Here is a 72089-nt window from a genome sequence, read left to right on the forward strand (position 1 = left end):
ATCATTCTTCGGGTATTGATTTTGGCTGATGGGTTTTGCTCCCCCACCTTTCTCATCGCTAGTCTCTGTAGTTGCTGATTGTTGAAATATATGAATAAGTCATTCATTTGTTATACAATTGGGCTTATGGTCTGTTACATATATTTATTGGACTGATCCTTGTTGGGCTGATTCGTCTTTGGGCTTATGTTGTGCCGGGCTGATTGATATAGCCTTTCTCATATGTCTGGTTGTTATAACAGTTCTATTGTTTGTTACTAATGTTTGCTGTAAGTTGTTAAAACAGCTGGAAGTTGAGGGGGTGTTATGAAACTTTGGTGGGACTCCGATCATCTCGTAGCATTCTTTTGGACTAATGTGTAATATTTAGTGCTGAAGATATAAAGGGGTAGCTTCACTTTCACCATTGTTATGCATACAAACTAGTGGCTCTCGTTCTTGTTACACACACAATAACAGACCCTCACTTCGCGGTTCGTATAATCTGCAACAAGCTAATTGACACCGAAAAGTCACTGGAGTAAATCAAGCGTCACCAGAGGCCGGAATCACTCCGAAGATTTCTTCAAGCCTCGAGTCGTCTCGCATTCGTTGGGATTCGTTCTCTGCATCGCTGGTCTGTGGCGATCAGTCTTTGTTCTTGTTCTTCATCTCGTTTGTGAGATCGTCAATATTTCGGTTGTATCCTTTCCTATTTATGTCTTTTATTTGTTGTATTAAAGATCTACTGATTCAATAATCAGTCGATCTAAACTTTTGATTCATCAGATCTTACTTTATGTAAGATCAAGGGTATCGGTTTGGGGTTTTTTTGGTTTGGGTCAAATAATAAAGTTTTAGGTCATGTTTTTGTCGCTTGTCTTGTGTTGTTATTTGCTATTTGTATAAATCGTTTATACCATTTTTGACATGGTATCAGAGCAATAAGGCTCTGATCTATAGCTTTCCGCTGTTGTAAAGTGTTGTGTCGGGTTAGGGTTTAAAAATGTATGGTTCACTTAATCGTTGATGAATAATTCTGTTTCTTGATGTTTTGTTTTAGGTCGGGTCAGGTTCTTGGTTTTTTGAGTCAAGACTTGTAGAACGTCTGTGCAGATCTAATAGTTTTCTTAATCATCGAAGGCAGAAATTTGGTGGTGTTTCATCAGTATCTGTTGTATTTCACATATTCTTCCGCTAGTTGTTTTTTTCAGATCTGTAAACATAAGGGTTTCCTTTAAACCACAGTACCGTTCTCATCAGGATCAAGACCCGTTTGATTGTATGTGGCACAAGTTATGCCTCATTGATTGGCGATATCCGATCCGTGGGTACGTTATACGTAACCCTAGCTATATATTTTATTCAGTTTCTTGATGCTATTGAACAGTTATATAACCGTACTTCTATGTTTGATGTGCCTGAGATTAAGAAGGTGAAGGATATTGATGAAACGGTGTCGTTTGGAGTGCCGAAGCAGTTTGCGTCAAGATCTGGGTTGTGGGTTTCTGTGCTCGGAAATCCTTGATGACCACAGATCTTCTCAGATCTGTTCTTATTGGTGATGTATCTAGTTTCGCGGATTGGAACCCTAATTTAGGGTTTCGTTGTGTCTTCCTCCTTTGCACTCGGTTTTAGTGTTCAGGGCTAACTAACCAGTAGTGCTATCTGAGGTTATTTTCTTCTGCACCAGATTTAGTAGTTCATGAAAACTACTGATCTGGTTTTATTGGAGCTTTTGCACACGCTGTAAGATCTGTCATATCTCTTGTAATTTTTATTGTGCTTCATATTATATTGGTGTGTAGGCATTCCTGTTTACCGGACTAGTCGGGCCGGCGCTTGATCGAGTCTACATGCTATCTGTTGCATTGTCTGTCTTGTTGGTTTGTTTTCTATTGTTGGTTTATAGGCTTAGGTGTGGCTCCTGAGTAAAGGCTTGTCCAGGCACCATAGAGTGATGAACCTGGAATCTGGTCCCTGACTCAGCTTCGCCCTAGGTTCTTATTTTCTGATTGGTTCATATCTTGTATTACCTGTTGATTATAACTGTGATCTATTATCTGATTGTTGGTGTTCTATTATGTATTACGTGTTTGTTCATTTGTGTCTTATTTTTTTGTTTTTTGGCTGGCTCATTGTTTGGTGTTGTATGTCAGTGTAATTTTGTGTGTCTATGTTGTTTGTGATAAAGAGGGTGTTTAAATCTGTCACTTGATGACTATTAAAATTGTTGTATATGTTTTGGTCTTAACTTGTTTATTTTTTGAAAGTTTTTTCATATGTTGAGTCTTGTACTGATGTGTATTTGTCTTGATCTTGTTGTTGGTGTGTTCGTCACATGTAAAGGTTTTTTATTCTTAGATCCATTTTTGTGTTGATTCAGGTCGAATATGAGATCCTTGTTATTCATGTAGTTGTTATCTGTATGGCTCTCATCTTTGTTCGTTTTAAAGGATTATGTTTTGTAAGCCATGGCAGTTTGAGTATATTTTGGATTTGTTATGTCTCTTGAATCTTGTATGATAATTGTATGGTCATGTTTTTTTAATCATGACTGGATGGTTTTTCATTGCATGATCCTGTTCTTTCATTCATGATCGGATGTTTGGTTGCCATGTAATGTGCTACATTTGTGGTTAGTTGTACTATGTGGTTTGAGTGTTTCTAACCAGTTATGTTGTCAAGAGTGTTCTTGAATATGTTGTACAGTCTTGTTTGCATATTGTTTTGTTGTTTGTCTTGTATGTTGCTAAAATGTTGTTTGTTTGTAGTCTTGTGTCTGTCTGTCTTTGATCTTGTTTGTATGGTTAGTTGAGATGTTTGGTTCATGTTTAACCAATGGTATTGTCAAGATTGTGTGTATATGTGACAGCCTTGTATGTTATCTCTGCTGAGATGTTTTTTCTGGTAGCAAATTGTGTTTTTTGTGTTTTATCAGAATTTGGTTGGTTGTGTCTTATTGTCTTGTGTATGTCTCATTATTCTTAGCCGTGTGTGATATATTAAATCATGTGATTTTGTATTTCATGGTTGTTTAGGCTGAAATTGTTGTCTAATATAGAAGTGTGTACTTCTTGTTTATCAGTCTTGGTATGATTCTTGTGATTCAGTATTTCGTAAAAAGTTTTTTTAATCAAGTCAAATTTGACTTTGAGTTCTTCACAAGTATTGTTTTTCGTTCTTGGTCTCATATTCTTAAAAATCGTGTGATTTTTAGTTTATATGATATAACTGTGGTATTGTTGGTGAATCGTGTGGTTCATTGTTTGTCCAGACTTTGTTCTGTGTTGTGTAGTCTTTTATGAATCTCTAGTTTATCAAAAATGGTTTTGAAAGAGCTCTGGTCGTCAATTGTATTCCGAGAGTTATCTTGTTCATATGAGAGTTGATTGTTTAAAAATCTTAATTGTAACTTCTTGTGATTGTTGAGGATTTGATTCAAGTATGTGCTAGTTGATTCTGATTTACAAGGTTTTCATGTCTGTTGTATTCTGGTTGAGTTGATCAGAAGTGGTTGTATATTGTGGCTGCCTAGTTTGCTCCTTTATGTGAAGTTTTTTGTTCTAATTGCAAAATCATTGGATCTATAGCTTCAATTAGAAGGTTATTTGACTGTTATTTGTTGTCTGGTTTAGAGTTGTATTGTTCTCTTTTTATCAGATTTGTGTTGAATCACGTGATTCAGTTTTTGTGGTTCATGTCTTGTGTAGTTGTAAATGTTTTTTTGGTAAAAAAACAAATGAGTCTTTATAGTTTCTTGACCAGTTTTTTTTTTGTTCAGATGTGGGTCTTAAATTTTAAGACATGTGACTTTATGTGTTGTTTAAGTAGTTGATTCTTTTGAATATAGATTCAAAGTCTATTGTTCAATTAGAATTTATATGTTGATATAAATATTGTCATATATGAATCTTTGTTATATCAGTTTTTTATTGTTAAAGATTCTTACTATTCTAGTTATATTAGACCCGGTTGTGAATTGTGAATGTTGTTCAATATGGTCTGGGTTTTTAGTTTATATTTTTTGTTTGTCAGAATTGCTTCTTGTGTTTTCTGAATCTTTATTTGATCAGGTTTTGAATATGATAAGTGATTGTCAAATCTGGTGATTCTTGTCTTGACGAAATTATCATGACTTATGTTGATAACCTGTGTTCTCTTATTGTTCATCTATCAGTGTTGTTAAAAGTGTTCTATCTGTCTCTCGTATTATGTGATTTTTGGAAAGTCTTTATGCTTTCAAATCCTTAGTTTGAACGGTCTTTTTTGTTGTTTCTTGCAAAATATTTTGTCCAATATGTTTGTTTTAGGAGTTGTTCATCATGCTTCTTGAAGTGTTATCTGTAGATTAACGGTTCAAATTGTATAGTCTGTAAGATTGTTACGTCAATTAGGTTGGAAAAATAAACGTAAGTTTCTGGAAAATAGATGTTATAAAGAACATTCTTTCTTTTGTTAGTGTAACAACGGAGAAATGGGTATTTTGATATTAAGCTAATACATACATTTTCAGTCACTAAAATATGGTCTTGGTGAAAATTCTAGGTTGCTCTCGAGTTTCGATTTGTGTATATGGCTCTGTTACAAATGGATAGGGTTGTATTTTGTTCTGTATGTTTTTTTTGTAAATACTTGATGTTAGCTGCAAGTTGCCTGTTAAAGTTTAGTAAAAGTGCCATGTCATTTTCTATGAATCCTGTTTTTCATGAGAGGTTAAACACTTTGGAATAGATCTGGATTTTTGAGAGAAAAAAATTGTCTGTGGTGTGATTGTTTCAGTCGTGATTGACTCCGAGAACCAAACTGCTGATGGTTTGACTGAAGGTTTAAGTGCATCTCAACATTCTCTGTTTTATAAGCCACACGGTATTGTAGATATGTATAATAAATGAATGATGGGGGGATGTTGAAATATATGAATAAGTCATTCATTTGTTATACGATTGGGCTTATGGTCTGTTACATATATTTATTGGACTGATCCATGTTGGGCTGATTCATCTTTGGGCTTATGTTGTGCTGGGCTGATTGATATAGCCTTTCTCATATGTCTGGTTGTTATAACAGTTCTATTGTTTGTTACTAATATTTGTTGTAAGTTGTTAAAACAGCTGGAAGTTGAGGGGGTGTTATGAAACTTTGGAGGGACTCCGATCATCTCGTAGCATTCTTTTGGACTAATGTGTAATATTTAGTGCTGAAGATATAAAGGGGTAGCTTCACTTTCACCATTGTTATGCATACAAACTAGTGGCTCTCGTTCTTGTTACACACACAATAACAGACCCTCACTTCGCGGTCCGTATAATCTGCAACAAGATAATTGACACCGGAAAGTCGCCGGAGTAAATCAAGCGTCACCAGAGGCCGGAATCACTCCGAAGATTTCTTCAAGCCTCGAGTCGTCTCGCATTCGTTGGGATTCGTTCTCTGCATCGCTGGTCTGTGGCGATCAGTCTTTGTTCTTGTTCTTCATCTCGTTTGTGAGATCGTCAATATTTCGGTTGTATCCTTTCCTATTTATGTCTTTTATTTGCTGTATTAAAGATCTACTGATTCAATAATCAGTCGATCTAAACTTTTGACTCATCAGATCTTACTTTATGTAAGATCAAGGGTATCGGTTTGGGGTTTTTTTGGTTTGGGTCAAATAATAAAGTTTTAGGTCACGTTTTTGTCGCTTCTCTTGTGTCTTGTGTTGTTATTTGCTATTTGTATCAATCATTTATACCATTTTTGACATTGATCTTGTCAAACAATTTTCATTACGGTCGTGCAAGTTTTCAGCAACAGAGATTGCCGATGATAAGTCTTGAACATTTCGTCGTTCAAGTTCGGTTTTGGCCCATTGTTGTAAGCCATCGACAAAGTAAATGAGAGCATCCTTTTGCCTTAGGTTTCATAGCCGAATCTTTGCATCGTGTTCGGCATTTTCCTGATAGAATTGCTTTTTAGTTTCTTTTTATGAAATCATCCCAAGTGTTGATGGTACGCATACCTTTTTCGATCTCCATGTGCTTCTGTCGCCACCATAGAGCCGCGGTTTCCTTTAAGTATAAGGTCACCGTCTTGATTTTCTTGCCATTGTCAACTATGTCTACAGCTTCGAAGTACTGCTCGATCTCCCAAATGAAGTCGTCAACGGCTCGTGCCTCCCGTTTTCCAACAAACAGAGATGGCTTTGGGACTTCAGTCTTTGAAGAAATGATGGTGTCGCCTCGGTTCGCTAGTTCTTGTTTGCAAATGTTTAGCTCCATTTGCAACTCACTGAATTTTTCAGCAAACTTGCTCTCTATATTGCTTTGTACTTGCCCCAGCTCCTTCATAAACATCGCCTTTAATTCAGCTTGCATGACCTGCATAGCAAGTTTGATGTCGTCTCTTAACTCGCCGAGCTCGCTGCCTACTTGTTCTAGCGACTCGTTAGTGTTTGTTTGGAAGATGTCGACTTCAGCCTTGAATTCTTCAACATGTGTCTTGAATTCAGCTATCGATGTCTCAACGTCTTCCACGCGTTTGTCCGCTTGCGACCAAGTCCTTGGACATGTCTCGATTCTTTCTTCCTCCTTTGTGAGTGTCATCACGCCCACAGGTCTCTTCTCTAGTAGTCGTGGTTGTAAGTTGAATCTTAACATCAGCCATCTTAGATGGATCGAAACGTTGCTCTAATACCACTTGTCATGGAGTTAGTCTTTCAATTCGCGTGCGGCCTTAGAACACGGTCTAAGTAAGCCTAGTCGACTTAGTGTCGTTGGGTTTTTGGTTATGAAAGTTGCTAAAGGGGACGTTGGATCGCAAGGAAGTTGCTTGTAATACTTGAACACAAGTATACAAGAGAAATGCTTTGTATTATACAAAGGAAGCTTACAAGAGTGATGATGTTTACAAGTGTTTGGGGATGTCTCAAATGAGACCCCAAATCAGCTATTTATACTACATTGGAACCTATCTAGAGTGTTCTTAATCTAGAATACTCTTTACATAATATCTATCTTTGATATCTAGAGAATTCGTACATAAATATCATGATATTGGTTGAGATTCTAGAGTGTTCCTTTGGCAGATTTTATGGCTGATATAACCAGCCATTTCCAGCAAATTCTAGGCCCTTCTTGGCTGATATTTTGTGCTTATTAGTGTCTCCATGTTGCTGGAACAATACGGGTTGTTCCGGAGTCTTCCGAGCGGCTCTTGAAGCGTGTAGATGGCTCCGGAAGGTTCTAGAATGCTGAATTTTTGGGCTGAATTTTTGCGGGGCGTGACATAATGTCCACTTATGGGGATGGTACTTATATTAAAACCTTTATCAATAAATTAAAAGAATTTTTCTCACTATATATATATTTTTCTCACATTAGTTGACTATATCATATTGTAACGTTGTTTATTATTGATATATTTTCTACACTAGTTGGGGCCCGCACGATACGTCGGAGTGCAAATCATCTCATAAACTACACCAACGATTTGGGTGATACTTTCTAGTTATATATAAGATTTGTTGTTACGTGATTATTTATATATATTAGTTTTGTGCTTGTAACTGTATAGGTGTGTATGAGGTAATGTGTGTTTAAATGACTTGGTAAAGATACTTGTCTCTTAAGAGGGAGATCTCAGATTCAAACATGGTTAGTGTATGATGTAAAGAGTATGGGTAGTTGGGTACCATTCTCCGTTAAAAAGAAGTGTGTAAGAAAATATATTGCATATTTCTTTTAACTTTATAGACCGAAAACACATTGATCCCAAATCGTTAAAACCTTGAAACCTTAAGATTATTGAAAGGTCCCACATCCCTATAACTTCAAAACATTAAATTCTCTACCATCTATAATTTAAAAACAACTAGTAATAGTATTAAGCACCCTCTGTTGCGGCGGATGCGTAAATCGTGCGAAAAAGCATCAATGATACACTACCGCGAGTGATTACCAACACTGAAGCTACGGCGTGTTAATGTGAAGAAATTAGACCGAAACGCAAAATATAGAAAATAATAACTAAGTCGATCTAGGACCCGCACGTTATGTCGAACCGGTCAAACGGGAAAAAAATAGACGACGTAAAAACGTTGAACCACACACGCATGTTGTGTCGTGTTAACTCACAAAATTTAGAACGAAACGTAATAACGTTGAATCACATGCATGTTGCGTCGTGTTAACTCGCAAAATTTAGAACAAAGCGTAAAATGAAAAATTTACGAAAGACGAAAAGTATATGGAACTAAAGTTGAAAGTTAAAAGTTGTGAGGTTAAATTCGGAAGATAAAAAGTTTGGGTTAAAAGTAAAAAAAGGGGTTATTGGATTTTATCACCCCTAACTATTGGTTATTGCCGCTGCCACCCCCAACTATCACTTTAACGTCTGTCACCCCTAACTTAACAATTAGTGTGTTTCGTCACCACGCCGTTAACTGATTACTAACTTTTGATCCTGTTACTATACTTTTGGGAGTGTCCATAGATCCCTAAAACCTTTCTAAGATCCCTATAACACCCCAAAAGTATAGTAACAAGATCAAAAGTGAGTGATTAGTTAACGATGTGGTGATAGGACACACTAAGTGTTAAGTTGGGGGGTGTCAGACGTCAAAGTGATAGTTAGGGGTGGCAGCGGCCAATAGCCGATAGTTTGAGGTGATAAAATCTAATAACCCAAAAAAAATAGTTTTAGGGGTTAAAAGTAAAATATTTTTTTTTTAATTTCCTGCATATATTTACTACTTATACATTTTCGAGATGGGGGAATAGTGCCAGGCAGCTGCCTGGCACTCCCCCATTGGACCAACACGTTTATTGTTTTATATCCATTTTAAAATTACGCTTTTGCCCCCATCTTAAAATAAAATTACGCTTTTTGTCCCCATCTCAAAATTACGATCTTGCCCTCAATTCAAAATTACGACTTTGTCTGGCACTCTCCTATTGGACCAACCAATTTATTATTTTATATCCATTCTAAAATCACATTTTTCTCCCTCTTTAAAATTACGGTTTTGCCCTAGCTCAAAATAAAATTACGTTTTTGTCCCCATCTCAAAATTACGATTTTTCCCTCCATTCAAAATAAAATTGTGGTTTTGCCCTCAGCTCAGAATTACCTTTACGCCCTCAGTTCAAAATAAAATTTTGTTTTTGCCCACAGCTAAAAATTATGATTTTACCCTCTGTTCAAAAATGTGATTATTCCCTGTTTAAAAAATTGTGATTTCGCCCTCAATTCAAAATTACGTTTTTCCCCCGGTTCAAAATAAAAATATGTTTTTGCCCCCAACTCAAAATTACGATTTTGCCCTCGGTTCAAAATAAAATTGTGCTTTTGCCTCCAGCTTAAAATTACGATTGTGCCCTTAATCAAATTTATATTACGTTGTTACCCTAAGTTCAAAATTACGAATTTGCCCCTGTGAAAATTCACAATTTTGCCCCTGGTTCAAATTTACAATACTGCCATTACTTTAGCTTTTGGCAAATTACGATTTTACCCCAGTCAAAAAATACAACTTTCCCTTAGTTAAAAATTACAATATTGCCATTGTTTTAGTTTTTTTTATCAAAACTAAAAAAGTGTTTTGTTTTAATTGGTTGACTCGATTTAATTGTTTTTTGTATCAATGAGTTGACTAACACTCGCTCATTATTCAGCTATCGCCCTGCAACGCGGGCGGGAAATTAACTAGTTATGTACAATACATACATACACAAATAAGTTGCTTATTTCTTCTTTTTAAATGTTCAAAAAGATTTTATTCTTTTTTCAAGAAGTTCTCACTATTAGTTCCTTTTTTTATCTTTATTTAGATGTTAAAAAAATATGTATGAATTTAATAAACAGCTTTTTTGTAAGTTAAACTAATTAATTATAGTTTTTTTCCTTTAAATTTAGTTTTGGCAATTATCTTCCATAATTTTTATTGATTAATCAAGATTTACTCGACGATAAATATTTATAAATCGAAGAGATTGGAAAACAAGATTTACTCGAAGGATAAACATTCATAAATTGAAGAGATTGGAAAACAAGAGTGTGAGTTATTTGCTGTGATCATATATTTTTCCCATAATCTGCAAAGCGTATAATTATATGTTTTTGTTTCTTTCTGGATCGTGTATTACCTCAGTTTTGATTCCCATAATAGTTAATATACTAATTTCTTTTCTTCCATAAAAAATTTAATCCTACATGCTGTTTTTGCAATTTTCTACATATTTAACCTTTTGGATTGCGTATCTCTCTATTTCCATATGTTCTTGTTTTTATTTCATTTAGTTACCATTATAATAGCGGGCTCGGAGTTACTGATGATATTATAAATATCATAGCAATTAATTGGTTATGATGGTTTTTTTGATTGGAAGTTTATACTAAAAAGTTATTATGTAACTGGACCGTACGAGTTAAGTTATTCTATTTTTGTTTTCAGTTATCACCTTTCGTGAATCAATTTTTGTAGATTGTAGTTGTTCGGGTGTAGCAAATTACTCAGTTACACGTGGTGGAAGATGCGAATGTGGTCATATTTACTTTTGCTTCTAATGCAAAACCGTTATGAACCAAAAGTTAATATGACTGCATTTGCATCTTCCGCCATGTGATGTTGTACCCTCGATCAGTAATTTGCTTCACCCAAACAACTACAATCTACAAAACCAGTACATGAAGATGATTATTAAAAAACATAAATAAAAAAACCTTAAACTTATATGATCCAGCTACATAATAATTTTGAACTGATATTCTCTTAAAAAAATTCATAACCAATTAATTGCGAAGAACGATTCTCTCAAACACTTAATTATGATTTTTACCCGCCGTTATAGTAGTAAGTATATGAAAAGAAAACCGAGAATGGATGGAATTAAAGACTGAGATACACAATAGAAAAAGTTGGATTTGAATATTGAGAGAAGTGGGAAGATCATGTTTTCAACTTAAGAAATTAGGATCAAGTAAACCAAAACAAATGTGATACTCGATGCAGAAGAAACATAAACATATAGTTTTTACATGTATAAAGAATTGGAGAAAATTGGTATTTGATTTGTGGAAATCAGCTGGAAAATAGGCCAAAATGATTTCAAATTTCAACATAGACGAGAAAACATGTTTATGGATGCGGCTAAAGGTACCACTCTTTTACAAACTTGGTATTTTAAATTTTAATTGTGCTTACCACAACTCCAAATACCTTTAATTCCTAAGATAGCAACTCATATACTTGGCCTACAATATACTTAAAAAAATACATTTTAACTCCACCAACAATAAACTTTTTAGTTTATCGTTATCAGTCCCAAGCTCAGATAGAGGGGGAGGGTCACATGAAAAATGCCAAGAATTTGGATTCTGTTTGTGGTCTCCAAAATAGAACAAGACACCCCATCTCAAGCTTGCTTCTAGCACCAATATGAAGAATTAATCTTGATATATGAAAGATTATTTAAATAGTTAGAGATAATTAGTAATTTGAATTTAAATAGGTATCTAGTTATTTTATTCATTGATTTATTAAGTATTTGAGTTAGTCTTGGTTTAGGATAATTGGTTTTAGAGTTTGAGTTTAATTGGGTTAACTTGTTTAGCAAGGATAGTTTTAGTATAAATATAGGTGTAGGAATATTGTAATTCTTGGTTCAGTGTTTCGTTTGATTAATATTAAAAGAGTCGTGAGTTGTTCTCACAAATCTCGTGTGTTTATTGCTGCGTTTAAACTCTGATTTACCAACAAGAAATCGATCAATTGAAAAGAAATTCAAGAAGAAAGAAGACGTGAAAGGAAAGTTGATCGAAGGGAAAAAAAACACAATAGCTGGTTGTTTGCATGCGTTCGCTGTGATTATAATTTGACTGGTCATAAAGTAATTTTGCATGTGAATTATATTTGAAGCAAAATAAATATTTTGGTGGTGGATGTTGTGTTGTGCACGTGTATGAACACAGGATCTTTGTATTGCAATAAGTTGTGAGGAAAAAGAAAAAGCAACACAACCGTCAAAAGTTTGATTATCCAACAAAAAAAAACGGCAGATTGTTTTTTTGTGATCGACAGCAGCAAGTAACGTAGACCCGTGGAAAGAGATTTGCAGAACGAGAACGGTGGAAGAACAAATTAAACGAAGACCGAACCCGTGAAGAAGAATCGGAACCGAGCGAATTCCGATCCGGATAAGTAAAAGAAGGCGAGACCGTTAGATGTTGCGAGGAAACAACTAATCTCGTCGAAACCGAAGCAGTTAATCACTCCGTTCACATGATAAGAAGAGGCGAAAATCTTGTAATTCGATAAAGGTGTGTTCGAATCCGACAAGATCCGTGCGCGTAATAAGAAGGTGTAAAATCTTGTAATTCGGTCAAGGTGTGATCGGATCCGTCAAGATCAGTCAAAGACAAGTTGGTCAGAGTTTCTACGTTTATAGAAACCCGCTACTAACTCAGATTCAATCGCAACCGGTGTGAGTTGTGATCAGTTTTTCGAAAAGAACTTGCAGTTCTTCGGATCGAAGTAACTAGAGTTGAAAGATGGCAGGAGAACAGCCAGTTAATACAGGGATTGTTCAGGTACAAGATAACAACAATACCTCGTTTCAGGTTCCTCGATTGACATCAAAGAATTACAATACTTGGACTATTTTAATGGAGTCAGTATTAGATGCTCAAGGATTATGGGAGGTGATTGATCCGGTGACAGGTGGTGCTGTGGACGAGAAGAAAAACAAAGTTGCTAGGGCAGTTCTCCTTCAAGCACTACCGGATGATATACTTCTTCAAGTTGCTAAGAATCGGCAAACGAAGGACATATGGGAGGCTTTACGAGTAAGATTTCTTGGTGCTGACAGGGTTCAAAAGGCTCGACTAGCTACTTTAAAGAGAGAACTCGAGCAACTTCGCATGAAGGAGACAGACACGATTGAAGAATTCGCTGGTAAGTTAAGTGGGTTTGTCTCAAAGTTTAGTAATCTTGGGTCGAGTCTTGAAGATGAAGTAATCGTTCGAAAGTTGTTGGATTCGGTACCAAATAAGTATCTTCAGATTGTTGCCTCCATTGAGCAGTATTCGGATATCGAGACCATGCCATTCGAAGAAGCGATAGGCAGGTTGAAAGCCTATGAGGAACGCATTAGAATACAAAACGAGAGAGCAAATGATAATGAAAGCAATTTATTATTAACTAAATCTGATGGAGAAGAGGGTTCAAAGAAAGAGGAGGTCAAGAAAGATGAGGTCGTTTGTAAATGTTGTGGAAGGGGCTCGTTAAATCAAAGTAACCGTGGAAGAGGTCGCGGTAATGGAAGAGGTCGAGGTGGCCGGTCTGGAGGAAACTGGGACAAAAGTAAAATAAGATGTTTCAATTGCAATGAGTATGGACATTATGCAAGTGAGTGTCCTAAGAAGGAGTCAAAGGAAGAAGTAGCAAACTTGGCTGAAGAATACGACCCGTCACTATTTTGAAGAATAACGTTTCCATATCAAGATTAAGGGGGTGAATGAAGAACTAATCTTGATATATGAAAGATTAGTTAAATAGTTAGAGATAATTAGTAGTTTGAATTTAAATAGGTATCTAGTTATTTTATTCATTGATTTATGAAGTATTTGAGTTAGTCTTGGTTTAGGATAATTGGTTTTAGAGTTTGAGTTTAATTGGGTTAACTTGTTTAGCAAGGATAGTTTTAGTATAAATATAGGTGTAGGAATATTGTAATTCTTTGTTCAGTGTTTTGTGTTTGATTAATATTAAAAGAGTCGTGAGTTGTTCTCACAAATCTCGTGTGTTTATTGTTGCATTTAAACTCTGATTTACCAACACAAGACCAACACCAAAGTATGCAATTGTGAAGATAACGAAGATCACCCTTCTAAAGAAAATATTCTTTAGTTATGTATATTTCTATTTCTAATCATCTATGCATATTGGTCTAGTGTTATGGTGTTTGCCAAAAATAATGATAGGAGTTCAAATTCTTGTAAGAGCAAGGTTAAGTAGCGTATTTAGGTGTAAAAATATATTAAAAAATCTATGCACTTTGTAATGTGTATAATGTCTTCATCAATAAAGGCGATGAATATAGTTAATTTTTCCACAAATGTAAAATGATTGAATTCGTATGAATATAATATAATGTATATAGCTATAAATATGATTATTTGATTAATATAGGTTTTTTCTTTGTCCGTTTAATATACCAATCTACTTTTAGAAAATGGTAATGTTTTCAGAACCGGACCGGACGTCAAACCGGTCTTCTTACCGGTTTAATGGACCGATCGGTCGGACCGGACGTAAGAACCGGAATGATCGTAAATATTATAAAAAAATTAATAGGGTCAAATCTGGAAAAAATATATAAAAAACCGGTCCAACCCTTCCAAAAACCGGTCCGACCGGCCGGTTTCCCGATCCAACCACCGGGTTGGCGCTTCAACTCCGGTTCCCGGTCCGACTCGGGTCTGAAAACACTGGAAAATGGTTCATTGAAATCATACTTAAAAGAGGTGATTGTTCATTGTTATGCCTCTTTTATTTAATACAATTGAATACAATATATACTTTTGGGAACTAAGTTATTTCTTTCGTTTACTATAGATAAGATAATTTCGACTCATTTACTTATAAACTTACTTTTAAGGACTAAGTTTTTATCGTTTACTATAGATAAGATAGTTTGGACCCATTTAGTTATAAACTGCATGTTTGATGCAGATTATGTCTCAATTAAATATAAAAAATAGAAATACATGGAGATGTATATAATATTTTACTTGATACATTAGACTACTGTCATCGCTAATGTCTTTGTAATCATATTTAACATAAATTCGTTATTAATAAGATATTAACCAATGATTTGTTGGATAGTTATTTGTTAGCATTTGATCTTAACTAATGATTTGTTGGATAGTTATTTGTCAGCAATTGATTGTAGCCTACATACCAACAAGGTGAGAGTCTTACTTGGAGCAGCATATGTAACAACCCGACTTTTCGGGTCATTACTTGTATCCGTCATTTCATACTTAATTATCTTGTACTCTAGAGATTTCGATTATCGCAAAGGGTCTAAACGATATTTTAAACTATGTTTTACAACGCATTCACAACGCTTATTCAAAAACGCAGTTATCGCATTTAACGCAGTTATAACGCATACTATCTAACGTATTCTATCGCATATTACATCGCATTTTATAGTAAACGCTCAACGCTATCACATCGCAATCTCATCGCAGACTCGAAATGCAGATTTACTTTTATGCAACTTATGTGTTATGTATGTTAATTGTGTGATTACTTGTTAATGTTATGTGGTTATGTCATTGCAACGCTCACTAGCAACTCGCTTAAACGCAACGCAACGCTTAACGCATGAGACGAAAGTCGGAAAACCAACTCGCACAAACCATCTGATCGAATGACCATTCGATCGAATGTCATCTGTCCGGATGACCATCCGATCGGATGGCCATCCGATCGGATGGCCATCCGATCGACTGGCTATCCGACCCACGCACTTGCACCGCCTCTCTCTCTCACACACACACACTATAAATACTCGCCTGTCACATCACTGTTTACTGATGTGACAGCTCTATCCAACCCAACTCGCTCCCAACTCATTCTCATGCACTTTTCACTCGATCCAAGGCTATTTCGTAAGTAATTCTTCCTAAATCTTGTACTTCCATCATCACTACACACTTTCTCATCACCTTCTCCATCAAAACCACTGATTTCCACCATGAAATCACCTGATTTGGACTTCTTTAAGGTGACGTCTTCTCGGTTTCTTATGAAAACTGTAGTGTGACATCATCTCATCAAGATTTGTCCAGATCTAAAGGATTTCCACACTAATTTACACGATCTCCACAGGATTAAAACAGTTGGAAGACATTTTCACACTTTTCTTCAAACATTTCTTCACTTTTCACTCAGAACCAATTAATCTAGACTCATTCAGGTTCTCTACTCATTCTCTAGTCGAGAACCGGTCAGAGAACGGATTTCCACCGAAGAGATGCCCGACTTACGGGTTGAACATGAAACTCCATCAAGGAAAGTTAGTCTGATCGAATGGGGTGATTCCCATCTGATCGACTGAGTTGGGCCGTGGTGTGTGTCCGTTGTTTTATACGTCGTCATGCCGTCTCCGTCAAAACTCAAAACTTTTAACTTAGAAAACTTTGTGAAATTTTCAAAACATCAGATCGCCGATCGAATAGACATCTGATCGGATGACCATCCGATCAAATGACTATTCGACCAGGTGACTTGCCCTTTATAACTTTCAATACTTAAACGATTTGACCAAAACTCCATACTACCAAATTTTTACTCGAATAGCCATCCGATCGAATGACTTGATTTATACTACAACGAAAACTTCAAAAGTTTTGAAACGATTTACAAAAACACTCACTCATTCGAATGAGCAACCATTTGAATGGTCATCCGCCCGGATGACCATCCGTTTGACTCACCATCCGACACTTATCTCATCTGAAGCACTGTTTACACGCTATTCAACGCTTACGCTACTGTTCTATGCTCAGGCTAATCTCCAATGCGCTCCATTCAATCCAATATAGTAGGTGTTTATCAGCTACTAGTATTGTGAGTATACTCGAACTCTTTTTCGCTTAACGCACTTTTGGGTGTTACATACGTTCTCTATCAAATCACATCAACACACAACGCAAACACTTTTTAACGCTAACCGCTCTCGCATGTTATACGTGACTCGATGAATGCTTGTATGTTATGTTTACACAGTGATTGTTGCCTGACACCTTAGCAACAATAGTACTATAGTTTGGACTCAGCACCTGTCGTGGACAGGGGTTGTTAAGGATTTTACTTCACATGGTCACAGTGGTGATAATGTGTTGCGCATTCTACACTCGCAGTCATGTCGGTTGCATATGTCATTGTCGATAGCTTACTTGATTCACATTTCTACGTGTTACATGTTGGTTATGCGTAAACGCTTTCGCTATACTATATGCTATCAAACTTGTGTACTCACCTTTACATTATATGTATTGAATTTATTTTAACGTATGTGAAAGGTTGATAGGATGCCAAGCTCGCTTGTTTGATGAATCGAGTAGGAGGTCTAGAAACCCACCAAATAAGAAATCTAAGTTGTCGGAACAGTTTACTTGTTTTTGAGAAACACTGTCTGTAATAATTGTTTTCACTCTATGTGTTATGGGTGTGGGACTTTAACGTTAAACATATTGTCATAAATAGTTGTTATGGATTCTCTTGAACAATCTGTTTCGCTCAGTGTCACGCCCCGATGTTTCCTCCATCAGTTGGGGTGTGACAGCATATCTATCCATTAGGATAGAGGGCATGGTTTGGTTACATGCCACTCTTTTTAGAACTACTATTAACATTACTAGTGGTGAGATTTTACGGGCTATAGTTATTGTTGTTATTGATCTTAGCATACTTAGACGTTACGGGCTATAGTTATTGTTATTGATCTTAGCATACTTAGACGTGTATTTTGTAATTAGAGAGGTTAATGAGTTGATTATAAAAAAAAATGTCTCTCTCACTCTAGATTTAAATTTCGCTTTAATTGATTGTGGGTATGTTTGGTAAAAGTAGCTGATGGCTGGTGGTTGAAAGCTGGTAGCTGTAATTGGAAGCTGGTAGCTGTAACTTTTTAGATATCTTTAGTGTTTGGCAGGGTAGCTCGAACTTTTAATAAAATGTATAAAATAACCAAAATGGACATAACTAAAATTTTAAAAAGTTTTTATCATATTATAAGTTATAACATTGTTTATTATATGAGTGTGTATGATTGTTTTTTATTTATATATCATATTTGTTATAAATTATATACACATACTGTATACATTTATAGATATATACAAGTTTTGTGTTTTAACCCGAGTAAAATGTCATTTTAGTCCCTGAGGTTTAACCAAAATTGCTACTTTAGTCCAAATAGTTTCTTTCTTGCCATTTTAGTCTAAATAGTTTTGTTTTCTGCCGTTTTAGTCCCTGACTTTTGTCATTTTTTTGTCATTTTCATCAAACCCATTAACTCCATTCAAAAAATTTAGTTAACTTAGGTGAATTTTGGTCAAACTACATTTTTCTTTTTTTTTTCAGGTGTGATGGTATGGGGATGGTGTTGTGCCGGTTTACGGTGAAGATAATGGCGGTGGTTGTTGATTTTACGATGATGGCGGTGGTGTTGGTTGATGACATGGGTTGCGGAAAAGTGGCTGGTGTTGGTGGAAATGTTAGGTGGTTATGGTGGTTGTGTGGATGGGTGGTGACGGTGCAGGGAGGAAAGGCAGGTTGTGGCGATGATAGAAGATTGTGATGGGATGGGTGGTGGGAGGTGGTGGTGATGGTCGATGAAAATGGCAAAAAATAACAAAAGTCAGGAACTAAAATAGCAAGAAAAAAACTATTTGAAATAATTTTAGTCAAACCTAACCTCGTAGACTGAAATGAAAATTTACTCTTTTTAACTCTATAAACACATGAATGGTCCCACATCGTTAAGATTCTATCATCTATAAATTAGATGTCCTCCCGGTTTATAGCTAGTTTTTAGTTTTTGTTTTTAAATTCTTAAATTTTAAATTAAACGAACTCGTAGCTATTTTATTTGTATATATATTGATGACATCTTTAAACCTTTATTCATGAATTAAACTAGTTTATGGTTCAACGGAGGTAATCTTCAACGGAGAAGAAACTGAAACATAAATTTTATATGCGTATAAAAAATTGCATGTTATCAGCAGCAACTAAATAAATCATGTTTTTCAAACTCTTTATAATTCTTTTCTTCAAATTTTATTCTTGTAATCATCTTCCACAAATCCAAAGATTGTAAAAAAAATTATTGGTTAATCAAGATTGATCAGGGTGACTAATTATTGTCTCTTAGAAATTTTATCTAATAATTCCTCAGTGTGTCAATTTTCTTATTTCGTGAATTAAAGGGATTGAATAACATGAGTTAGTTACTGCTGATTAGATATTGAGTCGGGGGTCTCACTCTCTGTTTCTACGGGGTAGAGGTAAGGTTGTCTACATCTTACCCTCCTCAGATCTTACCTTAGTTTTGCTAATGGTGGGATTTACTGAGTATGATGATGAGTTGATCAGATATTTTTCCCACTCTCTAGTAATCAAGCTAATCTGTAACTTTTTATACGCATATAAATTATATTGACTCCAACTTTTTGGATTGTGACTCTCTTATCTATTTCCATGAGTTCAAAATTATTATGTAGTTGAACCTTCCAAGTTAAGTTTTTCAAATCATGTTTTAAATGATTATCTTTCAAGAATTGGTTCATCTAGATTTTGGTTGTTTGGGTGAAGAAAATTAATTGTTTACGATAGTATATAAATAACACGTGGAAGATGCAGATGTGGTCATATTTACCTTTGGTTCTAATGCAAAACCAATGAACCAAAAGTTAACATGACCGCATTTGCATCTTCCACCATGTGATATGTATACCCTCGTAAATGAGTAATTTGTTTCTTCCAAACAATTGCAATCTATAAAAACGAGAAGATGATTATTGAAAACATAAATAAAAACCCTCAAACTTGTACAATCCAACTACATGATAGTTTTGCACTCGAATTCACTTCTATATTGAGTTAACATATCTAGCGTGACACTTCTATCTTAGCACATGAGGGTTATATTTGTTATTAACGAGATTATATAACAGCAACTCGTTAATAATATTTGTTATTTTATATCGAGTTGACATATCTAGCGTGACACTTCTACCGCAGCACATGTGGGTATGTATATTTGTTATCAAGGATATTACATGTTGATAAAGAAGATGACAAGAAGAGTATAGCCCCAATCAAAATGCTGGAGGTGACATGAAGATATAATTATGGAGATTCATGAATGATGTTAAGCAAATTCGAAAAACAACTATCTAGAAGTTTTTGGATCCAACATCGAGCCTATGGTACATGATGTTATGACACCTCCATGGTCTAAATAGCGATAGTGAGTCGGTATAAGTGTAAAGACTAGGGGTGTAAATGAGTCCGGCCAAGCCCAAGCCCGACTCACCGTGTTTTAATGAAGCTCAAGCCTACTTATTTGAGTTCGCTAAGACTGCTCACCAATGTTAGTTTAGGCTCGCTAGCGCTATACGAGCCTTGCTCGATAACTACATGAGCTATGTTTCATGCTAGAGATCGGACTCAGGCCTTAATGACTAGTTCGAGCTTTTAACCGAGCCAATCACGAGTAGCTCTCAAGCTCTGGGCTTCTTTACACCCCAACTTAACAACACGTTCAATTTCAACCAATTGGTAACAGCTACTTTACAGAGGACGACTTTATAAAAATTATATGAATTAATAATGACATGTTTGGTTGTTTGAAGAGGAACTAAGATAAACTCTTTCAAGTAAATAAATTCTCACCCATTTCTAAATGTTCAAAGAGAAGATAAATACATCATGTTAATATAAATGTCTCACCAGCTTGGGATACATTAAATGAATTCCATACAAAAACGTTGCACGTTTACACGACTATTGTGCAGAAGGAAAAGAGCGGATTACATGCCCTATCGCAATTCGATAAACAAAATACGTATCTACACCGGCATTATAATAACAAGCTTAACATAACAGCTCCAGCTTACAAGTATCTTGTTTTCGAGGCACATAATCTTCCATTTAAGAAAATGTATCCTCGCGATCACCTTCTGCCACGTCAGCCTCTTCCAGATTGCTAAATTCCAAGAAATGCGTCGGTCTGTGGTCTTCATGATAATACTCCCGTGGAGTCCCGAGCTTCACTCCGTATTTCATACTAACCGTATGCTTCACTCCCATGAAATTGTAGTTCCATGGACCGTTATCAGGAACCTAAATCAAAGTCAAAAGTCAACAGCGTAACATTTAGTTACTGACCAAGATGCTAGAAAAGTAAAAAAAAACGGACACAAGTGTAAACTTTTCTTACCATGTAGAAACCGAGGAATCGGTCACTTAGAAGCATCTGAACCTTCTCGTAATGAGTTGGAAGATACCCGTGGGGGTTGCTTCCAGAATCCTTATTCGCACGACCCCACTCGTAACCAGTTGGTGTAAGCTTGTACGCGGTCAACGAGCACGAACCCGGAGTGAAACTACAAGTTAAAATGATAGATTTCTCCCCGTCCCATTGCTTGTTATTCTCCAAAATCCGAGCATGAAACGTAAGATCCTGCCAAAAAAAACAATCCATTCAGTTAAATCACCATACCAACCTTCGTCGTGATAATAGGGGCGGCAATTCTTGACACGACTCGCCAACCCGTATTAAAAACAGGCTGGGTTCGGGTTGGCCTGTTAACCCATTTAACTATTTAGAAAAAAAAAAACTTACATATTTTTGTTTTTGTTTTTTCCGTTTCTATTTTTACATGGTCAGTCATAATAATTTTAGTTTTGCCACATAATTTTTACTTATCACCCATGCTCAACATTAAACATGTTATCGATATCCCGCTTAATACCAACAATTTGCATATAAATCAACTTATATGGCTCGTTTAAAAATACGGGTTAAACCACATTTATGTGTGCGGTTCGGATTGACCTGCATTTATGTGTGCAGGTTAAGAGTTGAAATCTTTGACCCGAATAATAATATGGGCCGGGTTCGGGTTGAACATTTCAACCCACCAACCCGACATGATTGACACCCCTAGTTATGAATAATGAGTAACAAACCTGTGGAGATAGTTGAGGAAGCTCGTTTGGTTGCGTGTGCATCCATCCCAACGGTTCGAGATCGTTAAGGAAGTCGTGTTCGGGGAGAGCCGACGGGAGATGGACTTGCTGATGTGTACCCCATTGCGGTGGCATGGCAATGCAGCGGATTTCTTTCACTTGAGGATTGTCGGGTGGACTCATACCGTACAAGTACCCGCAAATTTGGGTTCGCAAGTCTGCAATGCATATGAATTTCTTCAAGACGTTCTTCGGCATGATGTATGTGTATCCCGTCTCCTGCAGCAGAATTTCAAGTTAAGTTATCAAATATACAACACTTCGATACTTTAGTAAGCTTAGGAAAAAAAGGGGGAGTAAAATTACCTTTATGTCCTCTGAGTTGACATAAATATGATTCACACGGAGATAGAGATTTGTAGCTGATATTGCTCGCACACGCCAATCAGTCTTGGAACCAAATGCGGCTTGTTCGTAAGGACTTGTGGTGGTGACAATAAGCTCGTCTCCATGAACGTTTGTTGTTTTGGTTGTGACAGCTGTCAACTGGCTAGCTTCTTTCGCCTACAAAATCCAAACCAAATATGCCACATAAGCAACAACCCAAATAGTCAAATACACAAATATATTTAAAATATTCTTATAAAAAACGGTTCGTCAGCGTCAGTAAATACCTGTTTTTCGATTTCAGCGATTTGTTGCCGCTGCTGTGAAGGTGGAGTAATTTCGGCACCAAGAATAATATCTCGTATTTCAGATTGCGTGAGTGCAGAAGTGTTAACGTTATTCTTCTTCGCATAGTCCGACAATATGAGATCTCTTAATGCAACTTCCACCTGCAAAAAAAATAAACATTAGCTTCAAGTTTTGGGTCAAAAATAAATAAATAAATATAAGTTTTGTATATTTGCTTAAGTTAAGGAAGTTTACCTTCACCCATTGATCATCGGTAAGTGAGGGCCAAATATGATGGGGTTCGGTGACGATTGTCTTATCGGGCTTGAGCAACATTTTCGCTTTCTCGTTGTTGACATGTAAAGCACGGAGAATCAAAATGAGCCTGGAGAACGCGGTGTACGACGATATGCTTTTCAGCCAATCGTCGTAAATGTTGAACAGCACCATTTGCGGTTCAGACGCTTTCAGAATCAAGTCACCAAACTTCTCGATTTTCAAACAGGCTTGGAAGGGGAGTTGTAACTCACTTCCCTTGATGACAATGTTGGGAAAATCGAGTAAGTGGACTTCTAGCGGGTCAAGCATTCCTTTACGTGTCACAATGATTTGTTTGGGTTGTTCTTCAACGGGTAAGGAACGAACCAGAGCAGCCACTTCTTCTGCTGTTTTCCACTTGGCAAGTTGACCAAGACGCTTTTGACCCGCCCACACACTTGTGTGAATGACCTGAAAGTAACATATATATATCATATCAGTAAACCAGACCAGTAATTAATAAGTATACCTAAAACTAAAAGTGGTAATTCTTGCCCGTTTCACTTGTGAATGGGTCAAACAGAAAAAACTAAAAAACAATTATTTTTAAGGAGAAAAGGTCAAACCAAAAGTCATCCGATGTGAATTTCCAATATATAAATCATATTATTCAAAAGATAGATAATTACTGAAATATTGTTGATCTTCTAATCAGATAATAATAATAATAATAATAATAATAATAATAATAATAATAATAATAAATAATAAATAATTACATATACAAAATTCAGAAACTTTCAGGCAAAATATCTGTTTTGGTCGCCCCAAAGAGACCCGTTTTGAACCAATAATAATTTTAGCATTTAACCGCCATTTTGCCCCATCTACTTAAAAAAAAACTGATGTTAAGGAAGAACAAACCTTCAGAAATAGCTGTCCTGTGCGAGGATTGAATATGAATATAGCACCGTTAATCGGCTTTGTGGTAAGATTTCCCTCAAAAGTTTTATGAATGGTGACACGGTAGACGTTCGTATCATCAACAAACCAGATAATCTGATTGCTGAAAATTTCTCCATAGTTTTGAGATGAAAGATACGGTTCTGTTGGCTCTGAAGAATACAACTGCAACCCTTTCCTTATTCGCTCCCTCAGCACATATAAAGCCGGATTTGACTGCAGAGCAAAAAAAAATCATTACGTCCTCTGAAATAGAATTTAAAAACATACAAAATATTAAGCTGAAGACATTAGTCAAATAGTCAATACCTTCATAATCTTGTTCATGGCCTGGGCAAGTAGCGGCTTTGACCCTGGGAACCAGTTACCGAAAGCAGAATGCAAGTTGTAAGCAAGATCAAGTCCGATCATCACCCCTGCAAATGTGCATTTAACAACGTTAGTATATATTTAACCTTCTAATCTATTTTTATGTTTCTCCGAAGTTTTTATCAAGACATTTTCTTTTATAATACTTTGAAAATCTTTTAAATTTTTATATTAAAAAATGTTCTCCTGTAGGCAATAGATAAATCATTTCAATTATAAATAAACATGTTAATGTTTTTATTATAAATGCTAAACCTTCAAGAATAAAATCAATAATTTCTACCAACTTATCGGTTCGGTTTTTTGGTTATTAAAAATCCGAAAACCGAACCGTCGGTTTTGTTTCGGTTCAGTTATTTCGGTTTTCCGCTGACCCCTAAGTACAAGTTATGATTCAAATGATGTACCTGTTGGTGATGGATAGATGGACATGTTATCAGTGGTGTAGTCCATAAACTTGGCTCTGGTATAACGCTCGATATCATGAGAATCATAATCACCCCAACGCAACTGGACATCAATCCAGTACTTATTACTAGCTTTCTGGTCAAAGACATCCTTTGACTCGGCCACAAGGCTAGGCTTCGACATGGGCCATCTATGTGCAGCAAACAAGAGAATATCAGCACACGAACTGTTCATCTTGTAACTCTTTCTAGGATGTATTGTTTCCTTCTGCACCGTTTCGATTTCTAACGCATCGAGTTCCTGATCCAACACTTGACAGAGATCCATCACCACACTCTCATGTACCTTTTGCCACAAATGGGCCCGGAAGATTTGAATCAGGGAGATCTTTAGGGTCGGGATTTTTCCATGCATGAATATTCCGGTCAAGTCCAGTTGGACTTGGAAACCGACGTAAACGTTCGCTCGGTTAATGGTTGGAGACCACCAAAGTGTGAACCGACGGTTGGGGATTTGATTAAGCCCGGATCTCTGAGCGTTAGTCAGCTTCTTGTACTTCATTGACTCTTCAAAACCTGAAGCTTTCTCCCAAAACAGACCCTCCCATGTTGGGAAACTGTAAAACAACATTAAAAATGAATAAGAGAGCACAAATTCATAGTTAACAAGAAGAGCAAATAAGTGAGTGAAACGTACTATGTTCCCTTGAAGAGTGTATGCTCCAAAATACCCTCAACACCACCGAGTGCTTGAATAACATCAGTTCGATAGTTATTCAAGTTCCAAAGTTTACCATCGTGTCTCTGGTGGGTCCACCAAAATGGATTTTGTTTGAGAACTTGGTACTGCTTAAAATCAGTTCTCACTCTCCACCCTTTGTCGTATGCAAGTGTGTGTCGATCCTTCTGGAACAGAGTATTGATTCTCGGTATTCCACGATCCCATGAGTCCTATAACAAAGTTCAAAAGAAATTAATCAACTTAAAGCATCTTTAACACATGTTAATATATGCAAAAGCGAAACTCACTTCCAAATCTTCAAGTGTTAAACGCCTGTTTTGCGACTGAGCTTCCTGCCTCTTGAGAGCGTATTCAGCCCAAACGCGCTGTGAATCGATGAACTCACTCTCCCATGGCTGTTGAAAAGAGAAAAGCGGTAAGGAAACAAAAAGCGGTCAGGAAACAAATCGCAACATAAAAATGTTATCATTTAAATATTTTGAAGATCATATATGATATACCTGAATGTAACGATACAGATTTGGAATCAACTGGTCTTCTTCATGACTCATACCACTTCTAAAGTGTGTTACACCAACATCTGTCTGCTGACTGTACCGAAGATCACTCTGTGGAATCAATATGTGACCCATTGATAACATACCAAGCCCTCCGATCTCCTTGGGTGTGTAAAAAATCACAGGCGGAAACCTATAGGCAGAAATTCATCGCATGTCATATGTTAAAAAAGAAAAAGACGACAATACTGCATGGTATTTGAAATCAGTCACCAAGAACATACCTGCTAGGCATTTTTGAATTCAATCCAATTTTGATACGGGTTTGTATTTTGTTTTCACATTTGACCAACAGATCTAAAAGCTCCTGTGTATGCACAGTTGCTTCACGGAAGTACGTCATTAGACCTGCAGAATAACGAACCAAGAGTTAAGCCTTTGCTTTCAAATAGAAAATAATTGAAAATTATCAAACAGAGTACGAAGTTGGCACCTATTAGAGCTGTGTTCCACTTGTTAACAATTTTGGTAAACGTTGTAGAACCTGAACTCATAAGAATTTGCCTTACACGGTTTTCGAACACTTTCATGTGTTCATCATCTACTCTCAAAAACGCAATTGCTGTACGCTCTTTCGTCTGTTCATTCTGCAAATTCCATATTCCATCTTTTGTGTTACTGAATGCCTCTTGAGTCATTCTTATTTTTGGCAATATTCGAACCTCAAATCCACACCTGCACACCATTAAACATATATATATAGTTATATACTTATAATATAAGAATTTCTCCTTTGAACATTCGTGAAAAACAAAGGGTATATAACATACATGCTAAATAGCAGATTCGGGTTGTCTTTGCTGTAAACCGAAACAAAGCTATTTTCCCACTCTAGAGTCGTGATGCTTCTAGGAAGCCGGTTCTTCATGTCCCAGAAAACACTTCTTCCAAGATTAACTGTTACAAAAATACATGCAAAACAATAAGCCCTGGATAACAACGATGAAAAAATCTATGTAATTCAAATATTTATTTAAAGAATTTAAAGTGTTTACCGTCATGTTTCATCAGCCTCATTCTTGCATCTCTAGGCCAGCACTTCTTATTATTGTAACCAACCATATTTTCGTTGTTAGGATCAGGATGCTCAGTGAGATACCTCTGGATCAGATCACGAGCCTCTTCATGTGAGAACCGAAACAAGATATGCACTTTATCGATGTACCGAGAGTACAACCGTATAGGATGTCGTGTTTCAACTTTAGTGTCCCAGAAAGTAATGAACTCGTTAGGCATTTGTGGCGGGCCCGCAATTTCACTTGCACGGGTCAATCCAAGAAGCAAAAGATCCAACACCAGCCCATAGTATTGTACCACGAAAGAAGCAAACTGAAGACCACGTATCAGCCCGTATGAGTTCGTGTGACTCATATCCTTGTACGACAACACAACATTGTTCTTTGCTGTAACGTAATCAGCAATATTATGGTCAAGGACCAATCGTAGAAGCCTGTTGAGCATTGTCAGATCGATCTTCTCAAAGAACTTTTCAAACTTGGTTTGAAGCATCACCACACACTGGCCATCACCGGTGTCCCATACACCTTGCAAATTGTTTATGCCTTGGCACCATTTATAAACCAAGAGCGGTGGTGGCTCCGAGTCAGCAGGCTTAATCCAGTTTGGAAACAGATGGCGTTTGTCACCTTCGTACCATAAATACTGGTCAAGATACGCATCTGTAATCTTCTCAAGGGGCTCGATCTCATAAACTGGAATCAGATAGCTGTATAAATCCATGAACTCAATGCCAACCTACAAAAATATGCCCCGCTTAGTAGTGGTCAGCAGAAAACCGAAATAACCGAACCGAAACAAAAACCGACGGTTTGTTTTTCGGATTTTATTAACTGAAAATTTTGGTTCGGTTTTCAGATAACCATTTTTAACAACCGAAAAAAACGAACCGAACCGATATGTTACTATAGTCGGCCCAATCCATATATTTTTATGTTTAAATTTATGTTGTTCAAGTGTTTAACCCATGCTAGTAGAAATTATTAATTTTATTTAAATATTTATAATAAAAACTTCAACATGTTTATTTATAATTGAAATGATGATTTGTCAATTTCCTACATGAAATAACAAAATTTAATACCTAAATTACAAATGATCTTCAAAGAAAATGTCTTTAATAAAAACTTTGGAGAAAAATAAAATTTAGAAGGTCAGATTTATGTGAAGAATATTAATTAAAAAGTTTAAATATAATATCTTAAATGTGACATCTATAAACGATTCTTAAATTTTGGATTACTTTTTATTTTTGAATATTACGAATTTTGACCCAAAAACCAAACCGAACCGTTGCTAAAACCGAAAACCGAACATTACGGTTTCGGTTTTACCATAAAACCGAATCGTACACACCCTAACCGCTTAGTTTGTCAAATTCAAAGCAACAAATGATTCGAACACGTCTTGTTAAGAACTTACTTCTTTAAAAGCACGTTGAGTGAGAAGATGACGTTTTATCCTCGACAATGCTTCGTGTGGATTGTCGTAAGCTTGTTCAATCAAACCCAATTCTTCTCTTTGAAGTTGATTTAACCTCACAGCTACACTGTAAGATTCCTTGAGCCTCTCGAGAGCAAGAATGAGAAGCTTTGTGTCATGCTTGTAGGACAACGGTGGGAATGGTATTGGTGAGAACTTTCTAGATTCCAACCAATGCACTGTGGTTGTGTAAATAGCCACAGCCTCTTCTGGGGTCACGTATGGACCGTCTTTCAAGTAGTTGTGTTGGCGTTCCTGTAAAAGAAGAATGATCAATGAGTATATATACGACGCACACAAGCGTATGCAAACATATGTATGAATGTATGTGTATACCTGTTCTGCCTTGAGCCAAAGACGAGTCAACCTCCCCAAATTCTTTCTACAAACAGTCTTATCGACAGTGGCACCTCTCCTTATACGTTCACGGTTATAGTGAGCAACATTTGTCCACCAGTCAGCTTTTGACTTCACATATCGTAAAATCATGTTCTCGATAGGAACCGGTAAACCAGGGACCTGTAAACATCAATGTTAGATGAAGAAAAAACACTAAAAGACATAATAAATGTAAATAAATACATAAGATTTGTACCTTCCAAGGGATATTTGCCTTCCAACAACGCCACGCTTCACTCAAATGCTGTAAAATGGTTCTTGCCTTGTTTTGCTTTATTCCCTCTGAAAATTCATTAAAAACAAGTTGTTTAGAAGGCATAAAAGTTGTCAACTTTTTCAAAAACAAACATAGCAAAAATACAACATGCAAACCATACATGAAATCTATGCAGTTAATATCAGTGATATATCACCGATATATCGGTTATCAGTCCCCATGTAAAATATCGGTCAGAATATTGGTACCACCGTACCAATATTATCGCGATATTGACCGGTATTTGACAGATATTTGAACGGTACATTTACCGATTTTCCCGATATCAGTACCTTTCTTCTTAGTTCTACCATTCATCTTTCTTCTTATTGCTGCTATTAGTGTTTTAAATGTTATTCATTTCCTACTTGCTACAAATGTTTTGCAAGTTGCAAAAGGTTAACTTGTTAATGGTACGAGAGTATACTGGATTGTAAGTGTTAAATTGCTATATATATAAATTCTGCATGATATTAAATTACCGATACCACACCGTGATAACCTATATCTCAAATATCGGTCCTTGACCAATATCCGATTTTTACCGCATTAACTGCATAGGATGAAATAAGTGAAAAATTAGGGTTATGACCTGGCATGGCGTCAAGAACATCATGCATTACAGCAGCACGGAGTTCGAGATCGAAATGACTTTCAACACGTTGCTTTGTAACAGTCTTGGCCACCCCTTTAGAGTGTCGTCCTTCGAACTGGCGAGCAAGTAAATTTCCCAACCACCTTTCCAGAAGGGGCACAATACCACGAAGGAAAAACAACCACACCCGCCACATAGGCGCCCAGAACCCACATCCGGGCCCCTTCCCAACGGGCCCAGTATTAAACCGATAGTAAATCAAATGCTTCAAATCTTTGCACATGCGAATCTGTCGCATGAGCCGGTACTTGTACCGATACATACCAGTCAACTGGCCAACATGTGAAAACGTGTACTGCAAACCATCAGCCAACTGGAATGCATCAACATTCCCCAAACGAAACTGGATATTCGCATCGACAACAAGCTTTGTCAAACGCAGGATTTCACGACAAAGATGGAACGCATTTCCAAACCGTGATTTCTTTCGCTCTTTGGTAGTGAGTGTCTTAACAGGCTTTAGATTGAAGTTATAGTCAAGATGAAGGTAGTTAAGATTTTTTCGGTGAATCAATAAGTTGAGCATGTTGTAACCCTGCTTACAAACTTGAAGACCAGCTTCGGCCCAATCAAGTTCGGTGGTCTGAAAAAACTTCGTAGCCTGTAGAGAACGGAACAAGTGCTTCTTCTTTTGAGCTTTCGGTGGTCTATGGTGTAGCTCGTTCAAAACAAAACATTTTAGTAACTTCTGATAGCTAACACGAACTTTAACTGGATACGAGGGAGGACTGCACAAATAAAAGAGAATAGAAGTAAGCAATAGAGATAACTGAACATAAAAAACTATATGCATTATATTATCATCATGTATACCATCAAACAACATTAGCCCCTCAACTTTGAAAATAACCAAATTTAGCCCCTCAACTTTAATGACATGTTTAGCCCCTCAACTTAAATAATGACATGTTTAGCCCCTCAGCTTTATTATTGACATGTTTAACCCCTTAACTAAAACATCAAACAGCTTATTAACTCTTGCGACTTGTTTATTTTTATCTACGTTTCGAACACATTGTGGGGCACGGGTGGCAATCCACTAGTTGAAATTAAGACTCCAGTACATATCAACCAAATCAGCATGTTCCCTTTGGAGCCGAGTTTTTTTAGTTTACCCGATTACCAAAATCGACTCTTTCACAATAAAGTGAGTTAAAAAGCTCAACAACCGAATAAAGAATGTAAGCGAAGATAAAATGATGAAACTCCAAACGAAATTAGAACATACCAGTGTTCCTTATACCACTCGGACACAAGAGGGATATCTTCAGCACGTCGCATACGACCAGATCTCATGTTAAAGGGTCGTGGAGCAAACAACAAAGAAATACCAGCAGCTGTTGTGTCGGTATACAAAGGAGTGCTAGTAAGCAGAGGCTCCACACCATCTGGCAAAGAGAAATCGTCATCTTCATCATCATCGTCGTGGGCTTTCTTATCACGGCGATCTTTGTTAGCAGATGTTATTGGGTGTATCAAAGGATCGTAATAAAATGCAGGCAAGTCGGGATCTTCTGTTTTTATGTACATAACCATGGGTGTGTGGTATACGCATAGCCTTACTTTCCTCGGTCTGTTGTTGTATAGATGAGGGAAAGCAATTCTGTACTCGGTCCTCAAAGGCGAACGGATAATGAGTTTGTTGATATCATTGAACTCGTTCCAGTCTTCATCGCCTTTCTCCATGTCACGATACAAGGGTTCAAACTTTGGACCACCTGCAAACAATAAAAAGCTTAAAAAGATGCTCAACGAACAATAAAAAAGTTATCATATTAACAAAAACATACCTGGTATGCACATATTAAGAGCTTTGGCAGTAAAGAACGACTCCATATCAAACAAATAGAAGTAATTCCGATCAATAAGATCAGAAAGAAGCTGTCCTGCTAATCGATGGAGTGTTGCCATTATAGGAAGTGAAAGATGCCATTTACGATAACTTGGTCCGTTAATAAGTTTGGTTTTGACAAGAGGCTTGTGATCGTAAAACCAAGTATAAACAGCAGAATCTTCTTCCTCGTCCAACTCCAGTTGGATTGGTTCCAGCGGGTCCACATCAAGAAGATTGTCAGCATAGTCCAATGGAGGCTCTTCATCATCAAAAGGAGGGAAACGCATTCTCTTGAAATGCCGTCGATCCCTCTTCTCCCTTCTCATCATAATCCACATGGTCCCCCACTGCGTAAGTTAATTAAAATCCAATTTAATAGAACGATTACAAAAATAAAACTATGATATTACGCTTATGTAAAATGACATACCTGAGCTAAATATATTGGTTCAACAACCCATGGAATCTCGTTCACGAACGTGATTGCTCCAGTAATGTGATATAGCACCTTAACATCACGAACCTGTTCCCATGGCATGGGCATGTTCTCTAGAAGCTTGTAGACTGCATGAGGAACAAACTTCAGAGCCCCTAGGTATACACGTTTATCATGTCGGTATTTCTTTGATGACATATCACCATGATCCCTGTATAAAAAAAATTCAAAAAATTAGATCATACATACTAGCAACCCACAAGTACATATAACATATATACTTCCATTAACATCATGATATATTTACTGTTATTTAAGTTACACAAAGATGAGATGCAAGAAAATAAATGTTAACTTCTCCAGGGAAAAAAACAAAGCTAGGTTGAATTTAGACAAAAAAAAATATACAACTAACAAGAAAATCAGAACCTACATAAAAACTATAGCATAAGGTGTGAGGAACAATTTTAAAACAAAGTAACCGTTTCAAAAGGCTAAAAATCACGTTTAAACAGAAATTTAACCACACAAAACCCATGTATAGTTTTTCCCTAATAAACTAAGTAAAATACAGCACCTGTATTACTTACAGGTTGTTTTGGTGCTGATAAACACTGATATACGTAAAACATAAAGGTAAGGCTGAATGCATACACAAGAGAACTAGAACTTATGCACCTAAATCAAAACCTACATAAAAACTATAACATAAGTTGTGAAATAACATATTTAGAGCAAAGTATACAGCAGTTACAAAAAACAGAACTTTAACCACATATAAGTCCATCTAAAGTCTTGCTCTAATATACTTGGGTAAAACTACACCACCTGTATTCATATCAGCTTGTTTAGCCGATAATAAACACTAACACACATCAAAACCAGCTCAATGAGCTAAAATCTACAGTCACAGAACAATTTAAACTATAGCATGCGAAGATATTACTGATAAGTTAGGTCAAAAATCACAAACTCACTTGATAATCTTCCTGACATGCTCCGGCGGCATATCTTCCTTCTGCGTCTCAACAAATCCAAACTTCCGTTTATCACCATACCGCTTCGAATTCAACTGCATCCACTTCCTCGCCTTCTCCTCCAACCTCGCCTCCGCTTCAGCCGGAGAAGGCAACACAGTGTACGACGGTTGAGCAGCCGGCGGTGGCGGAATCGAGCCACCAACACCTCCAGTCCCCGGCGGTGCCAGCGGCGGTCCTCCGCTGGTTCCAGGCGGAGCAATTGCTCCGTTGTTGTTCCACATCTCCGGTCCGGAGTTGTTCCACATCGTTCCGTTCGTTCCTAAACCCTAACCATAAAACCCTAGGTTTTGGAACAGTTTAAACCGGTGTGATTGATCGTTTGTGTGATGGTTGTGATTGATGAGATGATTGTTTGAAGTGAAATTGGTTGAGGTATGAGATATTTTGAGTGGTTCAACGGCGGTTTGAGCTAGGGTTTTGGATCTGAGTGATATGTTTCAGTCGAGTGGAAACGAAGGGGGAAATCGAAGGGGGTGTGTATATAATGAAGGGTGAGGCGGTTGGTTGTGTGTGTCTACGTGGTTGAGTCTTGTTGGGTTGTCTTGGATGCCCGGCTAGCCCATCAAAAAAATCTGATTTATTATCATGGCTAGTAGGGTGCCCGCGTGATGCGGCACTTTGCATTGCGGCACTCATTTCTATTAGTTTTCTTATTCGTATAATATTTATGATAACATTATTGTGTTGGATATATGTCATAAGTGTTACACATATGTAAAGTTTTATTTTTTTATAAAAATTATTAATAATCAAAAAGACAAAAATATTGTTTTTGATAAAAATTAATAATCAAATAACAAAAAATAAAAGATAAGTTGTTATAATTGTAAAGTATGTTTATTTTATTGGTTAAATTATAAAGTATAATTTTATTCTTTAAAGTTCATAACTTTTTTTAAATATCCACATAGTACTCATCCAATAAACTTTAAGTTTAAAAATTTCATTTTTATAAAAATAATAAATAACAGTATTTGACTTGTAAGTACGTTTTAGACCTTTAACTTAAATTGTTAATTTTCGTTTTTTACATATATAAAAGAATTATATTTTTATAAAATTTCAAGAACCGTTTTTATAAAAAAAAATATGATGTTAAGAATTTATTTCTTTATTAACTTTATATCATACTAAGTTCAGATGTTTAGTTCCTAACTAATCTTATTTATATGAGTATACTTTTAACTTATAATCCCTAAAAATATGCAACACAATCTACTATGTATCTAGTCAAGTTGGTAAAATATCTTTTGAAACTGACTAATATTATGTATAACAATATAGTTGAACTTATAATTCCTAAAAATTTGCAACACAATTTAGTATTTAGCTAGTAAAGATTGTAAATTTCTGGAGTATTTTATTTATATTACTTGTTACAAAAAAAATATTTATAAAAGAATTATTTTTTTATAAAAACAAAAATATTTTGTTTATAAATAAAGTAAAAAAATTGTTTTACACGTTTAAGTTTCGTTTTTTAATAAAAGATAATAATCAAATGACAAAAAATAAAAGATAAGTTGTTATAGTTGTAGGGGTGTCCTACTATGTACCTTAGAATTTTCAATCTCGCATGCTTGGTTTTTCGCAACAATTGAATTCAGAACTGTATCCATTTTTTAACTTTGTTTAGCAATAGATATAGGGGTGTCATGCTATGTATTTATAGTATAACTATAGAAGTGCATTAGAGTTTAATTTTAGATTTGCCACCCTTTTATTTAGGAAGTTTGTTGTGGTTAGTTTTAAGTTTTTATAAGATATATCTAAGTATAGATATTAGGCAACACATAATATCTTCATTTTATGGTACGGTACTTTAACTCTTTTTGTTTTTGGTTGCATAGATGGAGCTCATCTTTGTAGATTAGGCGCATTAGATCACAAGTATTAATTACTTGTACATTAAAGCATTAGCGACTTGTACCTTTTAATCCGTGTGTCAATATTTAATAGTAACTACAGAATTGCATTAGGGTTTAATTTTAAATTTGTCACCCATTAATTTAGGAAGTTTGTTGTGGTTAGTTTTAAGTTTTTATAAGATATATTTAAGTATAGATATTAGACAGTTTTAAAAAAAAAAATGTGACACATAATATCTTCATTTCATGGTACGGTACTTTTAGTTCTTTTTGTTTTTGTTTGCATAGATAGAGCCCATATTTGTAGATTAGGCGCATTAGATCACACGTATTAATTACTTGTACATTAAAGCATTATCGACTTGTATCTTTTAATCTGTGCGTCGATATTGAACAAAACAACTACTGAAACGTCGACAAAAATGTGTAGGTCGTCATGTTATCTTTGGATTTTTTTAAACAGCATAGTTTAAAAGATATGTCAAGAATACGTAAAAAAATTATAAGTTTGTTGTGGAGGGGTGAATTATAACTAATTATCAATAATTTTGTTAAAACTTCAGGGATTTAAATATAATAAGTTTAGGGGCTAAAAAATAAATAGTGTTTAAAAGACCAAATTACCCTCATTTTAGGGGTCTTTCTGTAAATAAAGGGGAAAAAGCTCTTTTTTTTGGTATCTTAAAATACCCCTCCCTCATGCATTATAATATAGTATAGATTATTTTAAATTTTAATTTTAATTTTAATTTTAATTAATTAATTGTTAATTGATAATAAATAAACTAAAGAAACTATTTCCATTTTCCATTTCCATTTTTGAAGGGGTAAGGTCCCAAAAACCCCATAACAAGTAATTGGGACCATACCATAACTTTGTCTTTCAGCCCTTTTTTCACCTTGCGTGGCCGCGCACTGGTCCCACGAAGAAGGCTTAAGAAACAGATAGCAGATAAACACCCGCGCGCCAGAAGGAAACCATAAATCCTTGCGCTTTCCTTCATAAAAGGATGAAAATCCTCAATTAAACACCCCCGCTCAATAATACCCAGACTTGGATATTATTTACCCAACTGGTGCCACACGATAAAGAGTCACACAAGATTATGGCAATAACCTTCTAGAAGGACCCAAACGTGCACCACTAAACGGTTACAACCGTCTAGACACGTGTCATCACCTCAGGGATTCCTGAAATCATGATGATGGCATGAAATTGGAGAGAAACCTCCACTTGATCACTTTCCACGTGGCAAACCCCAGCCATAGAGCTAAACAGCGATCTGTGTGCACTCACGTCGGATCGAGAAGCTTAACGGAAGGAAATGTAACTGCTTACGGAGTTAGCATCTTCCGTCAGCATTTCACCAACGAGTTTTCCCGCCCAAAACTCTCGGCTATAAATATGAGAATGATTCAGGTATGAAATTCAAGTTATACACACTTCGTCAATACTTCTTCTTCTTCTTCATAAACCCATACTTATTCTCACGCCGAAGTCGGGTCAAGGAGAGAACCCCTCTTCTCCCCTTGACGAGGCTAACGGTGCTTTGTTTTGCAGAGTTTACCGGAGAAGAAGGTCAGTTGTATCGAATCAAACGAGAGAGAACAACCCCCTTTATGCAGATCCAAACCCCCTAGATAATTCGATTCCGGTCAATTACCTGGTGTTTCTTCATTGGCGCCCACCGATTTCTCTGTTCTTTTTAAGTTTTATCTCGTTTCGATTCAGTTTCCCTTATTTCTCTGTTTTCACATGGCAGAGAATTCATCACCTCACCCATCAGGTCCTCGGTCTGAATTCAAGGGTTCTACAACCCCAAATACTCAGATCGACGGAATCATGGGAATCAATACAAGTAACAATCACTCAGACGAAAAGGACTCCTCAGATCAACTCATAGAGAGAGCTCCAGAATACTGGATCGGCAGATTCCAGATAGCTTTGAACCAAATTGTCACACAAATTATCAGACCTGAGTCCCCAAACATCAGATCTGATATTCAGCAAGAAAGCAGTGGCAGGATTGATATTGTAGTATTGGACCCACAGATGCCTTATCAGTGGGACATCCAATCTGACAGTTATACCAGGATAATCCCAAAACCAGAAGGTACCAATGGTCAGATAGCTAAACCAAAACAAATAAACATGGTACAAGGAGGCCCTTCACAAAGGCCAAACAAACGACACCATGATCAGCATTGGCGAGAACAGCAAGTCGTGTTTCCTGTTGTTCCTGGAGGCCCTCAGGAAGAGCGACCAGTAATTATTACTGGCATCTTCGGCCATTATCAAACGGACTATATGTTTATAGATCCAGGAAGCTCGATGGATATCATATATGAGCAGTGCTTCAAACAACTTGATCCGGAAGACAAAGCACGTCTGGAGCCGGTCGATTCCCTCTCACCGGATTTTGTAACGAAGCTGTATTCCCGTTAGGGCAAATAGCATTCCCTGTGACCCTATCTGATGGCGAGCATTCGCGCACAGTCACAGTAAATTTCATGGTCATGCCGGCAACATCACGCCATGATGTATTGCTCGGAAGAAGGTCACAAAGAGAATTCAGCATGATCACTTCTATTCCACATGCTGCATGCGGATTTCCAACAGAAACTGGAGTTGCAATTCTATACTCAAGTAAGGAGGTCATATACGTGGACGATGAGCCACCAGCAAAAGTGACCAAACCTTCAGCATCAAATGAGCCGGAGAAATGGGTTCTGAACGGTGAATACCCAGAACAGACCATCCTGTTAGGACACGCCATTTCCCCAGCAACACGAGTACAATTAAAAGAATTGCTGTCCAACAATAAAGACATATTCTCCTGGTGCCCAGCAGACATGACTGGGGTTCCGCACGATATAGCACAACATTGTCTGAACATCCGACCTTCAGCAGAACCTGTTGCACAGGGGAGGCGCAGCTTCAGCGATGAGAAAGCAAAAGCCATGGACGAGAAAGTGACAGAGCTACTTAATGCCGGAATCTTGCGTGAGGTTCAATACCATACATGGGTCGCCAACCCAGTAATGGTCCAAAAACACAGTGGCAGATGGAGAATGTGCGTCGACTTCAAAGACCTGAATAAAGCGTGCCCAAAAGATTGCTACGCACTTCCTGAGATAGATAAAAAAGTTGACTCTCTAGCATCATTTCGATGGAAGTGCTTTCTTGACTGTTACAAGGGTTATCATCAAGTCCAGATGAAAGAAGAAAACGAGGACAAGAAAACATTCCGCACAGACAAGGGCATCTTCTGTTACACAAAAATGCCCTTCGGCTTACGTAACGCAGGCGCAACTTACTAGCGCCTAATGGACACGGTCTTCAGAGGCGATATCGGCAAGATAGTCGAGGTATACATGGATGACCTCGTCATCATGAGCCACGAGGAAGATACAATGCTCGCAAATGTCCAGCGCACGTTCGATTCTTTGCGCAGCGTAAACTTAAAGCTCAACCCAACGAAGTGCTCATTCGGAATGGAAAAAGGGAAATTTCTGGGTTTCATAGTAACAAGGGATGGTTTTAAAGTAAACCCGGAAAAAGTGCAGGCCATCCAGTTAATGCCATCACCTGCAACAATAAAAGAAATGCAAAGACTCGCCGGACGTCTAGCAGCCTTAAACAGATTCTTGCAAATCATGCAGCAAAGTCATATCCATTCATTAGCACACTACGAAACTGCGCCAAGAAAACCCACTTCCAGTGGACACCCGAAGCGGAAGCAGCCTTCAAGCAAATGAAAGAATGTTTGTAACACCCCAAAACTCGAATTATTAAATTCGTAGGAATGTCACCATGTGTAATTAAATAAAATACAATAACTAAGTTATTAAACTTAGTTAAATGCCTAATAAACAAGTTAAGGAATGAAACTTGTGGCAACTATAATGGAATGGTAAACTTGAGGGACTTAGATTGCCAAAAAGGAAATATATTTTATTAAAACAAAAACAAAAAAAAAAATCACACACACAGGGTGTGTGTCTGCGTACGATCGCAGGAGAAGGGGAAAAAGGGGGTGTAAACCCTAACCACAAAAAAATCATCAATTGAAAAGGAAATCGCGGGTTGATTGTGTGCATGAACCAAGAATGATGATCCCTTAAGCGTTTCTCACATCAAGTAAGTCAAATTTCATGATTTGGTGATGATTGATGAAACGGGTTGTGTGTAATCCGTGATTAAATGTGTGATTAAACCTGAATGTTACATGATATGCTCATATAGAAGTTGTATTATGTGCAATTTTGATTATATTGATAGTTTGAAGCAAAACTCATTTGTATGTCAAAAGATGAATGGATATTGTGAAACCCTAGATGCTAATTAGTATGGTATCAATGATTTAAACAATGTGTTGATGAAATATTGATAAGTAATTGATGTTACAACCATATGTTCATAGTTAGGATGAAAGATTGTTATGAATTTGATTGATTGTTAATAAGTTATGTGAAGAATTAGTAGGAATCATGCTTTAAAAGCTTGTACATAATGTTTTTTTTTAAATGCGAAACCCGCCAAGTGTTTGATAAAATGCCTACAAAGTTTGTGTAAAATAGTTAGTAAATTCGTCACTTTTGACAGCCTTAGATAGTCATCTTGTAAAGGCCGTATCTCATTCGTTATTAGGAGTTAGACAACGAGCCTTATATCGTTGAAAAGGTTGTTTCGCATATTACATTTCATATTTCGCCATAAGAGGCTGGTTATGAGATTAAGTGGGTCAAAACAACATGAAAAGTTAGTAAATTCGTCACTTTTGACAGCCTTAGATAGTCATCTTGTAAAGGCCGTATCTCATTCGTTATTAGGAGTTAGACAACGAGCCTTATATCGTTGAAAAGGTTGTTTCGCATATTACATTTCATATTTGGTCATAAGAGGCTGGTTATGAGATTTAGTGGGTCAAAACTGCATGAAAAGTTAGTAAATTCGTTTTGACAGCAAGCTGTTTGGAAGCATTTCAGCTTCTGTGCTGATTTTGTAAAAATCATATAAAATCATAGGAATGTCCGATTGTTACGATCTTTATATGCTTAGAAAGATCTCTGAGTGTAGATCATTTCATATTTGAACATGAAGAACTGAATCAGAAGATAAATGGGTTAAAATGTGTCGTGAACAGCTGCTGCGCAGAAAGTTGCTGCACAAATTTTAGTATAAATATTCAGTAAAAATAGTTGTATTGTTATGCACACTTGTATGAATCATGAACTACTGATTTTAATAAATTATTAGTAAGTTATTTGATTGTTTTAAGTGTCTAAAACACTTACCAACTAGTTTATGCATATAATTGCACCAACGGGTCGAAACGGGTTGTTGATAGAAAATAGTAGAATGGATGTGTAAAAACCAAGGTGTTAAGAAATGGTATGAAATGTTTAACATATGAAGCAAGTTGCCTAACTTAGAAAAGGTTATCATTCTAAGTATGGAATTTTGAAAGAATAACGAACATGATGTAAATACATAATTATGCATGCTAGAAGCTCATGTATGACTGTTGTGATGATGGAATGATAAATTGTTAGATTGATTAGCATTGTAGTATTATGATACATGTTGAACTCGTTAAGCGATTGACACGTGAATAGAAGTGTGATTAGTGATGCGTATGATTATGTATACTAACTATTGAATGGATGTAATGGAATGAGATAATAGGAACGTGTCAAGGAGAGGTCAAGCATAGGAGGATAACGGGTCAAGATAAGGCAAGGTGACAAATACACTTATTGGAGTACTCGAGGTAAGTGAATTTCGATTCACTTTTTAGTAGGTTTAATAGATTTTAATACTTATGTTTACGAAACATCATGAAAGAACATGTAATAATCAGAAGTACAAAGCCAATAATGCCTCATTATTGAAGAAGGTTGTATTTAAGCCGAAAGTAAATTGGTGGGTTTAAACGGGTCGAATTTTATGTGCATATGTTGCGTAATGTAATGAAATTCGTTATGGTTAAGACCTTGGGTAAGAATTTTTAGTCATTATGTAAGGGGAACATTTCCCGGACCATTAGGAACAAGTTTTATATGATTCGGTTGTCGGTTAGTGAATGAACGGATTGTTTCGTGTTAGTGTAGGAAATTTTATAAGTATATGTGTATAGGAATCCAAAGGGCACGTGGGTTGAATCATAGATTGTCTATACTATGTAAAGTTGTGAATGTGACATTCCGGCATAAACCTACATGTAAAAGAAGCTTGTGTATATATTCGTGATTAATTGATTGTGCGTAGGAAGGAACATTGGCATGTATGAAGGTACGCATGTATATATATAAGTGTATATATATATATGTATGTATGTATGATAATAAGTACGTAGGTGTGAATGTGTGTGTGAATGAATGTTCAATGCTTAAGACATATGCATGAACGTTATCAAAGTGTTCGAGTATTTATGGATACTAATGATGTGCGTTGAGTTGGAATGTAATGTAGGTATGGGATCGTTGGCTTCATGAAGAAATGGAGCTGGATTTGGATAAGAGTATTTAAGAAAGCGCTTGGACAATTCCACGACTACTTTATAGAATGCTCTACGAAATTCTATTATATAGTTTAATGTTGTATGGTATGTTAATGACTAATGGTTTGGTTGTACGTGGTGTCCACAGGTATCGCTTGGGTTTTCTCTACATTTATTGAAGTGAAGCGGACTTAGTTCGAGTTGATAGCAAGGATTGTACGGGGTAGAATGGTCACATAGTGTAACTCATATAGGTTTTGAAGTATTAATGTTATAAAACGTTATAAATCCGTTTTAATGAATATATGGCATTTCGCATTTGAACCTTCATGTGTTTGATATGTCTATTAAAGAACGAAATTTTTGGGCTCTTGTTTTCCGCTGCGTCGTATTTTAAGTTATTACGCGTTAGTCTTACAGGGAATTGTTCTTATTACGAACGGGTCATGCCCGAATTTTGTTAAATAATAGTATGATAATATTACATTTTGGAATGTGTAATTTGGGCGTAACAATGTTTAATTCAGTTACCGACGCTAAAAGCACCACGAGAAAAAGAGCCACTGATCTTATATTTATCTGCTGCGGAAGTTGCAGTAGGCGCAGTATTAATGGTAGAGCAAGAAAACATTCAGACCCCAATCTACTATATAAGCAAAATGCTCACTGGCCCAGGAACACGTTACTCAATGATAGAAAAACTAGTCCTATCGCTAGTACATGCATCACGACGCTTACGTCGGTATTTCTCTGGTTATGTCATCACAGTTCTCAATAATTACCATTTAGGTCAAATCTTATCAAACCCGACGTCGCGGGAAAATTGGCCAAATGGGCTATTGAGCTCGGAGGATACAATATCCTATACAGACCACGACCGGCAATCAAGGGGCAAGTTCTAGCAGATTTTGCCACAGAAGTTCCTATCAACAAAGTCCAAGAGTGTGAGGCAATCCAAAACCCTGTTCCTGTTTTCGACGATAGGGTCTGGACTTTACACACAGATGGAGCCTCTAATGACGATGGTGCAGGCGCAGGCCTCTGATTGGTCAGCCCAGATGACCATGAACTTACATATGCTATACGTCTGGATTTCCGAAGCACGAACAACGAAGCAGAATATGAAGCATTCTTAGCAGGACTTCGTTTAGCGCTTAAAATGGGGGCAAAGAACCTAGAAGCTAACGTCGATTCAAAATTAGTGGCCGAACAAGTTAACGGGCACTACGACGCAAAGGGAGAGGCTATGGCATTATACCTGGAACAAGCGCGGATGTTGATCAGCCAATTCCAAACGTTTAAGGTTAATCATATAAACAGAAGCGAGAACAAGCATGCAGATGCACTAAGCAAACTGGCTGCTACCAGCTTCAAGCACTTAGCAAAAGAGGTACGCATCAAAGTGCTATCTAATCCTTCTGTTCTTCTCAAACAAGTCAACATCATAGAGATCGGCAATCCATATTGGATGTCCCCAATCATCTTATATTTACAACACGGGAAACTCCCGGAAGGAAAGGCAGAAGCTAGGAAGATCCAGAACAAAGCAATTAACTATGAAATGGCGGATGGAATTCTTTACAGAAAGTCATTCATGGGGCCGTTACTGCACTGTGTCGACAAAACAGACGCGCAATACTTAGTCAGGGAAATCCATGAAGGCTTGTGTGGGATACATGCCGGACCGCGCATGGTAGTAGCAAAAATAATGAGCGCTGGCTACTACTGGCCAGGAATGCAAGTGGACGCAGTAGAAATACTACGGAAATGCGCAGCATGTCAGCGCCACGCGCCAAAGACACTCCGACCAAAGAATCCGCTAGTACCCGTCACGTCCGCTTGGCCTTTCCAACAATGGGGCATCGATCTTGTTGGCTCATTCCCTGACGCTCCAGGCACAGTAAAATTCATCATCGTAGCAGTAGACTATTTCACAAAGTGGGTTGTAGCCAAAGCGCTAGCTTCAACAACAGCAATGGTAATTCACAAATTTATATGGGAACATAGTATTTGCAGATTCGGATTACCATTGCGCATCATCTCCGACAACGGAACCAACTTTGCCTCGGAAGATCTTCAGAAATGGTTTATAGAAATGAAGATCGAACACAACTTTGCTTCCATGGCACATCCACAGGCAAATGGCCAAGTCGAGAGCGTCAACAAACAGATAGTTGACGGCATTAAAGCGCGACTCAGAACAGCGCGTAAAGGATGGGTTGATGAGCTCCCCAGCATCTTATGGGCCCACCGTACCATACCAAAAACTAGCACGGGGGAAACCCCATTCAGTCTTGTCTATGGATCGGAAGCAGTAATCCCAGCCGAGATCGGCCTCCCATCACCGCGCATGATTGCTATGCAGAAGCAAAACAATGAGCAAGAGCGAAGATTGGATCTAGACCTTCTCGAAGAAAGGCGCGAGAACGCTACCATCACAGAGGCAAGGTACAAATCCAAACTCGAAAAATACTACAACGCGCGTGTACGCGTATGTACCTTCGTTCCTGGTGACTTCGTCTTGCACGACAATGAGGCTTCCAACGCTGAAAAACCAGGCAAACTAGCGCCAAAGTGGGAAGGACCATACATCATCAATGAAGTCCTAGACAAGGGGGCATACACGTTAAAAAGACTTGATGAAACACTAATCCCTCGCACCTGGAACGTGCAGCAGCTGCGCAGGTGTTACATATAAGCAAAACCATTCCGCAAAACAAAAGTATACAGGCAATGTATTTCTTTATTACACTTTGTATTATTGGCCTTCACCCTATTAAGGCAAGCATCATCTTTACACATTACTGTTTGTTACAAATTGCATATAATTCTTTTGGTTTACGCGAAAACAATATGGTAAAACATTGTACACCTCATGAACAGTCTAAAAAGGGCACAACATTGCGTATTTTAAACAAACGTTCACACATGAGCACAATACCATCCTCATTCGCCTTACCTATTTAAAGCAATTAAACATATGCAACACATTGTAATCCAAATATAAACTGAAAGATCACATGCACAACAGTGCATCAAAAAATATATATATCATCAAGAGGAGTATAAACAACCATCCACAAAGATCACGACAGTGATCTTCAAAAATTCTTCAGCAACAGGACCACCATCAAAATCCCAGTAGTCAAACGAGCATACTTACAAAAAGAGGAATACATTTTTCCTAAACTTTAACCTAATCAGCAGAAAACTCGTCATCACCACCGGCACCTAAACAGCTCGACGATTTTTCCGACGACAGTACACCAACTGACATCCACCTCTCTGAATCGTCGGAAAACGTCTCATCAAATCATCAGCAGACAACGCTATGACCCGTTCATCAACAGTATTTTCCGGCTGGAGAATCTTACAATCAGCACCGACAACCTTCAAAGGAACAAAGTCCAAAGGCTCTTCATCTCCGGTAGCTAGTAAGGGCGATGAACCAGCTAGGAGCACGAGACCCTCAGCAGCCTCGTAAATCCTTAGAGCATCCAATAATCGCCGGGTACAAAGAGGACGCCTTGTCTCCATATTTCCAAGTTAAGTAAAAAAGAAGAATATTCCCAAATATATTTATGGAAGAACAAACTCCGGGAAAAGAGAAAGGTTAAAAAATCATGATTAAATGTCAAACGTCTCTTCTAAACGGCGCTACAGGACCTAGTGTCATATCCCATAAATGAAGACTGACAAACGTCGATACATATTCCAAGACAAGAAGAAGGAAAAGTATCACCAATAATTAATTTTCTATTACAAGTGACGACATCAAGCGTCAGGCCATAATTAAAAGGGTCAGATCAAATAAAGGAAAAGTCCACAAATTCCTCCAAAGGTCTCCATAAGCAAAAAATCTTCCCTCCAAAGCAAACTCCTATAACACTAAAAGCATGTCTCTCTCATAAGTCCAGTGCTCCACTTATTTACATAAGAGCAACACTAGACTGGGGGGGACTTGAAGGGGTAAGGTCCCAAAAACCCCATAACAAGTACTTGGGACCATACCACAACTTTGTCTTTCAGCCCTTTTTTCGACCTCGCGCGGCCGCGCACTGGTCCCACGAAGAAGGCTTAAGAAACAGATAGCAGAAAAACACCCGCGCGCCAGAAGGAAACCATAAATCCTTGCGCTTTCCTTCATAAAAGGATGAAAATCCTCAATTAAACACCCCCGCTCAATAATACCCAGACTTGGATATTATTTACCCAACTGGTGCCACACGATAAAGAGTCACACAAGATTATGGCAATAACCTTCTAGAAGGACCCAATCGTGCACCACTAAACGGTTACAATCGTCTGGACACGTGTCATCACCTCAGGGATTCCTGAAATCACGATGATGGCATGAAATTGGAGAGAAACCTTCACTTGATCACTTTCCACGTGACAAACCCCCAGCCATAGATCTAAACAGCGATCCGTGTGCACTCACGTCGGATCAAGAAGCTTAACGGAAGGAAATGTAACCGCTTACGGAGTTAGCACCTTCCGTCAGCATTTCACCAACGAGTTTTCCCACCCAAAACTCTCAGCTATAAATATGAGAATGATTCAGGTATGAAATTCAAGTTATACACACTTCGTCAATACTTCTTCTTCTTCATAAACCCATACTTATTCTCACGCCGGAGTCGGATCAAGGAGAGAACCCCTCTTCTCCCCTTGACGAGACTAACGGTGCTTTGTTTTGCAGAGTTTACCGGAGAAGAAGGTCAGTTGTATCGAATCAAACGAGAGAGAACAACCCCCTTTATGCAGATCCAAACCCCCTAGATAATTCGATTCCGGTCAATTACCTAGTGTTTCTTCAATTTTCAATCTATCTAATCTAACTTATAATAAAAGACTCCAAATAATGTCACATGACATTCTCTCCTTCAACCTCATAAATTTTATTTATAAATATTTAATAAATTTCTTTTAATATTTATATACTATTAATTTGAAAGATGTTTGTGCATAGTGGTTTGTACATGACGCTTAATGAGTGTTTTGTGCATAGGTGTGTTGTACATGATGCTAAGTGGTGTTGTACCCCATGGGGGTTTTTAAAAAAAAATTGATGTTTCACTTTAAACCCAAAACTACTTGATTTTATAGTTTTAACCCAAAAGCTTTTAGTTTTTCCAATTTAACCTCACAACCTTTTTACTTTCAGCTTTGATCCCCTATATTTTTCATATTTTGCAAAAATTTTCGTTTTACGTTTAGATATAAATTTTGCGACTTAACACGACACAATGTGTGTGTGCGGTTCAACGATTTTACGTTTTGTTATACGTATCGTTCTAAATTTTGCGAGTTAACATGGGGCAACGTACGTGTGTGGTTCAGTGTGTTTACGTCGTCTATTTTTTTCCCGTTTAATAAGTTCGTCACAACGTGCAAGTCCTAAATCGAGTTAGTTATTATTTTCTATTTTTATATGTCGGTCTAATTTTTTCACGTTAAAACGCCACAACTTCAATGTTGGTGGTCGTTGGCTATAGTGTGACGTTGGTGCTATTTGTCACGGTTTTACACCCCGCCGTAACGCGGAGAGCTTAATACGATAGGTTATTTATATGGATACAAGTCATGTAACGTAGTAATTATGATACCATTAATTGTATTTATATTATTTGGTGAATTACCTATTTGTATAAGATAGTAATACAGACTTAACCGAAAACACAATGTAAATGTGAATCTGATGAACAACATGTCAATTTCGTTGGCCGCAGCGCAACGCGCGCGGGTCAATCTTCTAGTTAATATTAATAACTAATATATAGATAGGGGAGGTTCATTTGAGAAGAAATTTAATGTGAGAAGAAAAAGAAGAAATGACATAATGGTAAATATTAAATAGTTTCTAACTCTTTCCATTAATTATGTTATCTCTAATTACTAAAGCAAAAAACATTTTATCCTACACATTCAAAATTTATCCTACATATATCTTACACTTACCGAAATTTACCCTACGCATATCTAAATTTATTTTACACATTTAAGAATTTATCCTACACATATATTAAAATTTATCCTACACATGTCGAAAATTGTAATTTACCCTAAATTATTTTATCTTGAGAGAGTATATTTAAAAGTGAGTTACAACTTTATTTAGTTAGCTAATCAATTACAATTAGAAATTTACCTATATGCCCTTATTAGTAACATTAAATATACATATTAAATGAAGTAAAATATAGCATTTCTATTGGTTCAAAAGTTATTCTTTTTATTCTTACAAAATTTTTCTTCTCATTTGAACCCTCCACTATATAGAGATCATTTATTTTTACCCTTATCTTTATCTAAGATTAATAAATAAATTCAATTTTGCAATTTAGACCCTTTGTTTTCTTACTTTTAACTCAAAGTTTTTCATCTTTTGCAATTTAATACCAACGCTTTTTCATTCTCAATTTTGGTCCACCATACTTATCATCTTTCCCAAGTTTTTCATTTCGTTCTAAATTTTGTGAGTTAATGCACCGCAACGTGCGTGTGGGTTCAACATTTTTTTCGTATATTTTTTCCCGTTTGATTGGCCTATCGCCGCACATCTACTTTTCTCCGTTTAACAAGTTCGACCAACGCGCGGGTCCTGTATTGACTTAGTTATTTTTTATTCTATGTTTTACGTTTCGGTTTAATTTCTCTGCAACGAGCGTTCGTGAGTCAAAGATTTTACGTTTGCTTTTCGCTCAACGTTATTTTTTCGTTTTTATTTAATTTGTTTTTACGAGCTTTTCCGGTGTCGGTGATCGCTGAAAGTGATATAGCATTGGTACTACTTGACACAGTTTTACAACAACCGCTGCAACGCAGGGGCTTAATACTAATACTAGTATATTAATTCTCAAATTTTGTTTGTGAGGAAAGATTATTGTTCAATTTTTTTTTAAGATTTCAAGTTTGTAGTACAAATTGTTATTGCTCTTGAGTCTTGGGACTCATGAAAGACACGTACACTACCTTTTACATTCAGCTTTTTTTCTCAACTAAACTTGGAAGAGATTCTTTATCAGCTTGAAGCAAGCAAAGATGGTAAAGTCAAGTTCTATTGTCTTCTGATCATCGTTTCGACATCACTTTTTTACATTGATTTTGTTATTGTTTTAATGTTTCATGTTTTAGTCTAAATTTGGAGACAACGTCTTTACGTGTATTTTTTGTTTCTTTTTATGATACCGTCGCAACGCACGGGTCTTAAAACTCGTTATACTAACTTCGTTGTTTGAAAAATGTTTTATATTGGTTATGGTTATTTTTCAGATTATTTTTTAAATAAAATTAAAAAGCCTACGGTGAAGGTAAGGTTGAATTGTTTTTACAAGGTTGTGTGTAATGAAACAACGCCCGGTTTAGGTGGAAAGTGAAGGGGCGTAAATGGGGGAGCTCGTGAACGGCCGAACAATCATGAGGGAGGGAAGGATGGTGGGCCTATGGAAATCAACTAATCACATGCTTTGTTTCTTTTTTATAAATTTTATTAGATTTAAATTAATAGGTTGTGAGTGGTAAAAACTTATGAAACTATTACACACTAAAGGTGAAAGAAAGTTGAGTGAGAGCTCATGACTACATGGTAGTGACGTGGCACTCACTTCATGATGTGAGGGAGACTGAATACAATGTTGTTAGGTGTCTAAGCTTTGACGAAGAACCCACTAAAACGACATAGTTTGGATTAAAATCTCCCAAAACTGTATTCAATTAGAATCACTTCTATAAAATCACATATCTTCAATTGTTCCTGCTAGCGTTCGACCATTTGTTGCACATATCTTATTCCTCAATTCTGAAATTAAACACATAGATAAATAAGCCGAGTCCAAGATTTAATATGCATATATGAATTGGAAATCAATTTCATTTTAGATATTAGATCGAGAATTTGAGTTCAAAGATCCGAATTGAATTTAAGGCAAACTTTGAACCCCTTGCCATACCACTACCAAAATGTTTGTTTCTACCTTTTAGGTTTGTAATGTCAGGGATCTTGAATTAGCGAGAACTAAAATTTAGGTCTAATGCAAGTTGTTTAATTTAATCATGCTCATTATCCTCTCTTCCAACCAATTCACTAGTAAGCTTGGTTTATGTAGAGATTTTATTTAGTGAAGCTAGTGTACTCTTAGTTGTAGTGAGAGTTTCAATTTGGTAATATGTCTCATTAATGGTTATTGCTTGTGGGTTATGCTTTGCTCCTTGATAATGGATCAAACCAGTTCAGTAGATCAATGTTATATTTGGTTTAAATCATGTTAGCCTTGATATATGATTATCTCAAAGCGGAATACATAAATAATTTGAATTTCAGTTACATGCTCGAGAAGATAATGTTTAAGTTTTCTATTTGTTGAGTCTCGCGTAATCAACCACTGTAGTTGATGTCCTTTTTACTTTGTGTTTCCGTAATAACATATCTCAAACACATGTAAGACTATGTTTATGTAACACCCTAACAAGTAATAACTTAAATATCGACGCAGCGGAAATTCAAGTCTTAAAATTTCTTTATAATTTAAACACGATACATACATGAAGACCCAATTTCAAAATATTAAACATTTGCTAAAAGAAAATGTTTACATTTACTTCCACATGTTAAAACATTACATAATTAAAACTATGTGACTGTTCTTCCGTACAATCCTTGCTCTTGACTCGATCTTCAATCCTTCTATTCTTCATGACGATGCTAAGTCCGCGCAACCTGCATTCACCACATACATGTGCATCGATTAGATTTGGTTACGTCATTCCTAAACTAAACATACGTAATCAATGAGCAGTCCGTGTTCCTTCTTCCCATACTAATCCTAACGAATAGGCTTTCCGTGTATATTCGTGCATTCCAATTCCTTAACCTTGATAAGGACATTAATAGAGTACCTGCATTCTCATTTCATACTCAAGACACCGAATTAGTAACTTAATACTCAACTTATTTAAGCTATACAAACACATACACAAGATTTCGTTCATTCATGCACAATAAATCCTACTTCATGTATAAATACCTACCCGCGTATGTTTATACACATAACATACCCACATACATACATGCAAACATACTTACGTACATATATACTTATGTAAATACATAAATACATTCATACATACATACTAACTGTCACGGCCCCCGACTCGGTTTTACCCGTTTCAGGAGCCGCGGGACAAAAACCCGTGGTATTGTTTATTTTGGCAGCGGAAAGTTTAACATGATCTTTAAAAACTGAAAGTGCCCAATTATTTTATTTCACATTTTGGGACAAACCCCATAATTTACAATAAGGGTAATTTCACTGGGAAATCCCTATTTTTACAAAAAAAAAAACATGTTTATTTCTTTTATTTACTGAGCCACATTCTTCAAGCTGGTGTGCTACGCGACACCTTTCCTGGTTTACAGTAAATCACCTGAAACATGTTTAAAAAGATTTTATCAGCGGGGAAATACTGGCGAGTCACTCAAGTTTATAAAACGACCCATTAGTTATAGATTACAGCATAAGAGAGATCACAATGGCTACTATCTAATCATTATCTGGCCCAGTGTCACACCCTGGTGATGATGGTCATACCACCATTGGGTCCTTTTTACCCAATAGTGATGATTATCACTGTTAAAAAGTGAGAAACAATAGTAATGTGCACAATACCCCATTTGCTAGTAAATTTAAGATAACCAAGACTTAATCCCTATAACATATAACTGGAAAACATTTAGGTATTTGTAAAATACTTTTGACAAAAGAGAATGACTCACATTGGAAATTTTAATTGGACAGAACCTTGCCTACTGATTTAGTCTTGTAAGCTAGGTAAATAACAATGCACACGAAACTAGGTCAGTAACTTAATACAACATTTACGATAAGCTCACGAAATCAAAACCCTCACGACGAATGACAAAGTATAACCCGAATTCGGACAACACTTAAACATCCATCGGATCGGTTTCAATCGACCAGACATTGTATCGTAGCAGTGATCAAGTTATTACCCTATTGTCGCAGCAGAGATTCGTGCTTGTGTGTGTTTTTGAACGAAACAGCGAATATCTCAACGTACGAAAGGAATTTTTACGTCGAAACACGACAGCCATGCAAGTGCCAAACTCCTGAGCTTTATATTGGATTTTGGTCCCTTTCGCGTGCGCGCCAGACCCACCTGGTCCCGGCGCGTGGCGCGACGGCTACCCTTTTAGGATAGGGTAGCCTTGTGTCCCACATAGCTCAAGTGAGCCAACAGCAAACGAAATTCGTGATTTACAAGCGGTTTTAAGGACAATTATCAATTAGGGGATACCCCCCTTGAGTTTTAGGGGGCCCTGATCCTAGTTTCGATTGTTCTGAAAAATTATGGGTCATGCCATACTACTTGGGGGTCTCAATTAGGGTTTCCTAATGGACGTTATTTAAGATAAGAAATAATCATTTTGGCAAGAGTTGTTACATCCTCCCTACCTTATTTAAAATCTCGTCCTCGAGATTTATTGAAATAAGTAAGGATATTTTTGCTTCATTTCCGATTCCAGTTCCCACGTGTACTCAGGTCCTCTTTTTGAATCCCACTTAACCTTTACCAGTACCAATCTCTTGTGCTTGAGAAACTTGACCTTTCTGTCTTCTATTTGGAGTGGGTTCTCAACAAATTTTAACTTTTTGTTTACCTCTATGTCTTGAAGAGGTGCTACCAGGGACTCGTCAGATAAACATTTCTTGAGGTTGGATGCATGAAATACATCGTGTACTCCAGCTAGTTCTTTTGGTAGTTGTAAGCGATAGTCAACTGGCCCTATTCGCTGGATCACTGGGAATGGTCCTATATACCTTGGACTTAGCTTCCCTTTCTTACCGAACCGAACTACTCCTTTCCAAGGAGAGACTTTCAAGAGTACCTTGTCTCCAACTTGAAATTCTAATGGCTTACGTCGATTTTCGGCATAACTTTTTTGGCGATCTCAAGCCGTCTTCAGTCTTTCCTTGATTTGAGTTATCTTGTCGGTGGTTTCTTGTACAATCTCAGGACCTGATAATTGATTTTCTCCTATTTCCGCCCAGCAGACTGGTGTTCGGCATTTTCGTCCATACAGTGCTTCGAATGGGGCAGCCTCAATGCTTGCATGATAACTATTGTTATAGGAGAATTCGATTAAAGGTAGGTGGTCATCCCAGTTTCCACCAAAATCTATTACACCTGCCCTGAGCATGTCTTCCAGGGTTTGGATCGTCCGTTCACTTTGTCCGTCTGTTTGGGGATGATAAGCAGTACTTAAATTCAGTCGGGTTCCCATAGCTTCTTGGAAACTTATCCAGAAATGTGAAGTGAAATGGCTATCCCTATCCGATACAATGGAGAGTGGAACTCCATGTAAGGATACTACCTCGTCTACGTATAACTTTGCTGATCTTTCCATGCTAAAAGTTTCCTTCATGGGCAGAAAATGAGCTGATTTGGTTAATGGATCCACAATTACCCAAATCGCGTCGTTACCTTTCCTGGTTTTGGGCAATTTAGTAACAAAGTCCATTGTTATTAGTTCCCATTTCCATACAGGCATTTCTAATTGTTGGGGTCACCCTGAAGGTTTCTGGTGCTCTGCCTTAACTTGTGAACAAGTTAGACACTTAGATACATATCTAACTATGTCCTTTTTCATTCCTATCCACCAGAAATTATTTCTTAAATCTTGGTACATCTTATTATTACCCGGGTGCATGGTATATCTAGATTTATGGGCTTCCTATAGAATCTTATCTCTTAAATTTCCTTGCTTAGGTACCCAAATCCTTTTCTTGTGGAATCTCCAAATTCCATCAGTTCCTTGCTCTAATTCCTTTATTCTTCCTTTCATTCCTTCAGCATCATCCTTGATCGCTGTTTCTCGAACTTTCTTCAATTTTTCCACTAAATGTACTTGAAGATTTAATCTAAGAGCACGAATTCGTCTTTGTTTTTCATAATACTTACGACTTAAGGCATCTGCAACTACGTTTGCTTTTCATTCGTGATATTGAATACCACAGTCGTATTTCCATCCATCTTCGTTGTCTCATGTTTAATTCCTTTTGCCCAAATATATATCTTAAACTCTTATGATCTGTATAAACTGTAAACTTACTTCCATACATATAGTGTCTCTAAATCTTAAGGGCAAAAATTATTGCTCCTAATTCTAAGTCATGAGTCGTATAATTTTCCTCGTGCTTTTTCAATTGTCTTGAAGCATACGCAATTACCTTCTTGCGTTGCATCAACACACATCCTAACCCTAGCTTAGAAGCATCACAGTAAACTTCGAAATCTTCCGTTCCTTCCGGTAAAACTAGAATTGGGGCGTTTGTTAACCTTTGCTTTAAAATCTTAAAAGCCTCCTCTTTCCTAGGTCCCATTCAAACTTAACTGTTTTACAGGTTAGCTTTGTTAATGGTACTGCTATTTTAGAGAAATCCTTAATGAAGCGCCTATAGTACCCAACTAATCCTAGAAAACTTCTAACTTCCAAAGCTGATTGCGGGACTTTCCAGTTGTGATCGCTTCTATCTTGGAAGGATCTACATGAATACCTTCGTGATTTACCAGGTGTCCTAAAAATTGCACCTCCCGCAGCCAGAATTCACACTTCGAAAATTTGGCGTAAAGCTTTTCCTTTCTTAACAAAGTTAAGTGTCACACCCCAATATTTCCACGTATTACCAGTGGGCCTGGTGAGGAGTATCATGACGTAGTTGATATCATCATAGTCAAACAACACAATTTTAAATGCACAGCGGAAGCAAAAGATGAAATCACATTACAAACCGATTATAAAGTAATATCAAAGCATCACAAAACGGACTGTAATGGATCCACAACGGATCAAATAAAAAGGAAACATAGTTCATCAGACTTAAATGCATCCAAGCTTACAAGACTCTTATGGATGCTAAGGAGAGGCCAGCCTATTTCGATTAGTACCTGCACTTAGCCTTTTTGGGAAAATACGCCAGTTTACACTGGTATATACAATTTAACTGACTCATTTTGAAAAGGTTTAAGAATATTGATTTGAATGCACAAGGCACAAAACATTTTATAACTTAGGATAATTATTTATATATAAACTTGTAAAAGAATTACATGTTCGTTATACGTTCAGTAGCCCGGGTTGAATAACGGGTTAAAGATTAATAGACACACCACATGGTATAGTCCCGCGACGAGTTATTCTCATAACCGGCGGTTATACCTTATTATTTATATATGCACTGGCGGGTGTATGCCTACACCCCTTGCTAAGGTCGTGGCCATTTCTATGAATGATGCCAAGGATATCCGGGACATGGTCATTAACCCCCCCAAAGGCTTTAAGCAAACAAAACAATTTAAACGGGTCATTTCAATAAATTAACCTTCATACAATTAAAGATTCAATGTCCGACCAAGCGGTATTTTATATACCGTACCCCAAGCCCGTATAGGGAAAATAAGTTAAAAGTATTTACCTTTGCAAGTATAATTCACAACAGCAAGTGCACGTAGCTTTTACTAGGCTCCTAATCTGGAACGAAGGTTTTTAATAACCTATTAGATTCCTAACAGGTCTTAATTAAGCCTAAACTTAGACCAGTTAGTTTTAAAGGAAGATATACGGTTCAAAACGCACGATTAAGCGAAGACCGGAATAGAATGTGATTTAGACCCGACAAGTTTGAAGACTTGTGTAATATGGGTAAACTAAAAGGTCAAAACTTGGAAATCTGAGTTTAAAACTTTTGCTTACTGTTAGAATATAAAAATTTACTAAAAATATCAGTAGGTGTTAAGTCTTATATATTTAAAATAGTTTTTATACATACTATGCGCTTAAAAAGCGTAAAAAGGCGGTTTTAAGCGATTTCTGGGTTTTATAAGAAAAGATGATATTTTTATTATTCCATAAAGCTTGAAATACTTTATTTATCATATAAAATTAGTAGAAAAAGATTTGGGGTCAAAGTGTTTTGTAAAACTCATTTTATAGGCTAAAAGGGCAAAACCGGCAATTACCGAATCAAGCTTAGAACCCTATGTTATGCTCAGCCTAAAAATAAATAAAAATCTTCAAAAATCCAAAAATATTATTTTACATCAGTTGGCAAAAAGTTTGGTATCAAAAATTAGGTTAAGATAGGCTATATGCTAATTACGCCGTTTAATTAATAAAAAGATTTTCATTTACGCTAATGAGCATAATTCCTCATCTAGACCTGAAACTGATGTCAAATTTTAGGGACAAGTCTATAAATCAGTGAAGGTTTCTATTCTTTTACTTTTTCAAAAATCACGTTTTAAGGTGAAAAGGGCATAGTAGTCAACATTTAAGCATTTAACGGAAATATGCATATGAATCGGATAACTAATGAACCAAGTTGTATAATCACAGAGGGTTATACTAACATAAAACTTGGTCCTAATAAAGCTCTAAGGCATTTCTAAACTATGCTCTAATGGGTCAGAACTGAAAGTCAAAGCAAAAGTCTACTTTTACGACTTTCGGCTCCGAACCGAGCTTAAACTGAATATTGTCGGGTTGAACATGTTTAGACACGTCCTTACATTAATTACCAAGTTATATTAATGATAAAACAGGTTGCATGGCTTCTACATTGCTAATTATGTGTTTATTTGAAAATAAGCTTTCTGTTGACTTTTTATGATTAGTTTTGACCCGACAATTGACCTAGTTATAGTGGGAATCAGAGAGTACCCTTTTAAGGGTTTATTACCCACATAATTACCCACTCAAAGCTACTCTTAATTCGAGTATTGACTGGACCATTAGTGATTAATCAGTAACTCAAACCTTAATTACGATGGGTTTGACTTTTAAGCCATTAAACTAGTAAATCTGAATTAAGGAAGGTTAAGGACACTTACAAGAGTCCTAAGCACGATTATGGATCCTAAGAAAGCTTGTTTGCTGACCATAGAGCTCTAGAAATCCTCAGAATGAAGTTTCAAATGTTGTGCTCAAATGTTTGCAAGTGAGCCTCTATATATATAGACTTTGATCTCATAGGATCATGCCAAACAACTCTACTAAAGTTATGAGATCCTCCCAGGTGTCCCTATAATGCCAAAAACCAGTTGCACGGCCCCTGATTTTCGATAACCACTCTTATAAGGCGGTGTAACTTGATAAACAGGCATCTGTCCAAAATTCTGCCCAGTTACAGGTCTTACGGACTGTAAGCCTTAGGCTTTGCGGTCCGTAACCGCTTTTCAGGAACCATCGCCCAGCTCCACCCCCTTACGGATCGTAAGGGTTCACCTTTGCGGTCCGTAAACCTTCATCAGAAGACAAAAATTTGTAAACTTTCAAGCTTTGACCATGCAATCTTTCATAATTCGAGTCTTGGGCCTTTAGCAATAGAATGGGACCACTTGATCAGTTCTGAAAAGTTATGCATGCCTAGCCATGCACTTATGTTGCCTTGGACTCTTTTAAAAAGGTCTTGAATGTAGAGTTTGTCGTAACAGTCACATAGAACCCATTCATTGAGATTTTCAAATTAATTATCACTAAGGATAACCGGATTTGAGTATATACATCAGATGTTTATAATATACATTAAGGTTTGGGATTTATAATGTCACACCCCGATTTCCACGTGTCACCGGTGGGGGAGTATCGTGACGTGGTTGGCAACGTAATAGTCAAACAACACAACATAATAATGCACAGCGGAAGCAAATTAAAATATGATATAACCGAATTTATTTATTGTAATCAAAGTCACAATATCCGGATGTTTATCCACAGTAGGATCGAAACAAAATTATATTTATGGTTCAACAGACTTTAGGCATCTTGAGTTTGCGAGACTTCTAATGATGCTTAGGAGAAATCCCAGCCCATTTCGCTTAGTACCTGCATTTAATCTTTTTGGGAAAATACGTCAGTTTACACTGGTAAATACAATCAACTGACTCATTTTGTAAAATGATTGAAAATTGGTTTGGATGCACGTGGCATAAACATTTTTGCTTAACTTGGGAGAATTATTTAATATTATAATCTTGTGAACGAATTACATGTTACTTATACGTTCAGTAGCCCGAATCTTGTCCGGGTTAAAGATCAATAGACACACCACATCATAGAGTTATACACGGACGGTGTACGCCTACACCCCGTGCTCAGGTCGTGGCCATCTCGTAAGATGATGCCAAGGATATCCGGGACATGGTCATTAACCCCCCAAAGGCTGTAAAGTAAACAAGACTGTTTAAACGAGCCAATCAAATTATTCAACTACCCACTTTAACGGTGGAGATTTGATGCCCGATCAAGCGGTATGCTATATACCGTAACCCGAGCCCGTATAGGGAAAATAAGTTAAAAGTATTTACCTGATGCAAGTATTAATCTCAATAAGCAAAATGCACGTAGCTTTTACTGGTTCTCCTAATCTGGAACGAAGGTTTATAATAACCTATTAGAATGCTAACGGGTCTTTTATTAAGCTTAAGCTTAGACCGGCTAGTTTCAAGATACGGTTCGTACGTACGATTAAGCGAAGACCGGACAGAATGTGATTCAGACCCGACAAGTTTGAAGACTTGTTTAATATGGGCTTATTATTCACATTCTGGATTTTGAGATAAAACCGTTAAGGTTCGACCCGTTTCGGCCAATTTATGGAAACTTGTTACATAAACCGAACCGAACGCGAAATAAGCGTAACGGGTATCCGTAAGAGCCATATACAGGTTTCCTAGGTTAATATGCTTCAAATATGTTGTAACATCAGTAGGATGTCTTTCATTATGCCCGAGACGAATTTAAACACAAACTATGCCCCGTAGGGGTTGTTTGGTCATTTTAAAGGTTGTAAAAGAGTTTAGATGTTTAACTGAGTTACAGGTCTGATGTAAACAGTAAACATACTCAATTTAGTATGTTATATCAGTAGACTAAAGCATGTATGTGAAACTTATCATTTTTAACCAAACTAGGCCCCGTAGGGGTATTTTGGTAATTTCACATAAGCCGAAAAGTTCAAAACTGAAGTCTGAGTTTATCAACCTTTGCTTACTGTTAAAATATTATAATTTGCCTCTTATATCAGTAGGTATCAACCCGGGTATGTCCAATATGATTTTAGAACATACTATGTGTTAAAAACGCTAATTAAGGCGATTAAGGCCATTTCCGGGTTCGATACTTAAATCTGATATTTTTATTTTTCCAGAAGGCTTAAAATAATTTATTTATCATATGTGATCAGTAGCAAAAGGTTTGGAGTCGTTTAGATATGTAAAACTCATTTTATGACCCGTAAGGCAAAACCGACAATTACCGGATTAAGCCTGCGTCTATGAGTTATGCTCAGCCTAAAATTGATTAAAAATCCTTAAAATTCCCAAAATAATATATTACATCAGTGGGTATTAAGTTTGATACCAAAAAGTAGGCTTAACTAGGCTATACGCTAATTACGCCGTTTTATTAACATAAAGCATTAGTTTTGCGATAATGAGCATAACTCTTAATCTACAAGTCAAACTGACGTCAAACTTTGCATACAAGTATATATATCAGTAACTAAGGTTTCTACACTTTTACATTTTCATAATTCACGTTTTAAGGTAATAAGGGCATAACGGTCAACATATGAGCAATTAACGGAAACATGTATATTAATTGGATAACTAATGAACCAAGGTGTATAATTACAGAGGGTTGTTCTAACATGTAACCTAGTCCAATTAAAGCTCTGAGGCATTTCTAAAACATGCCTAAACGGGTCAGAACTGAAAGTCAAAGTGAAAGTCAAACTATGTGACTTTCGGTTCCGAACCGGGTCTAAACAGGAATTTGTCGGGTTGAACATGTTTAGACATGTTCTTACACTTATTACTAAGTTATAACAATGATCCAACAGGTTGTATATGATCTACAATGTTAATTATGCATAAATGGCATTTTAGACTTCCTGTTGACTTTTTAAGTAAAGGTTTGACCCGACTTTTGACCTGGTTAGAGTGATGATCAGGGGAAACCCTTTTGAGGTTTTATTACCCACATAAATACCATCTTATATCTCCTTTTAATTCGAGATATTACTGAGCCATTATTAACTAATCTTGAAGTCAAACCGTAGTTATGACGGTTTGACTTTTAGCTAAAATACTAAGCTAAACTAATTAGAAGGGGTCAAGCATACTTACTAGTGTTTAATGGTTGATTAGGAAGCTTGGGGTCTGCTTGGAAGCTCCACACTTGATCGGAATTGTGTTGAGGCAAAGGGTGATCAAAGTGGCACCTTGGGAGCTTTATATAGTGATCCAAGACACCACAACATGTTGACAAATGAGTCTAGGACTAACCACAACATTCCCACAGGTGTCCTACATGCTTAGGGGTTGTTTAGGGGCCAAGGGAGATGAGGAAAAATCGGATAAAATTCAAAATTCGCGTTTAAACAGCAAAACAACAAATTTCTATCGCTGGCACCCCCCTTACGGATCGTAAGGGGTGGCTTACGGTCCGTAAGCCTATGGTCAGAAGCCCAAACTTTTGTTCTTTGGTGTTTTGAAAGGGCACTTGGTTGTTTCGAATTTGGAACATGTTTTTACCAGGTTGGGGCCTCTATAATGTGTCTCAATAGTTACATACACTACCCTTATACTATGCTTTGCTTGGATCCATCTTAAAAGTACCGAAAATTAAGGGTTACCGTAGGAATTTTATTATAGGAATCCACCAATTGATTCGTGAATCATTCATTGCTATAATTCACTGAACTTGAACATGCACACGGTGTTTTTAATATGATTTGAGTCTTGGGATTCATAATGAGGTCGTCCAGAGGTGCAAAAGTTAACATGACGACACTCTCAAATCCTGTCAATCGTTTTTTAATAAATCCGAGTTTATAACGCTTTTCGTCTTGCTTGGCACGTGTCGTTATTTTATTTAACACGAATTTTCGAGGTGTTACATATAAATAGGTCGCTCAGAGGTATTAATTAACATGTCGACATTTTTAAATCCTACCACACGTCTTTTAACTTGATCCGACTTTATAACACGATTGCTTTACGTGACACGTGTCTTTATTTTATTGGGTACGACTTTTCGAGGTGTTACATCCTCACCCCCTTAAAGAAATCTCGACCTCGAGATTTTATTGAAACAAATGAGGGTACTTTTCTTTCATTGTGGACTCTACCTCCCACGTATACTCGGGACCTCTACGGGTATCCCATTTGACCTTTACAATCGGTACTTGCTTCCTTCGAAGCTTCTTGACCTGTCGATCCTCGATCGACAAAGGTTTTTCAACAAATTTCAAGCTCTCATCTATGTGCACATCCGTATGAGGTATGACTAGTAATTCATCATCTAGACATTTCTTTAAATTGCAGATGTGGAATACATTATGAATACCACTGAGCTCTTCAGGTAAGTTTAACTTGTAGGCCACTATTCCTACACATTCGATGATCTTGAATGGTCCTATATACCTTGGGCTTAACTTAACTTACCTTTCTTACCAAATCGCATCACTCCTTTCCAGGGTGATACTTTAAGCAGAACTTTATCACCTACCTCGAACTTTAGAGGTTTTCGCCTTTTATCAGCATAACTTTTCTGCCTATCCCTAGCAGCTTTCAGGCGGTCACGAATTTGGACAATCTTGTCCGTTGTTTCAAGGACTATATCAGGTCCTGATAACTGAGCTTCTCCTACTTCTGCCCAACAAATAGGCGTTCTGCATTTCCTGCCATATAATGCCTCAAAAGGCGCAACCTGAATTCTTGTATGGTAGCTATTATTATAGGAGAACTCGATCAATGGCAGGTGGTTATCCCAACCACCACCTAAGTCAATCACACATGCACGAAGCATGTCTTCCAAAGTTTGGATTGTACACTCACTTTGTCCGTCCGTCTGAGGATGGTAAGCCGTACTAAAATTCAAGCGTGTGCCCAAAGATTGTTGGAAACTTTTCCAAAAATGTGATGTGTATCTAGTATCCCTGTCAGAGATAATAGACACTGGTACACCATGAAGAGATACAATCTTATCCACGTACAACTGGGCTAATATGTCGGAGCTATGAGTCTCCTTGATGGTAGGAGATGTGCTGACTTAGTCAGTCTATCTACTATCACCCAAATAGTATCATTTCCTTTCCTTGTCTTTGGCAACTTGGTGATGAAATCCATTATCACCATCTCCCACTTCCAGGTGGGAAGTTCAGGCTGTTGTAGCAAACCTGACGGCTTTTGGTGTTCTGCTTTAACTTGTGCGCACGTCAAACATTTGGCTACATAGGTAGCTATAGACTTCTTCAAGCCTATCCACCAATAATTTGCCTTCAGATCCTGGTACATCTTGTCAGCTCCAGGATGAACAGAGTATTTAGAACTATGGGCTTCCTGGAGGATAACATCCCGAAGTCCTCCATAAACTGGAACCCATATACGTCCATTTAATCTCAGGATTCCGTCCTTGCCATAGGATAACTGCTCTTCAGTTACTCCCAGCTTTTCATCAGGATAGTTAGCTTCTAGTACAGCTTCCTTCTGCGCAGCTAACAACCTTTCATTCAAACTATTCTTTAATTCAATGCTCTTGGCATTGATTCTTATAGGCTTCACCCTTTCCTTTCTACTTAAGGCATCGGCGACCATATTTGCCTTGCCTGGATGGTATCGTATCTCACAGTCATAATCATTCAAAGTTTCCATCCAACGTCGCTGCCTCATATTTAAGTCCTTCTGATTTAACAAGTGTTGAAGGCTCTTGTGATCAGAATAGATCACACACTTGGTTCCATATAAATAATGCCTCCACAGTTTTAGTGCAAATACAACGGCACCCAGCTCCAAGTCATGGATGGTGTAATTCTTCTCATGCACTTTTAACTGACGCGAAGCATAGGCAATAACTTTGCCTTTCTGCATAAGCACACATCCCATCCCGGTGTGTGATGCATCACAATATACCACAAATTCTTCGATCCCATCAGGCAACGTCAAAACAGGAGCATTGCTCAACTTCTGCTTAAGAATATCAAAAGATTCTTGCTGCTTGGGCCCCGAGTCAAACTTGTTATTCTTGCGGGTGATTAAAGTCAGGGGTGCTGCAATTTTTGAGAAGTTTTCAATAAATCGTCTGTAGTATCCTGCCAGTCCTAGAAAGCTGCGAATCTCCATAGGCGTCTTCGGCTCTTGCCAGTTCATAATGGCTTCAATCTTAGAAGGATCCACTTGGATACCACACTCACTAACAACATGTCCAAGAAATTGGACTTCTCGAAGCCAAAATTCACACTTTGAAAATTTGGCATAGAGCTTTTCCTGTTGAAGCAGCTTAAGAATACAACGGAGATGCTTTTCATGGTCAGCTTGACTCTTCGAGTAAATGAGAATGTCATCGATGAAGACGATGACGAATTTATCTAGGTAGGGCTTGCAGACGCGATTCATGAGATCCATGAATGCGGCAGGTGCATGCGTGAGCCCAAAAGGCATCACTAGGAACTCATAATGACCATAACGAGTCCTAAAATGTAGTCTTGTGTACATCCTCATCCTTAACCTTCAATTGATGATAGCCTGACCTCAAATCAATCTTAGAAAAGTAGTTTGCCCCTTGCAATTGATCGAACAGATTGTCGATCCTAGGCAATGGATACCTATTCTTGATAGTGACTTTGTTGAGCTCGCGATAATCGATGCACAGACGCATCGATCCATCCTTCTTCTTTACAAACAGGATTGGCGCTCCCCAAGGGGACGAACTAGGTCTGATAAAACCTTTGGCTAGCAATTCATCTAGTTGTGTCCTCAACTCTTTCATTTCTGTTGGTGCCAACCTATAAGGCGCTCTTGCGACAGGCGCTGCTCCAGGGATGATGTCAATTCTGAATTCTACGTACCTATCTGGTGGTAAACCAGGTAGTTCTTCAGGGAAAACTTCAGGGTACTCAGAAATGACAGGAATATCTTCAATCTTAGGCTTCTGCTCATTAATAGTTACATGTGCCATATAAATGACACAACCTTTCTTCAAGCACCTAGATGCCTTGAGCATAGACACTTGCTCAGGCAGTCCATACTGGGTATCTCCCTGAATGGTAAGTGGCTCCCCAGACGGAGTCTTGATCACCACTTGCTTCTTGTTGCAAACGATCTGGGCTTGGTTATGGGATAACCAGTCCATGCCTATAACTATATCAAAACCGGCTAACTTCAAGGGAAGCAAGGATAACGGAAAGGAGTGGTTCCTAATGGATATAACACATCCATCTAACATAGTTGAGGCTGTTTCTAAGGTACCATCAGCTAATTCTACCTCATATTTCATGCTTAGGGCTTTAACAGGTAAATTCAACAACTTACAGAACTTATTATCTACAAATGATTTATCAGCTCCTGAATCAAATAGCACTCTTGCATAAATATCATTTATAAGGAAAGTACCTGTGATCACGTTATCGTCCTGAACAACTTCCTTTGCATCCATCCGGAAGACCCTTGCATTGGTCTTCTTGGCTTCCTCAGGCTTTTTGGCATATTTAGGGCAGTTGGACTTGATGTGCCCTTTTTGATTGCAGTTATAGCACGTCGCATCCTTGATTTTCTTGCAGTCTAAGGTCTTGTGCTCACTTGACTTACAAATCCCACATGCTCTCGGCTGTGACTGGGATTTCGATTCATATCTGCATTTTCTGAAATGCTGTTTCTTACAGATTTTACACTTGGGCTTATCACCCGTCTGTTGACCATCTTTCTTAGAGCCAGAACCCTTTTTGTGGTCATTGTTTCCCTTATGCTTCTTTTCTGAACGTCGTGAGCTGTCATCCTCACGCTTTCTCTTTTCAGCATTAGTGTTCCTCAGCGATCTCTGCCTGACCGCGTCCAGTGTGAGGGACAAAGATATATCAGCTGCAGATCTGAAAGTAGCTGTCCGAGAGGCCTTCACACTCGCCTTGATTTATGGGGCTAAACCCCCAATAAAACGAGTTATCCTCTTGGGTTCCGGTGTCACAAGATAAGGAACCAATCTTGACATAGTGTTGAAGCTTGTAAGGTAGGCTTGACAATCCAGGTTCTTCATAACCAAAGACAAGAAATCAGACTCAATCTTTTCAACCTCATGCTGAGGGCAGTAGTTCTTCTTAATGAGAGCAACAAATTGATCCCATGTCAGATTGTACAATGGGATCTTCCCCGTAGCTTGGATCAAAGATCTCCACCAAGCTAATGCCTCCCCTTTGAATGATTGAGATACAAACTTTACCACATCCTTATCAGCGTAACCACTGATATCTACCATAGTGTCCATCTCATCTAACCATGTCATACAGTCGACAGCTCCTTTCTCCCCAGTGAAATCCCTGGGTTTACAGGAGACAAAATATTTATAGGTGCAACCCTTAACACGTGGTTCTTAATTTAGCACCATTCTCTTAGATGGAACACTCCTCTGATTTGATGAGTGACGAGAATCACTCTTGTGAGCAGTATGAGTTCTAGAGGATGGTTTAGAGTGTGGTACAGACTGAGTCCTGGCCTGGGTACCACTGGATTCTTTGAACTGTCTATCCAGAGCTCGCGTAATAGCATTATCTATCAATGCCTGTAATTCCGCTCCTGCTATGTTGACTCTGGAAGTGTCATGATTTTCTCTGGGGTGGCTGTTGACTACGTCTAACCCAGGCATGTAGCTTGATTGCTACATAAAATAATGAGTTTAATTTATTCAGAGGTTTATAGCAGTTTTATCATTCTAGATGATTCATTAATCATGGTATTTAAGAACCATTTTGATTAATTTGCTAAGCATATATATATATATATATTCAGGATTTTTCATTATAATAAACCCTAGTTATAATTAAAATATATTAATGGAAAAAAGGTCTAGTCACATGGACAGTTTTAAATCTTTATTCATGATCTTATAGGACCAAGATATTAAGGTTTTAATCATAATTCATTACCTCTTCTTAACAGGGGGTCGAAGACCACAACTATCTTTTGTCTTATATGACAACGAGTTTAGCCCGTAGGCATTACATCCCTAATGGATGTTTATATAAATAAGGAGGGAATTGGAATAATCCAATTTAAAGATGACTTATGTGATTTTATCGAATCACATTTTGCCAGGAATGTCAACATGTTACAGATGTTAACAAGGATTTGAATCTTTTGAATAGGTTTTACCATCTTGGCCATGTCTGCAACGACATATAGACTAGGTTTTACCTTTAAGATTCTTTTTAATATTTAACGCAGAATAATCCTAAATTGAGATGTTAATAAGGATCTGAATCTAATTAAGGAACTACCATCTTGGCCCTGTCTTAAGATGACACATGGCTAGGTCTTGTCCTTTTTAGATTTTGTCATTTTATTATAATGATAGATCTTATATAAAGGAATGTTATTTTTCATTTATTTCATATTTTATGTTTATGCATATAATTAATAAAAATGAAAAATTAAATTAATCATTCCATTACAAAAATTAAACAGTACAGGTTTGCCCTAAACGAGACTTATAAAGAAATAACATGCCCACGCAGGGGCTAAACAAACAAACATACCCACGCATGGGTCAAACAGAAAGACATGCCCACGCAGGGGCTAAACAAACAAACATACCCACGCAGGGGTCAAACAGAAAGACATGCCCACGCAGGGGCTGAATACAGAAAGACATGCCTACGCAGGGGATGAATACAGAAACAAAAGTCCACGTAGGGACTTGATTACAACATAAATAAATAAATAAACAAACAAGGATCTTCAAAAATCTCTTCTCTTGGTCTTCCCCTTGATCAGGCTTGCCAAATCTTTGAAGAAGCCTTGGTTGTTCCTGCGTTCTTGCTGGACCTCCTGCTCAACCTGGCTCAACCTTTCGAGAAACTCTTGTTGTCGCTCAGGTGGTATCAATTGCGGCTGCGGCGGCTGCTGATGTAGAGGTTGAGGAGGTGGTGGTTGTTGGTACCCATAAGCTGGGTATCCAACTCCCCAGGGAGCTCCATAAGGCCCTTCGGGGTGGAGAGCGTTGTAAACCCATGCGGCCTGGTATGGGTCAACATCAGCATAGTTGTAGTTGGTGTGGGCCGGCTGCTCAAAAGGATTATACGCCGCTGAGCCGGCGTATGCAGGAATTGGGTTACCAAAACCCAATGGTGGCGCGACAGGCGCAGAGTCTACTTCCGAGACAGGTTTTGAAGGCCCACCCATCTGCGGGTCTTCATGGAGTGGCGGGTAGTGGCTGCCACTTGAAGGTTGAGGGGTGCTGATACGCACTCCTCCTCGCACGGACATTCGTGCGTTTGATCTTCTCAGCCTTGGTAGCTCCGGAGGCGGTTGCTGAACTGGTGGTGGTGGCGGTGGAGTGACTACCACAAAACGAGAATCCTCGGAAGGATCCTCTTGCTGCTGCTACTGCTGGTGAGGCGAGGAGTGGTATGAAGGAGTAAATACCCAATCATACTGGGTGAATCTCGCCTGATAACTGTCAGGACCATGGTAAGGTGATCCATGGAAAGATGACCCATCAGAGATCTCGATGGGGTGGTTAGGGGTCCCGGTTGGAGGCTCGGCGGGATCCGTGTCCTCATCCATCGCATGGTCGCCCGAAAAGTGGTCTTCAGGTCCTAGTGGGTTAAAGCCCACTGGTTCTTCAATATAGTTTGTCGGGTTGAACCGGCTTTGGAAGACAGGTGTCGGGTCGTTAAAGGAATGGTGAGAGTTGGACCGCTGGAGAGGTATAAAAGAAGGGTGTGGGTTATGGGGCTCATTTTCAGATTGAGGCCCGAAAGAGTGGTGATAAGATGGCGATGAGCTTAGAGAGACGGATCGCCTCCCTGGCTCTATATAAGTCCTCCAAGGTTCTTGTGGACTTGTACTCATAGTGATGGACGGGGTTCGCCGGTGTGAGGGTCCGCCTTCATGATCATGACCCGTCATTGGGGCCTTGCCTCTTCCTCTTCTCATTCTTGGCGGCATATCTGTTCCTGTCAACATAAACAAAGATAACAACAAGGAAATATATAAAGAACAAAATAAAACAAATCAGGATTTGTCCTATGTTCTCTGTCTAGACTCGAAAATCGAGGAATATGCAATCGTGTCACTGAGATTAAACACAAAAGGCTAGTGTTTAATTCACTCAATGTTGGCTCTGATACTAACCTGTCATACCCCGATATTTCCACGTATTACCGGTGGGCCCGGTGGGGAGTATCGTGACGTAGTTGATATCATCATAGTCAAACAACACAATTTTAAATGCACAGCGGAAGCAAAAGATGAAATCACATTACAAACCGATTATAAAGTAATATAAAAGTATCACAAAACGGACTGTAACGGATCCACATGCGGATTAAATAAAAAGGAAACATAGTTCATCAGACTTAAATGCATCCAAGCTTACAAGACTCTTAATGGATGCTAAGGAGAGGCCAACCTATTTCGATTAGTACATGCACTTAGCCTTTTTGGGAAAATACGTCAGTTTACACTGGTAAATACAATTTAACTGACTCATTTTGAAAAGGTTTAAGAATATTGATTTGAATGCACAAGGCACAAAACATTTTATAACTTGGGATAATTATTTATCTATAAACTTGTAAAAGAATTACATGTTCGTTACACGTTCAGTAGCCCAGGTTGAATACCGGGTTAAAGATTAATAGACACACCACATGGTATAGTCTCGCGACGAGTTATTCTCGTAACCGGCGGTTATACCTTATTATTTATATATGCACTGGCGGGTGTATGCCTACACCCCGTGCTAAGGTCGTGGCCATTTCTATGAATGACGCCAAGGATATCCGGGACATGGTCATTAACCCCCCAAAGGCTTTAAGCAAACAAAACAATTTAAACGGGTCATTTCAATAAATTAACCTTCATACGATTAAAGATTCAATGCCCGACCAAGCGGTATTTTATATACCGTACCCCAAGCCCGTATAGGGAAAATACGTTAAAAGTATTTACCTTTGCAAGTATAATTCACAACAGCAAGTGCACGTAGCTTTTACTGGGCTCCTAATCTGGAACGAAGGTTTTTAATAACCTATTAGATTCCTAACGGGTCTTAATTAAGCCTAAACTTAGACCGGCTAGTTTTAAAGGAAGATATACAGTTCAAAATGCACGATTAAGCAAAGACCGGAATAGAATGTGATTTAGACCCGACAAGTTTGAAGACTTATGTAATGTGGGTAAACTAAACACATTCTGGATTTTGAGACAAAAATGATAAGGTTTGACCCGTTTTGGTCAATTTATGCAAACTAGTTACATAAACCGAACCGAACGCAAAAAATGCATAATGGGTAACCATAAGAGTCATATACAGGTTTCCTAAGTTAATATGCCTGAAATATGTTGTGACATCAGTAAGATATCTTCTATTATGCACAAAAACGAATTTAAACTCAAACTATGCCCCGTAGGGGCATTTTGGTCATTTTAAAGGTTATAAAAGAGTTTAAATATTAATCTGAGTTACAGGTCTGATATAATCAGTAAAAATACTTAATTTAATAAGTTATATCAGTAGATTATTGCATATATGTGAAATTTATCTTTTATGACTAAACTATGCACCGTAGGGGCATTTTGGTAATTTCACTTAAGCCTAAAAGGTCAAAACTTGGAAATATGAGTTTAAAACTTTTGCTTACTTTTAGAATATCAAAATTTACTAAAAAACTCAGTAGGTTTTAAGTCTTATATATTTAAAATAGTTTTTACACATACTATGCGCTTAAAACGCGTAAAAAGGCGGTTTTAAGCGATTTCTGGGTTTTATAAGAAAAGCTGATATTTTTATTATTCCAAAAAGCTTGAAATACTTTATTTATCATATACAATTAGTAGAAAAAGGTTTGGGGTCAAAGTGTTTTGTAAAACTCATTTTATAGGCCAAAAGGGCAAAACCGGCAATTACCGAATCAAGCTTACAACCCTATGTTATGCTCAGCCTAAAAATAAATAAAAATCTTAAAAAAATCCCAAAATATTATTTTACATCAGTGGGTAAAAAGTTTGGTATCAAAAATTGGGTTTAGATAGGCTATATGCTAATTACGCCGTTTAATTAATAAAAAGCTTTTCATTTACGCTAATGAGCATAACTCCTAATCTAGACCTCAAACTGATGTCAAATATTAGGGACAAGTCTATAAATTAGAATATAGGTTTCTATTCATTTACTTTTTCAAAAATCACGTTTTAAGGTGAAAAGGGCATAGTAGTCAACATTTAAGCATTTAACGGAAACATGCATATGAATCGGATAACTAATAAACCAAGTTGTATAATCATAGAGGGTTATACTAACATAAAACCTGGTCCTAATAAAGTTCTAAGGCATTTCTAAACTATGCTCTAATGGGTCAAAACTGAAAGTCAAAACAAAAGTCTACTTTTGCGACTTTCGGCTCCGAACCGAGCTTAAAATGAAAATTGTCGGGTTGAACATGTTTAGACATGTCCTTACATTAATTACCAAGTTATATTAATGATAAAACAGGTTGCATGGCTTCTACATTGCTAATTATGTGTTTATTTGAAAATAAGCTTTCTGTTGACTTTTTATGATTAGTTTTGACCCGACAATTGACCTAGTTAGAGTGAGAATCAGAGAGTGCCCTTTTAAGGGTTTATTACCCACATAATTACCCACTCAAAGCTACTCTTAATTAGAGTATTGACTGGACCATTAATGATTAATCACTAAGTCAAACCTTAATTACGATGGGTTTGACTTTTAAGCCATTAAACTAGTAAAGCTGAATTAAGGAAGGTTAAGGACACTTACAAGAGTCCTAAGCACGATTATGGATCCTAAGAAAGTTTGTTTGCTGACCAGAGAGCTCCAGAAATCCTCAGAATGAAGTTTCAAATGTTGTGCTCAAATGTTTGCAAGTGAGCCTTTATATATATGGACTTTGATCTCATAGGATCATGCCAAACAACTCTACTATTGTTATGAGATCCTCTCAGGTGTCCATATAATTCCAAAAACCAGTTGCAAGGCCCCTGATTTCCGAAAACCACTCTTATAAGGTGGTGTAACTTGATAAACAGGCATCTGTCCAAAATTCTGCCCAGTTACAGGTCTTACGGACCGTAAGCCTTAGGCTTTACGGTCTGTAACCGCTTTTCAGGAACCATCGCCCAGCTCCGCCCCCTTACAAACCGTAAGGGTTCACCTTTGCGGTCCGTAAACCTTCATCAGAAGACAAAAATTTGTAAACTTTCAAGCTTTGACCATGCAAACTTTCATAATTCGAGTCTTGGGCCTTTAGCAACAGAATGGGACCACTTGATCAGTTTTGAAAAATTATGCATGCCTTGCCATGCACTTATGTTGCCTTGGACTCTTTTAAAAAGGTCTTGAATGTAGAGTTTGTCGTAACACTCACATAGAACCCATTCATTGAGATTTTCAAATTAATTATCACTAAGGATAACCGGATTTGAGTATATACATCAGATGTTTATAATATACATTAATGTTTGGGATTTATAAATAGGTCGCTCAGAGGTATTAATTAACATGTCGACATTTTTAAATCCTACCATACATCTTTTAACTTGATCCGGGTTTATAACACGATTGCTTTACGTGACACGTGTCTTTATTTTATTGGGTACGACTTTTCGAGGTGTTACATTAAGAGCGCATGTAGATGCTCACGATGCTCGTCCTGACTTTTGGAATAAATAAGTACATCGTTGATGAAGACAATTACAAATTTATCCAGGTACGGCTTACAGATTCTATTCATGATGTCCATGAATGCTGCAGGAGCATTCGTTAATCCAAAGGGCATGACTGTAAACTCGTAATGACAATACCTAGTTCTGAAAGCAGTTTTAGGTATGTCTTCTTCTTGTACCTTCAACTGACGGTATCCTGAGCGCAAGTCTATCTTAGAGAAATATCTAGCTCCTTGAAGTTGATAAAAAAGATCATCAATCCTAGGTAATGGGTATCGATTCTTTATTGTAACCTTATTCAGTTCCCTATAATCGATACACATTCGCATCGACCCATCCTTTTTTTTTTCACAAACAACACTGGTGCTCCCCAAGGGGATGAACTAGGTTGTATAAATCCTTTATTGAGCAATTCATCTAACTGCTTTTTCAATTCTAACATTTCGGTGGGTGGTAGTCGATAGGGTGCCTTGGCTATTGGTTTTGTTCCAGGAATTAAATGAATTCTAAACTCTACTTCCCTATCTGGTGGTAATCCTGGTAGCTCTTCTGGGAATACATCCGGGTATTCTGATACTACAGGAATTTCCTTAAGTTCCTTACTTTTAGTGTTAATGATTACTGAAATCATATACACTATTCCTTGCTTTCTTTCATAACTAGCAACTTTCATTACTGATATAAACTTCATTGGTTTACGTGGCTTATTTCCTGTAATCACAATTATTTCTCCTGCGGGTGTATGAATTTCTATGGAATTCTTATCACAGACGATTCGAGCATGGTTGGCTACTAACCAATCCATTCCTAATACGACATCGAATCCAGCTAAATTCATAGGTAGCAGGTTTGCAGAAAATTTATTACCTGAAAGTTCTATCTTTCCCTCTCGTAGAACCTTATTTATGTTAACAGAATTATCGTCTGTTGTTTCTACCATATGAATCTGCCTAAGTGTGGTTAAGGGTAGCTTAAGAGTTTGGCAAAATGAAGTGTTTATAAAACTTTGGTTTGCACCATAGTCAAATAATACTTTCTCATAAACGTCGTGTACTAGAAACGTACCAGCTATTACGTCGGGAATCAGTTCGGCTTCCTGCGTGGTCAGTTGGAAGGCTCTTGCGTTCTTCTTATT

The 72089-nt window shown here is 37.3% G+C and overlaps 2 protein-coding genes and 1 long non-coding RNA gene across 4 annotated transcripts; 2 read left to right on the forward strand and 1 right to left on the reverse strand.

Moving 5' to 3' along the window:
• Positions 1–12507: 12507 nt before the first annotated feature.
• On the forward strand, positions 12508–13437 carry LOC110932893. The gene has a single exon (XM_022176145.2). The coding sequence runs from the start codon at positions 12508–12510 to the stop codon at positions 13435–13437; it is 930 nt and encodes a 309-aa protein (XP_022031837.2).
• Positions 13438–20419: 6982 nt separating this feature from the next.
• On the reverse strand, positions 20420–33068 carry LOC110935725 (pre-mRNA-processing-splicing factor 8A). Its single transcript, XM_022178077.1, has 24 exons — positions 32761–33068; positions 31778–31994; positions 31304–31694; positions 30742–31231; positions 29451–30241; positions 28799–28884; positions 28540–28722; positions 28144–28458; positions 26700–27459; positions 26475–26601; positions 26138–26379; positions 25929–26052; positions 25648–25837; positions 25435–25542; positions 25103–25356; positions 24406–25022; positions 23939–24045; positions 23591–23845; positions 22664–23137; positions 22408–22569; positions 22100–22297; positions 21734–22012; positions 20982–21224; positions 20420–20884 (listed from the first exon to the last, which is right to left on the reverse strand). The coding sequence occupies exons 1-24, from the start codon at positions 33066–33068 to the stop codon at positions 20693–20695; spliced, it is 7113 nt and encodes a 2370-aa protein (XP_022033769.1). The 3' UTR covers positions 20420–20692.
• Positions 33069–38471: 5403 nt separating this feature from the next.
• On the forward strand, positions 38472–41564 carry LOC110935726. Of its 2 annotated transcripts, none has more exons than XR_002589360.2 (2): positions 38472–38832; positions 40374–41564. It is a non-coding gene; the product is annotated as an uncharacterized LOC110935726 (long non-coding RNA). The 2 variants fall into 2 exon arrangements; XR_002589358.1 differs by having other exon boundaries at positions 38676–38832; positions 40381–41564.
• Positions 41565–72089: the final 30525 nt, after the last annotated feature.

Source organism: Helianthus annuus, chromosome 4 (genome assembly GCF_002127325.2).
Source record: "Helianthus annuus cultivar XRQ/B chromosome 4, HanXRQr2.0-SUNRISE, whole genome shotgun sequence".
Taxonomy (NCBI): domain Eukaryota; kingdom Viridiplantae; phylum Streptophyta; class Magnoliopsida; order Asterales; family Asteraceae; genus Helianthus; species Helianthus annuus.

Coding starts and splice junctions, on each gene's coding strand:
- LOC110935725 (XM_022178077.1), bottom strand. CDS start 33,068: ATGTGGAACAACTCCGGACCGGAGATGTGGAACAACAACGGAGCAATT. Junction 31,995..32,760: donor CATGTCAGGAAGATTATCAA/GTGAGTTTGTGA, acceptor TTTTTTATACAG/GGATCATGGTGATATGTCAT. Junction 25,838..25,928: donor AATTCAAAAATGCCTAGCAG/GTATGTTCTTGG, acceptor TTCTGCCTATAG/GTTTCCGCCTGTGATTTTTT.
- LOC110932893 (XM_022176145.2), top strand. CDS start 12,508: ATGGCAGGAGAACAGCCAGTTAATACAGGGATTGTTCAGGTACAAGAT.